The 72089-nt window shown below is 44.2% G+C and overlaps 1 protein-coding gene across 3 annotated transcripts; it reads right to left on the minus strand.

The window, feature by feature from the left end:
• Positions 1 to 18386: 18386 nt before the first annotated feature.
• angptl5 (angiopoietin-like 5) lies at positions 18387 to 57124 on the minus strand. Of its 3 annotated transcripts, XM_041199531.1 has the most exons (8): positions 56954 to 57124; positions 56027 to 56216; positions 51662 to 51765; positions 50865 to 50958; positions 48803 to 48903; positions 39254 to 39374; positions 31043 to 31228; positions 18387 to 19064 (listed from the first exon to the last, which is right to left on the minus strand). In XM_041199531.1, the coding sequence occupies exons 1-8, from the start codon at positions 57050 to 57052 to the stop codon at positions 18751 to 18753; spliced, it is 1209 nt and encodes a 402-aa protein (XP_041055465.1). In that variant the 5' UTR covers positions 57053 to 57124; the 3' UTR covers positions 18387 to 18750. The 3 variants fall into 3 exon arrangements, with proteins under 3 accessions (XP_041055465.1, XP_041055467.1, XP_041055466.1); XM_041199533.1 differs by lacking the exon at positions 56027 to 56216; XM_041199532.1 differs by lacking the exon at positions 31043 to 31228.
• Positions 57125 to 72089: the final 14965 nt, after the last annotated feature.

A 72089-nucleotide genomic window follows, 5' to 3' on the forward strand; every position in this document is an offset into this window, starting at 1 on the left:
AACTCCCAGTGACACACAGATGCAAAAGACATGACTTGTTCGAAGGCCATCAATTGTGGCAATTTGCCTGTGATAATGCCAGTTAGAATGAGTGGAGTGCTCAGGTTTGTGGCTTTGGCTGGCTTCCCACAGGCTCAGGGCATCATTGATTGAAAATCTGTCTTGTCAAGAGAATCCTGAAACTAAGTTGGCTGTTGCAATCGCCTGAACTATCCTTCAGGAGTGAAGACACCTTCTTCATCAGGTCTGTAATGTGTGTTTTCCAGAACAAGACAATTACATGAATTATTCTTTTTGCTTATAACCTGTAAAAAAGCAGTGTTCTCTTCAACTGAACTTCCTTGAATTGTGTTTGTGACTTTGTGAGTGCCATAGCGTTAAATTTCAGGGTGAGCATGTAAATAAAAATCCTCACAAAAGGCTTCCTGCTGATTATTCAAATTAGCCTCACACTCAAGCATTAAAAACACACACACCTTCCTCTCAAAAGCTGACTGATTACAGACAGGTGGGAAGGGAACAGAGATTTCAGCAGTTTTCTCTCACCCTGTTGGTAACACAATGTATGACATGCTAATGCATTAAAAATAGGCCCCCGACACTCATCATTAGAAACCGTGATCCGCCTTTAATCCACTGCCAACCTCCCAACTTTCATTCCACAGTTGGGAACCTGATATCCCACACCCTGCACAATTAAGTGCCCTGCCTTGTTTCCCACTCAATCATAGAATGGTCTGAATATTTATATAAGACCATAAGAGGTAGGAGCAGAAGTAGACCATTCGGCCCATTGAGTGTGCTCTGCCCTTCAATGAGATCATGGCTGATCTGATGATCCTCAACTCCACTTTCCTGCCTTTTCCCCATAATCCTTGAATCCCTTACTGATTAAAAATCTGTCTATCTCAGCCTTGAATATACTGAACGACCCAGCCTCTATAGTCCTCTGTGGTACAGAATTCCACAGATTGACTACCCTCTGAAAGAAGAAATTCCTCCTCATCTGTGTTTTAAATGGGCGCCCCCTTACTCTGAGGTTATTCCGTCTGGTCCTAGACTCTCCCACAAGGGGAAACAACCTCTCAACATCTACCCTGTTAAGCCCTCTAATATGTTTCAATAAAGTCGCCTCTCACTCTTCTAAACTCCAATGAGTAGAGGCTCAACTGACTCAACCTCTCATAAGAAAATCCCTCTGTACCCAGGATCAACCTAGTGAACCTTCTCTGGACTGCCTTCAATGCCAGTATATCTTTCCTTAGATAAGGGGACCAAAACTGTTCACAGTATTCTAGGTGTGGTCTAACTAGTGCCTTGTATGGTTTTAGCAAGGCTTCCCTATTTTTATACTCCATTCTCTTTGAAATAAAGGCCAACATTCCATTTGCCTTACCTATTACTTGCTGAACTTGTATGTTAGCTTTTTAGGATCCATGCATGAGGACCCCCAAATCCTTCTGTGCTGCAGCTTTCTTCAGTCTCTATTCTTCCTGCCAAAGTGCATAACCTCACATTTTCCCACATTATATTCCATCTGCCACATTTTTGCCCGCTCACTCAACCTGTCTATATCCCTCTGTGGACTCTTTGTGTCTTCCTCACCACTTGCCTTCCCACCTATTTTTGTGTCATCCTCAAACTTGGTGATAGTACATTCATTTCCCTCATCCAAGTCATTAATATATATTGTAAATAATTGTGGCCCCAGCACTGATCCCTATGGCACTCCACTAGTTACAGGTTGCCATCCTGAAAATGCCCCCCATATCCCAACTCTGTCATCTATTAGTTAGCCAGTCCTCTAGCCATGCTAATATACTACCTAACACCATGGGTTCTTATCTTATTAAATAGCCTAATGTGTGGTACCTTATTAAACACCTTTTGGAAATCCAAATATATTACATCTACTGGTTCCCCTTTATCTATCCAGCTTATTACCTCCTCAAAGAATTCTAATAAATTTGTCAGGCATGATTTCCCCTTCATGAAGCCATGCTGACTCTGCTTGATTAGATTATGTATTTCCAAATGCTTTGCTATTACAACCTTTATAATAGACTCCAACATTTTCCCTATGATAGATGTTAAGCTAACTGGCCTATAGTTACCTGTTTTTGTTTCCCTCCCTTTTTGAATAAGGTTGTTACATTGGCAGCTTTTCAATCCTCTGGGGCTTTTTCAGAATCTAAGGACTCTTGGAAGATTACTACCAGTGCATCCACTATCTCTGAAGTTACACCCTTTAATATCCTAGGATGCAACCCATCAGGTCCACGCGACTTATCGACCTTTCGTCCCATTAGTTTCCCTAGTACTTTTTCTTTGGTGATAGTTATTGTATTTATTTCCTCCCTGCCTTTTGTCTCATGATTATTTAGTATCTTTGGAATGCTATTAGTGTCTTCTACTGTGAAGACTGTTGCAAAGTATTTATCCAACTCCTCTACAATTTCCTGATTCCCCATTATTATCTCCCCAGCCTCATTCTCTAAGGGGCCTATATTGACTTTGGCCTTTCTTTTCCTTTTTATATATTTAAAAAAGTTCTTAATGTGCATTTTTGTATTACTTGCTAGTTTACCCTCAAAGTTTATTTTCTCCCTCTTTATTATTTTTTTGGTCATCTTTTGTTGGTTTTTAAAACTTTCCCGATCTACTGGCTTGCCACTAATCTTTGCCTTATTGTATGCTTTTTCCTTCACTTTGATACTATCCTTAACTTCCTTGGTTAACCATCGTTGGTTTATCCCCCTCATATGATCCTTCTTCCTCACTGGGATATATCTTTGTTGTGAATCATGAACTATTTTCATAAATGTCTGGCATTGTTCATCAACTGTCTTTTCTGCTAAACTCCTTTCCCAGTCCACTCCAGCCAACTCTGCCCTCATTTCTTTGTAATTACCCTTATTTAAGTTTAGCACAAATGTTTCCAAACTAGGTTTCTCATTCTCAAACTGAATGCTAAGTTCCACCATGTTATGGTCACTATTTCCTAGGAGATCTTTTACTTAGATCATTTATTAAACCTGCCTTGTTACACATTACCAGATCCAAAATAGCCTGATCCCTGGTTGGATCCACAACATATTGTTCTAGCAACTGTCCCAAATACACTCTATGAATTTTGCTTGTGGCTACCTCTGCAAATTTGATTTTCCCAATCTACATGGAGATTAAAGTTAACCATGATTATTAAATTGACTTTCTTATATGCCCTCATTATTTCCTGATTTATTCTCTGTCTGACAGTATAGCTACTGTTAGGGGGTCTATAGACTACTCCTTCTTCCCATTGTTATTTCTTACCTCCACCCATATGGATTCCACATCTTCTGACCCAAGATCATTTCTTGCTTTTGTACTTATTCCATCTCGTACTAACAAAGCTACCCCACCACCCTTTCCTTGCTGCCTGTCCTTTCGAAAAGTAACATACCCCTGAATATTTAGTTCCCAGCTTTGATCTCCTTGTAACCATGTCTCCTCAATGACTATAAGATCATACCCATTAATCTCTACTTGTGCCACTACTTAATTTATTTTGTTCCAAATACTATGCAGTATAAGTAAAGAGCCATTAATTTTGCCTTTTTACTATTTTTTCCCCCTTTGACTCCATTTGCTGCCTTTTTTCATTGTTTGTACACTCTACCCCTTCCTGTTACATTCTGGGTATCACTACCTAAGTTTCTGCCCTGCATTGCCGCCATTTCCTTTTGCTATGTAAGCCTACTTATTCTCTCTCCAGAACTCTCATCCCCTCTATTTGGTTTGAAGCCCTCTCTACAGCCCTAATTATTTGATTCGCCAGGACACTGGTCCCAGCATGGCTCAAATGAAGCCCATCCCAACCAAACAGCTCCCTTCTACCCAGTACTGATGCCAGTGCCCCATGAACTGAAACCCATTCCTCCCACACCAACCTTTGAGCCATACATTTAATTCCTTGACTTTATTTACCCTATGCCAGTTTGCCCATGGTTCAGGTAGTAATCCCAAGGTTATTACTTTGGAGGTTCTGCTTTTTGATTTAGCTCCTAACTGTTCAAATTCTTTCAGTAGAACCTCCTTTGTAGTCCTATCAATGTCGTTGGTACCAACATGAATGACGACAACTAGATCCCTCCCCTCCCACTCCAAGTTCCTCTCCAGCCCTGAGGAGATGTCCTTAACCCTGGCACCGGGCAGGTAACACAGCATTTGGGACTCACACTAATGGCTGCAGAGAACAGTATCTATCCCCCTGATTATACTGTCCCCTACCATTATTACCTTCCTACTTCCCCCACTTGAATGGCTCCCTGTATCAAGGTGCCGTGGTCAGTTCATTCATCCTTCCTGCAGAGCCCGCTCTCATCCACATAACTTGCAAGAACCTCGTAACTGTTGGATAATTTCAGGGGCTGAGGCTCCTTGAATGCTACTCCCTGGGTCCCCATACCTGTCTCACCTGCAGTCACACCCTCCTGTCCCTGAGCACAGATCAAATTCAAATTACCTAACCTGTGGGGTGTGATCTCCTCCTGGAGCACCCTGTGAGCTTCAATAGATTCCTCCCTATAAAACTACTGGATTTTCATAAACACTTAGCTGATTCATTAACATCCTTTAGGGGATGAAATCTACTACCCTTACCTAGTCTGGTCTATATGAAATTCCAAATCCACAATAATGTGGTTAACTCTTAACTGACGTCTGAAATGATCTAGCAATACACTCAGTTGTTGGAGACAAGGAATAGGGAATGCCAGTGACACCCATTAATGAATAAATAAAACTGTTCTGGAGGCCACTTTGTGGCAGGTTAGTGGGAAGCTGCCAGGCCAATTCTTGGCTATCAGTCATCCTATTTAAATTGATATGCAGAGTCTGGTAACCATTTCTTGAGGCCTGTGTGCACTTGTTTGATTGCTGTGTTTCACATTCCATGCAGTTTTCTATTCAATACATGGAAAAGGGCATCATCTCACAGGCCTACAACAGGAACCCACTTGAGATGGATTCTTCCAATCTCTCTGCAATGTGATCTTGGAACGCCTGTCAGTTCGTTGCAAATCCTTCATAGCTGCTCAATGCTTATTGTCTTAATCAGCAGTCCCCATGCTACAGGTTCTGTGTCCAACTGAGCAGCACTTGAAGAAGCTTGCACTCTGCAACTCCACCCCGACCTGGCCAGCTCTATTGAGTGGGGAGGCATATCCTAGCGCCCTGCAATTTTTGTGAAGTCATGCCAACTTTTCCAGGACTCATGATACACGGATCTCAGAAGAGTCATGAACCATAGTCTGGATTGAGGAACCTTTTGAAAGACATATTCAAAAGGTCTTACCCAATGCCCCCATGCCCCTCCATGTCAACTCATGCCAACTCATATCCCCACCTACCCTCATGGCCCCTTTTAGTCCCCATGCCAAACGTTATGACAGGAGGGGATTTAATTTAAAACAGCCCTGATTTCTACTCTAACCACCCATCCATAAGCAGGAAGGTGTTTTTGATTTTTGATTTCCCCCTTTATAAGTGGTGGCTTAATTTCCTCAAGTTTTTCTCAGTTTTGGAGTGATCCAATCCTCTATGAATAACCCCAGAGGTGCATTAGCGCCTCTTTAGAGATAATGAGATCCTTGCTGTTTTCTGAAGCTAATCATGCTTCAGTCAGTGTAAAGCCTTTGTCCATTTAAAAATATACATAATTATTTTATAAAGAAGCCAGGATAATATTGACATAAATATATATATTTCCTTCATGTCTTCTCATGACACTACCCATGGCCCTTCTATGCCCATTCACCCAATATGCACATGATATAGAACCAAGGAACCTCATAGTAACAAAGGCATGTGTGGAACTGCTAAAAAATCACCCATTCACAAATATTCTTATGAAAAAAAATGCTGTTCCCATAACCCTATGAAAGTGTCAATCAAACAGACTATTTAAAGTATCAATAACAAGGGCTCCAAATACCTCACTCCTCTTAATCTTGTGGAAATAAACATTGAGACATCAAGAAAAGAGATTCCATAGAAAATAACTTATTATAACCACATAAAGATATCAGTCAAGCAAAGTCAACAGTTTCTCCTGCTGTCAAAAGAGAACCCCACTGAAATAATCCTTTTATGAGCCTGGGCTCCAAATCACATTACAAAGACAGATTGTAAAAGCCTTTACGAGTATTATAAAAAGGAGAGTTGCTAAAGCAAATGTTGGTCTCTTAGAAGCAAAGGCAGAACAAATTATCATGGGGAATGAGGAAATGGCAGAGAGATTGAACAAATGTTTTATGTCTGCCTTCATAATTGAAGACACAAGTTGCTGACCAGAAATACTGGGTACCTAGGAACTAAAAAAGTAAGGAAATGAAGGTAATTAATATCAGCAGAGATAAAGTACTGGAGAAAGTTAAAGGATTAAAATCTGACAAATTCCCAGCACTTGACGGCCTACACCCTAAAAGAGATATCTGCAGAGATAGAGAATGGGCTGGCTGTGATTTACAGAACCTCTAGATTCTAGAATGGTCCCAGGAGATTGGAAGCCAGCAAATGTAACACCACTTTTCAAGAAAGGAGGAGAGAAAACAGTGAAATACAGGCCAGTTAACCTGACATCAGTTATTAGAAAAGTGCTGGGATCTATTATTAAGGAAACCTTAACAATACACTTAGAAAATCATTCTATGATTAGACAAAGTCAACATGATTTTATGAAGGGAAAATCAAGTGTTGCAAATTTACTGGAGTCTTTGACGATGTACCTAGTAGTAGGGTATACAAATGAGAATCAGTAGATGTAGTATACCTGGATTTCCAAAAGGCATTCAATAAAGTGCCACACAAAAGGTTAATACACAAGATAAGGGCTCATTGAGTTGGAGGTAATAAATTAGCATGGTTAGAGAATTGGTTAATGCACAGGAAACAACGATAAATGGGATATTTTCAAGCTGGCAGGCTGTGGCTACTGAAGTGTCACAAGGATCAGCACTGGGAACTCAGCTACTTACAATCAATATTAATGAGTCAGACGAAGAGACAGAGAGTAATGTATCTAGGTTTGCTGACAATTCAAAGCCAGGTAGAAATATAAGTTGCAAGGAGGACACAAAGGGGCTGCAAAGATATGTAGACAGGTTAAGAGAGTGAGCAACATCTGCAAGACACAAGTCAGGACTGTGATGGGATACTCTCCACTTGCATGGATGAGTGCAGCTCCAACAACACTCAAAAAGCTTGACACCAACCAGGACAAAGCAATCTGCTTGATTGGCACTCCATCCACAAACATTCACTCCCTCTATCACCAAAGCACAGTGGCAGCAATGTGTACCATCTACATGATGCACTGCAGCAACTCACCAAGACTCCTTAGACACCACATTCCAAACCCATGACCACTACCATCTAGAAGGCCAAGGAGAGCAGATACATAGGAACACCAACACCTTTAAGTTCCCCTCCAAGCCACTTGCCAACCTGACTTGTGTTATGACCACAGCCGATGTTAATTCCTGTGCAAACCAAATCCCAGAGAGAAACTTGGCTTATGGGCCATACCCTTCTTTTGTATTCTGAAAAGGAGAAGAAAACATACTGATCTCAGCAGGAAGAAATCCAGGTACACTTTTGGGATTTTAAAAATTAAAAGTTTAAGTTTTATTACCAAGAATAAAAGAGAACTTAAATGCACAAGATTACAGTTACACAGTTAAAAATTAGTCTTGCAAAACAGCCCCCCCCCAAAAAAAAATCTCTCCTTGGTCAAAACCACAAGTAAGTACCTTCCAGGCATCACTCTCTTATAGATGTTTAACTATAAAAATCCAGTAATATTACCCAAAGCAAACTGCTGTAGCTTTAATGAAGGCATACTACATGACCCTTTTAACTCTCTTCCACTCTGTCATGGAAATCCAAGAATTTAGAACGGACTACTTTTTGCAGTCCAAAGATTTTCTGGCTTAACTGGATACCTGATTCAAACCACCTCTTCTCCCAGACTAGGGGTCCAGCTCCCAGCTCATCTCCTGCTATAACTCTAGCTGCTACCTCTCACAGCTCCTTTAAGCTTCCACAGTAACTCTAAAACATCTTTTTCCCCCTTTCATCTCGGATATTCAGACAAACTCAATTTCACTAAAAATGCAAATCTTACATCCAATGTATTCACTTGTACCTCAAACCTAACACCTCAATCCTTTTCATGTTTTTAATGCTGCCAAACAACCTGGCTCTTGTAACCTTTATCCAGCTAAATCAAATCATTTACACAGACACACAAACTTCTCTACAGAATAACACAATGGTCCCCAAAAATATTAAAAAGAATAACCTCCATTTCTCACACTTGGAAATATACCACCGTTCCTTCACTGTCACTGGGTCAAAATCCTGGATCTCTCTCCCTAACAACACTGTGGGTGTGCCTACACCACATGGACTGCAGCAGTTCAAGAAGGTGGCTCACCACCACCTTCTTAAGGGCAATTAGGGATGAGCAATAAATTCTGGTCTAGCTAGCGACACCCACATCCCATAAAATAATTTTTAAAAAGGCAAGGCAACAGATAGAGTATAATATGGGGAAGTGTAGGGTTATTAACTTTGGTCACATGAATAGAAAAGCAGAATATTTTTAAAAAGGTGTGAAAATTATAAATATTGATGATCAAAGATTTGGGTGTACTTGTACAAGGAACACAAAAAAACTTAGCATGCAGGCCCAGCAGACAATTAGGAAGGCAAATGGCAGGTTGAACTTTATTCCAAGGGGATTTGAGCACAAGAATAAATTACTCTTTCTACAATTGTACAGGGCTTTAGTGAGCCCTTACCTGGAATACTGTGTACAATTTTGGTTTCCAAATTTAAGGAAGGATAAACTTGCATTGGAGGCAGCACAATAACGATTCACTACATTGGTCCCTGGGCTGAGGGGCTCCTATGATGAAAGCTGAATAAATTTGGCCTATACCCTCTGGAGTTCAAAAGAATGAAAGATGATTTCATTGAAACATATAAGATTCTGAAGGGGCTAGACAGGTTAGATACTGAATCTATAACATGGGGCACCATCTCAGGATGAGGGGCCAATGATTTACAACTGAGATTAGGAGATATTACTCTACTCAAAGGGCTGTGAATCTTTGGCCCCTCAGCCCAGGGACCAATGTAGTGAATCGTTATTGTGCTGCCTCCAATGCAAGTTTATCCTTCCTTAAATTTGGAAACCAAAACTGTACACAGTATTCCAGGTAAGGGCTCACCAAAGCCCTGTACAATTGTAGAAAGAGTTATTTATTCTTTACCACAAGGCATTGTGGGTATTCCATTGTTGAATATATTTAAAGCTGAGGAAAAACAAATTGAGCTGGGAGCCAAGGGATATTGGGAGCAGATGGAAAATTGGAGGTCGAAGATCAGCCATGATTGCAATGAATAGTGAAGCTGTTTTGACAGGCCATGTGGATTACTCCTGCTTCTATTTCTTATATGTTCTTAAAATGGTGTCAAGATCTTCGAATCAACAAGACCATCCACTGAGAAAGAAAGACAAGAAGAGAGGAAGAGAGGGCAGCTACTTGAATCAACAATCTGCCACCACCTCCTTTGACTGACAATTCATGTCTTCACAGTGGGAGAGCCTGCAAGGCTAAGATAGGGCTCAAAAGCCATCTGCAAACTCACAGCCAATGCTGACATCCCAGCCACACACAAGAAAGAATCATCCTTGGCATGAGGGATTGCTATAACTCTATAGAGAGAGAAACAAAGCTAGCATTTTAGGTCAATGGCCTGTCATCGGGTAAATAAAAGTGGTCATTGACCTGAAGCAGTATGGGACATAAGTTCTAAGCTCCAGTGTGTCGTATTTTGGGGGGTATCCCAAAGTTGTGCTGGGGGATCACCACCCCCCCCGCCCCCCCCCCCCACCCCCCCCCCCTCCAACCCCCACCCCCCACCACCACCAAGGAGGTTCCCAGGTAAGATTTGCAAGGCAATTGCCTGGGAAGTGCAAACTTCCCATGGGAAATTGCCCTGCACTGGGAACCATTCGAAAATGCAGTTTAAATCGCAAACTTAGGATGTTTCCAACTGTGTTATATCAATAGTTACCCAGAAAAAGTTAGAAGAATTAAAACTAATTCTAACTTCTGGGTTACCATTGTACAGTCCCACACCAACTCCCCACAGGGCTCCCCTTACGCCCCAAACCCCCAGGGGACTCTCCCCCCCCCCCTCACCCCTTACAATCCTCCCAACCCCTTACAACATCCCCACCCCATGCCACTGCCTGGCCTGACTGCCGACATCCCCCCCCACTCCTGCCACCAGTCCCAACTCTCTCCACACTCCCCGCCACCTTGAAGCCCAATAGCATCTGCCCCCTCCTGCCACCAGGCCAGACTCTCAGCCCTGCCTCCACCCCCAATACCCCCACAGCCTGACACAACCCGACATTGCATCCCCCAGTGCCCGTCAGGGCCGACCCGACACCCCCCAGCAAGGCTTGACACACCTCCCCAGCCCAAGCCTGACCCAAACCCCTCCCCAGGCCTGACCTGACCCCCCTCAAGGCCCCACCCGAACCACCTCTAAAGGCTCGACCCGACCCCTCCCCAATCCTACCCACTTACCTTATTTACATACCTTCTCCCTGCTTGCCAAAGACCTTAAAGTTTGGCTGGACCTTTAAACTTACCTGGTTTATGGCAGTTAGTGCCATAAAAAAGCAGGCATGGCTTATGTTCCTGTAACTCTACAGCCCTCGAGACTAGGCTGTGGGGACTTGCTGCACTGCCTTGATCTCACCAGGCCTGAGCCGGAAGGCCAGGCAAGATAGGATCGCCTGAATTTAAGGTAAGAACTTTCAAGCGGAGTGAAAATCCGACTCAGTTACCACTCCATTGGAAGTTACAGTTAACTCTGCTTCTCTCTCCACAAATGATGCTCTGTTGCCAGAGTATTTCCAGCAATTTGTTTTTATTTCAGACTTCCAGCAGAGACTATGGGCCAGAACTTCTGTGGAGTGACAATCACAGTCGGAGACAGTGACGTAGTGGTAATGTCACTGGACCAGTAATCCAGAGACCCAGGCTAATGCTCTGGGGATGTAGCAGCTGATGGAATTTGAATTCAGTTAATAAAACTGGAATATAAAGCTAGTCTCAATAATGGTGACCATGAAACTATCATCAATTGTTGTAACAACCCATCCAGTTCTCTAATGTCCTATAGGGAAGGAAATCTGCCATCCCTACCTGGTGTGGCCTATGTGTGACTCTAGACCCACAGCAATGTGGCTGACTCTTAAGTACCTTCTGAAATGACCTAGCAATGTCAGTTCAAGGGCAATTAGGGATGCTCAACAAATGCTGGCCTTGCCAGGGATGCCCACATCCCATGAAAGAATTTTTAAAAATCCACTGCTATTTCCTTACACTGAAACGTAGCTGTACCTTTCTCACCCGGCCTTCTAACTCGGGCCAGGTGAGAAAAGTACATTGTGTTGTGATGTTTGTCTTACCTGTGATGTAAGGGTTTGTTCAATATCTCACTACGAGGTCTGGAGGCTTGTATGAACAGCAAGTGTTTATTGGTAACACATAACTAGGTACATCTCCAAGCTACTGTCCTTACCAAGTACTGTCCTCGCGCTGGCTACTATGAGACTACTAGTGGGTGTTACTGTTCCCCAGTCCCATATTAGCCCTTACTATGCCAAAACTTAACATATTTACAATGCAATCTCCATTTCCATGCTACCCCTTCTTCCCCACTCACGTCACGTCTCTGACTTTATGGGCAGAATTTTACCCTTGGTGGGTGGGCGGGCCCCACTGGCTCGGAGGTGGCTGGGCAGCCAACTCCCTCCACCAAAATGGGGCCTGCCACCATTTTGAGTGGGCGGGCCATTTAAGGCCCACCCAGCGGCCTGCCCGACAGGAAGCACTACAGCTTCCTGTACAGGGTGGGGGGGGCGGGGGGAGATCGGGGGTGGGGGGGGTGCGGATGGGGGGTAGGGAATCCTCAGCTGTCAAAGTGCGTGAGATGGAACATGTTAATAAGAAGCACTGAAACTTTATTAAAGTTTTTAAACACAAACATGAAACCTCATCTCGTCAGTGGATGAGGTTTGATGTTTCTTCAGAAGCCCGCTGGGGCTCCTGGCCTGCCCACCAGCCTTAAGGTTGGACGGACAGGGTCTTTAATGATCTTAATTATCCTATCAATGGCCTCAATTGGCCATTGACAGGTTGACGGGCAGACAGCTGATTTCGCTGTCCGCCTGTCTTCCTAAAAATTTAAATGGACCAGGATGATGTCGGGGGTCCCTCGCGACGTTATCCGTCGGCAAGCAGGCCCCGCCCCCAAATCTCTGACAGGAAAATTCTGGCCTATAAATTCAGATGGTCTGGAGGCCTGACAATTCTTTCAGAACTTGTTCTGGTCACATTTGGAGGAGTGGCAGTCTCAGTTGCTATGGGTAGATTTTTTTGGTTTGGAGTTGAAATCATAGTATTCTGTGTTTCTGGCACTTGCATGTCTGCATCTGATTCACTTTTTGCGCTCCTTAGAGTTGTGTTTCTCTTTATCAACAACCCATCTTTGTTCAGATACCACGGGTTTGTCCCTTTCCTTCCAAAGGGAATGTTCACTCTGTTCATTCATAGAGTGGATTTGGGTTTTCTTTTTCCATGAGGTCCACCATGTTCTTCCTGGAAGTTGATGTTTCAAAAATGGAATTTTCATTTCTGTGTGACTCACAATTTAATCCAAATATTTATTTACTCTCTTATTTGACAATTCTTTTTTGAGGTTATTAATCTCTTTATTCAGCTCAGCAACTATTGTGGTGAGCTCTCCGCAGGATCTTTCTTTCATGATCACTGACTGCTCCTTAGACTCTCTCAATTCACTTGTTATACCCTCAATCTGTTTCTTAGAATTTTTCTTCTATCCTGCACATCACATCTTTTAATTTCTTCAGATTGGATTGAAGCTCAAGAATTTCCTCAGTTTTGGTTGCTAATTCTGCATTCAACCAACTATTCAGATTCATCAGTAATTCCTTTTCCTGTTTCAGACACGGTACTCAATAGAGACTTCTGATACGTAAAGTTCATCAAGGTCTAATTTTCCATTGCAAACACATCTTCTGTATGTGAAGGTTGGTTCTCTGCGCTGAACAGTTTTCCCTTAGCAGAGCCTAATTCCTGTATGCTATCCTTCAAGCTCACATTCTTTAGTTTTACTTCGGCTCATTGTTTCTTTGACTCTTCACATTCCTTTGTGAAAACTTTTACTTTCTCTTGCAACTATTCAACTTTTTCTTGACATTCTAGGTTCTTGATTTTCTTTTCAGCCATATCAATTTTCAACAACTTGTTGGTGTCAGTAAGTTTGAGGCATCCAGTGCTTTTCCTCCTAGTTCCTTAATCTTCAGCACCAGATATACATTTTCTGATCTTATTTGTCTTTTCTTTCTCCATCTGCAGCAGAGCATTGTACTTGTCCTTCATTTTGATTTCATTTTTGGTCAGGTCTGTCTCTGGTGAAGTCTTAACTTGTTTCAATTCTGTAATTGTGCTACTCATGGCTCTGGTATCCGCTCATAGCTTGGAAAGCTCTATGTCTTTATCTTTCAATGCCTCCCTCTTTCCATTCAGCTGATTCTTCAGCACTTCAATCTCTTTCTTGTACCCCTTGGCTTCTTCCTGGAATATAGAACATTGCTTAGTCTTCTCTGCCAACTGATTCTTCAGTTCATTCAGAGTGACAGTAAATTAATTTTGCTTCTCTTTGTAATTTTCCAGGAAAGCACACTTTGGCCTGAGGGATCCTTGTAGCTTGTGAAAGTCCTTCAACAGGCTTCCCTGTCCTTTGTGAAGCTCAATTGCTTCACCTTGAGTTTTGTTATAATTCAACAGAGTCTCCTTGAGTTTGTTCTGCTGTTCTTCCATTCTGCTATTCAAGGCAGTCTTCATTTCTTCATGCTGCTGAAGGGTTATGTACTCCTCCTGTATTTGATCTTGGAGGACAATCAACTGTTCTTTCAGCTGCTTATTTTCTTGTTGACCTCTTGCCAATACATACCACAATTTGGTGAACTGCTTTGTTGCTACTGATGGTTCCAGTACAGCTTTTTCTGAAGTAATTCAACATCTTATTTAACTCCTCATGTTCTCCAGGGCCATGTATTTTTATTTCAGATTTCAGAATTGTTCAAGCCGTGCTTCAGCTCTCAGAATAATAATCATTTGACCAAATAAAATGCCTCTCTTGCCACTTTCTTTTAAAAATTAGAGCATGGGCAAGGAGACGAGCTGCCATGTCCCCTCCATGTCGGGAAGCTTCTTCCTGCCTGGATCAACATACTAACACTCAGCACCGGCCAAAAGACCTGGGGAAAGAGGAGAGAGGGAGAAAAAACATGGATGAGCGAACATTGCTCACACGATAGGAAAGGCAGTGTACAAAGTGCAATGCGCAGGTAAGTGAAAAAGAGAACAAGGAAGTCGCGAAAGGTGGGAGTTAGCTGTACATTACTTTAAGGTCTGTGCTCTCCACAACTTAAAGTTTAAAATATTTGTCAAAGGCTTCTAATACCTCACTAAATGTAGTTGAGAATTCATCTATACCTTGTTGTATGATTACATTGTTGGCCATTTCATCACATAAGCACGAGAATGTATTAACTTGCACTTCCCCTGATTTCCTATTTAATCCTGTTGTAGTCTGGTAACTTAAAAATTCTCTTCTCCATGACACCCGATTTTGCATCTGGTTTGGCCCTCTTGTCAGCCCAAATTGATCTGGTAGGACAGATTTCCATGGTTGTTTTTTAGAACAGGGGGAACCACTGAAATTTTTTTCCTCCAAGATGGTGCCGCAGCGCCAAGTTTTTCTCTTTTTCCTGCATTTTTTCAGGTTTTGGCAGGATTCTGTTGTGATCACAGACTCGACTTCTTTGGGATTTATTTTCTGCAACAATTTATTAAATCATCAATTTGGAGCATGCTCCATGATATCAGGGGATTTGGGGGTGTATAATCGATTCCCAGCTTTGGCTGAGGTTTTTAAACCTTCCGCTTCTTTCTTTTCTTGAAAACGAGCTTGGCCGCCACATGGCATGGTGCCATTCTGAACACGTACTGGTTGCAGTGATTTCAGAAAACTAGTTCTGGCTTAGAACTGAATTTTTCTTTTGCTCACCCCACTAAGTCCGTTGGCTGCACAAGCAATGGGTTCACACAATGGACCTCCATGAGATCTGCAGCCCTTAGCAGCACAGTGAAGTTTTTTTTTCTTCCACCTTTCTGCCTCTTTTTTCTTTTTTGAATTTTACTCAGTCTTTTGTGATCTGGCTAGATCCTATGACACTGTGTTTGACCAGATCTTCAGTTCAGACTGCAGTTTCTTTACTTTTTCATTCTCTGGGATCCTTCTTCAGCTTCCTTGAGGCTATGGGTTTATTCTTTCACTGTCACCATGTTCAGTGTCTCACTAATAGGTCTGGAGACTTATGTGGTTGAACATTAAGGGCTGGATTTTCAGCTTGGCGTGCAGGCATGTGCCCGACAAGCATGAGCTTGAAATAGCGCTCGATGACTTAGGGCAAGTGACCCGATGCCATCACGCACTCGCATGATATTTCAGTCGGTGGGTGCGCAGGAGTCAGCACAATTAAGCGGGCTGTTAAGCCCATTAATTGATTCATTAAATAGAATTTCTCCCTTATCATCCAACCTTACAGTTGGCGGGTGGGCGAATAGGCCAAATGATCTTTGGATTTTGAGGAAACCTCATCCATAGGCGGGATGAGGTTTCTGGTGTTAACTAAAAATAAAATAAATGTTTTCAGAGCTCATTTTCAACACCTTCCTGCTCATGGGACAGAGTCACATGAGGAGACATTGTATCCTTTTATTTTAAAGCTTTATTTTTAATGTGGAAAATCTTCAGCTCCCTGTTGCAACTCTGTGCCTTCCGGGAGCTTTCTGAGAGTGCACCCACACACATGTGCTGACTTCTGTGCTTGCTCTCCTCTCCCCCTGCCCAGGTAGCGCTGAGTATTTCAGCGCGTGATTCACGCGGGCCTGCCCACCCAATGAGGGGAAAATCCCCGCTAAGTGTTTATTCAAAACACATAACTATATACATCTCCAAGGTACAGCCCTTACTAGGTACTATCCTCATGCTGGCTTCTACCAGACTACTATTGTACTCAGTCTATTATCTTGTGACTCTCTACATCATAATGTGAGCAGTGCTGTTACCCCAGTTACACATTAACTCTTGCTATGCTGAACACCCTTGTAACACAAGTCGAGTGCAGAAGACTCAGGTTAGCAGTTTATCAGAAGGCTAATCAGGGATGGAGGTGGTTGGGAGGGTAGTCAGGGGGGTGGGGGTAGTCAGGGTGGGGGCGTAGTCAGGATTCGTGGTGGTCAGGGGGTTGGGACGGTAGTCAAGAACGTTGTCAGGGTGTGGGATGTAGTTGGGGGTGTTGGGAGGGTAGTTGGGTGGGGTGGAGGCTAGTCGGGGAGTGGAGGGTAGTTGGGAAGGCAGAGGAGCAGTTGGGAGGTCCTGTAGTGGGGTCGGGGTGTGGGCGGGAATAGTCGGGAGGTCAGGAGGTTAGCCGGGGGGTTGGGGGAGTAGTCAGGCTGCAGTGTGTGGTCAGTGGGAGTCAGTACTATAATTACCCGGGAGTTAGAAGTGATTTTAATTCTTCTAATTCTTCTTTCCTGCGTAACTATTCCCGTAAGACAGTCAGAACCACCCAAAGTCTCCAATTTACATTGGGGTATCGGATGGTTCCCAATGCAGGGTAATTGCCCAACAGAAGTTTGAACTTCCTAGGCAATTGCTATGCAATCCTTACAGAGGGACCCCCAGTGCATCTTTGGGGTAATGCCCAGGTACGACGCCCTGGAGATTAGAGGTTATGGCCCAATATTTTGTTTTTATAATACTGTACAGATTAGATTGTAGATAGCAAAGTATGCAGACCACAAAATCTTCCCTCCAAATCAGACTATCATATTCTTTAGTTGATTTCAGGCACAATTAGGTTAAAATTCTCCCGCCATTAACTCTACCTCTATCTTCACAATTGCTGCCTGACCAGCTGAGTGTTTCCAGCATTTTTTCAATTCATTTTTCTAGCATCTGCAATATTTTGCTATTGTATTGGCATTGTAGGAGATAGTTAAAGATCTCCTTTCTTGAAGGAGCTTCCTGCTCAACTGAATCATAGAAAGGATTATTTTACAATCACTTTCTCTGATATCGGAAATAATGACTGTGCAGATTATCGGCTGACAAACATTTGCTTCATTAACACATTCAGGTTAAACAACTCAGGATAAACTGACACAATCCCTCCATCCACCAGAAAACTAGCAACTTACACAACAAGCGAAACCTCAAAGAAGACTTGCATATTTGCCCAGGAGCAGACCATTGTTTTACTGTTGTAAAATAAGTTAAACTATGTCTCATTACATGGTATTCCAATATTTTCACTACTGTTTCAAAATACATCCACAATTTGGACATTTTTTTGTGAAAAATGGAACCTAACAGACGTTCGTGAAAACAGGTGGTTTTGCTGAGAGTGCAGTGGGATGTGAGCTTGTTGTAAATTCAGATGCAAGGACCATCTGTATATCCCATAGTTACATTGCAGTGAAAAACTGAAGTAAGAAAATGCATTTATCACTGTGGCGTAATTCTATTAGTTAAAATAATTCAATGTCAATTATCCTGGGCATGTTGTTAAATGCTCACTTTGATACCAAGTTTGCTAAAGTTATTCTCAAAGGCACTGGGATCAATTGCAGTTATCCAAGATACAGGAGCCTACAAATTTAGATGAAGAAGAGTAGAAGATACTCAAGATGTAGCAGCCTCTTCTGAAGCATACGGGAAATAACTCCAAGAACTATATAGGAAAAATATATCCAAATAATTTCCCTAAAAAACTTGTGCCCTTTAAGTTTGACGTGGAAATGCAGCTTACATTTAACGGTGCTTCCACGCAAACATCGGGAAATTCAGCAGAACTACAGAAGGCCCTGATCATTCATTTAGCATGAATGTGAAATGAGATGCAATAACATAGGTGTACATCATAAAAAAAAATTTTAATGGGGTAGTTTGCAAATAGAACTGGGTGGAAGCGATGACTACCCAAATTCCCAGCCTCCAATGAGCAAATCCCACTGGTACCACCAATGTCAGCAGACAGCAAACCTACCCTAATATGTACCAAGATGAATGAAATATACACATCCAAAAACAACACATCATTTCGAAGGTGACATTTTCTGGGGGCCGGACTACATCAATGAATGTTTCAACAACATAAACAGAGCTCAATATATTTAATCCTTTCCAGTTCTATAAATATCACAGAATTTATAGATTTGCAATCTTAATCAGTTTCATGTATTTATTGATTAGCGCATTGTTATTAATAAATTGCTTGTAAAATGGTCATATATAAAAGAATTAAAAAACGAGTGCATGGTGAATAATTGTGATTACTATTAGTATTAGCAGTATATTGGTTTACAATGTGAAATATATAGGACATATAGGATAATAGCCACTCCTAAAAATGAAATCAAAACAATAAAAATTAGAGCTGTTAAAGATTGTGTTAATATGAATACAACATTCAATAATCATTTTTGAAGTTCAGAATCTTAGACAATGGCAGGTTGACCACACCTACAAATGTGGACGACATCGCAGGAGGTTCATTGAAACTGACTTAATCTTGATTGGCACCCCATTTTGTCTCCACGTCTCCCAACGAATATGGGAAGTAAGTGAATTTTCAGTCACTGGGTAAACCCCATTCAGGTTGGCCAGGCCACATTGATTGTACCACCAGCCAGTTTTATTCTGATAAACACTGCAGTTGTCAACAGACTTTGCTTCTATATTACACTGTGATTTACAACCATCATTGTCACGATCAAAAGTACTGAACAGCATTCCATTCTGATCATCCTGCATTCCAAACCCTCGAAAAGCATCCCCTGGAATAAATGAAAAATATGCCATTAGACTCCTATGAAGCCAAAAACTTTGTATGAAAATATGGCTTTTTCACATTGTAATTTTATATACACAATATGGAGAGAATTAAATCTAATTAAATAATACTGTATTTAAAAAAATACACTCACCTATATGGCATTCTACTTACAACTGTTCATTTTAGCTTAGTAAATTAATCAATTGCAACATAATTGCTAAAAAATAAAAAGTTGTTTGAAGGTGCACTCAAAAAGTATACATGATCCCTTCTTGATTTGGAACTATTTTGTTGTGGTATAATTCTAGATGTATTTGTGACTGTGTGCTGAGTATTTATAATTTCAGTTTGATGATTTCTGTGATATTATTTCTCTGAAGCAGGTACACTACATACCTAAACCACAACTCCAAACAAATTTAAGAACCGAAAAATATGCTGCCCTTATAAAATACATCCATCTTGTATTCCAGGGGTAATATGCCGCAATGAAAGACTTGACTAATAAACTAATACCGGCCCCAAAGAACAGTTTAAATTTCACTTCAGGAAAATACATGATCCTTGCTCGGTAACTACACTTAATAAAAGTGACTGGATTCTGAAGTCCTCGTGTTCCATTGGGAGTTTTATTAAATTATCGCTTTCCTATATAAGAAAAGTGATTCCACTGCAAAACTAATCAATTTGTTGTAAATGTTCAGGGATGCTCTGAGAGTGTGAAAGACTCTATATAAATGCAATTCTTTCTTTCTCACTGAGATCCAATATTGAGAACACGAAAGTCAAAATACAAAATCAGAACCACATTTGATTCCCTAAATCCTCTGCTAACATATCAATTAAAAATGCTCAAAAATCATTGTCATTTTCTAAAAGTGCATTTGTTTTAAACTGTAAAAATACATTAAAATGGATTCCTGATCAGGATTTGTTTTACATGAAGCAAGTACATTTTTTAGCTTTCCAGCTCATGAAATCCAGAAGAATAAATGGAGATTAAAAACACTGAGCTGAATTTTCTCATTGGGAATGAAGTCCCCCTCAGTGGGATTGAAGGTGAGACCTGAACCCATGCAGGTGAGCTGCATGACCCTGGGCAGCATTTTACTGGTGGTAGCATCCAGAGCCACCATCCAATTGCGAATGGGGGCCCAGCTCCCAGAGCTGTTGGCATAGCCAGAGGGCCAACAGCTTGGCAGCTTCACCATTAGAGGTGGCCAACGCTGAGTCTGCAGGAAGTAGGAAAGACAAGGTATGTTTTTTCTTACCTTGCCAGGACCAGGCAAGCCCCATAACTGGGGAGGGGTCCACCTTACAGCAATGGCCCCATAACTGGAGGGTCTGCCATTGCCATGGACAAAGGAGCGGCCATAAAAGAGAACACCCCCCTTCCCCTGGGGAAGCCGTTGGGAGGACACCAACATTTACCAGTGGTTTTCCAACACCAGTAAAATGCCAGTGGGAGCAGGAAATATTCTTTATTTGGGCACTTAAGAGTATAATTGGCTTCCAGTGGTTCTCACTGCTGGTAATATCGTGGCAACTGGAAGATGTCAGCCTTCCCTCCCAAAGTCTTCCACTGCCATTTCACTTGCCCTCCCACTTCCCAGCCCATCTCCAGGTGGTTGATAAAATGCAGTCCCTTGTCTATGCACCTGTTAGATGACTAACATAAAAAAAGTTTTACTTTTGGGCAGTGTACTACATTGCAGGTACACTGAAGTAATAAGTAGGTGAAACTCTTGGTACAAGGTAAACAGAAAAGATTCACCCTTTACCTTAAGTATTAGCAAATAAATTAATAAAACCTAAGCTATAAATGAAAATTGATAACCATGTGACATACTTACTACTTTTACTTTGAGAATGTTCTCACAAATGCACAATTTTAATTCATAATAGTTAATTTTTAATGCTTAATCCACAATTTTAAAAAAATCACAATGTCTTTTTATAAAACTAGGGTATCATTCATAACTTACAAAGATTACTCCAATGCAGTTAAGTAATTCATTTATTTGGAACAACACCTAACCACCTCCACTTTTGCTTGAAATGAAATCGCATTGTACAATAATCTGTATTACTTAAAGAATATTTTCTCTGCTTTCTCATTTGTATATTGACTGTGTCATAAATTACTTAGAGATTTTGCTAGAAAAATTCAGGATATTAATTGGAAGGCCTTTGAAATTCAGAAAGACAAATAAGACTGATCGAAAAAGTAAAACTTCAGTATTGGCAAGCAAGTTGTAACTGATACTAAAACATAAATTGCAGTCTGAAAGCTGTGTGCTCTATATTTTGAGAGCAGGTATGCCACCCAGCATGAAGTCAATGTTGAGACTGTGGACCAGATTTCAGCACGTTGGGAAAATTCTGCAGACATTTAAAATTGGCGATTGGAACCCAGATGTGGAAGATCTCCGCCCATGCCTGGCTGATACCAATTTTGCCGGAAGGTGAAAGAGGGCCGGGCGTGAATCACACAGATGGGATACACAAATCTGCTGGGCCATTTGAAATAGTTGTGAGTTTAAACAGACGCAATTTTTGCTGCTCCAAGTGCCTTAACCCACAGTGTGGGAGTCACGAATTTATGGTGGAGACAAAAATACTACTGAAGGTCTCATAAAAAGATGTGTATCCTTTGTGCAGAGCTTTGCAAAGTAATATGTTAAATACAGAAGCCTTACTTCAGAGATAAAGGTTGGTGGCAGACCACGAGGGAGGGGGTAAGGTTGTGGAGGAAGGAGGGCAGACCTGTGTGGCCCCTTAGGATTATTCCTTGCTTTGGGCAGCCAAGTGCAAGATAGGATAGACTGCCAGGCTCACTGGGTGAAGAGTGTGCAGCGAAAGAAGGAAGTTGAAAAAAATGGGTGCAGCTGCAGCATCTTCTTACATTTGGGCAAAGGAAAGGCAGCAGCAGCACTGTGTGGCCAGAGCCAGAGTACCCATACAGGAAACAAAAATAAAAATAAAAATGGCTGGAAAAACTCAGCAGGTCTGACAGCATCTGCGGAGAGGAACACAGTTAACGTTTCGAGTCTGTATGAATCTTCATCAGAACTGAGGAAATATAGAAATGAGGTGAAATATAAGCTGGTATAGGGGGATGGGACAGGTAGAGCTGGATAGAGGGCCAGTGATAGGCAGAAGAAAAGAAGAGATTGCCAAAGATATCGTAGACAAAAGGACAAAGGGGTGTTGACGGTGATGATATTAGCTAAGGAATGTGCTAATGGTGACATTAAAGATAGAAAGCAGGATGAGCAAATGACAGGTAGCCCTAGTGGGGGTGGAGTGGGGGGAAGGGATCAAAATGGGCTAAAAGGTGGAGATGAAACAATGGATGGAAATACATTTTTAAAGATGGAAATAGGTGGGAAAAGAAAAATGTATTAAAAAATTATAATTTATTGGAAAAAGGGGGTGGAGATGGAGGATAGGGTTCATGATCTGAAGTTGTTGAGCTCAATGTTAAGTCCGGAGGGATGTAAAGTGCCTAACTGGAAGATGAGGTGCTGTTCCCCTAGTTTGCGTTGAGCTTCACTGGAACATTGCAGCAGGCCAAGGACGGACATGTGGGCATGAGAGCAGGGTGGTGTGTTGAAATGGCAAGCAACAGGGACGCCACTTTCCAAAACAGTTCCTCTGACATGTATTCCTTCTTCCTTAACCGAGGTCTTCCACCCACGGTCGTTGACAGGGCCCTCAACCGTGTCCAGCCCATCTCCCGCGCATCCGCCCTCACACTTTCCTCTTCCTCCCAGAACCATGATAGGGTCCCCCTTGTCCTCATTTATCACCCCACCAGCCTCCGCAATCAAAGGACTACCCTCCGCCATTTCCACCAACTCCAGCATGATGCCACCACCAAACACATATTCCCTTTACCCCCCCTTGGTGGCATTCCACAGGGATCGTTCCCTCCGGGACACCCTGGTCCACTCCTCCATCACCCCCTACACCTCAACCCCGTCCCATGGCACCTTCCCATGCAACCGCAGAGGGTGCAACACCTGCCCCTTTACTTCACTCCTCCTTACTGTCCAAGGGCCCAAACACTCCTTTCAAGTGAAGCAGCACTTCACTTGCACTTCCCTCAATTTAGTCTACTACATTTGCTGCTCCCGTGTGGTCTTCTGTACACTGGAGAGACCAAACGCAGACTGGGTGACCGCTTTGCAGAACACCTTCGGTCTGTCTGCAAGCATGACCCAGACCTCCCTGTCGCTTGCCATTTCAACACACCACCCTGCTCTCATGCCCACATGTCCGTCCTTGGCTTGCTGCAATGTTCCAGTGAAGCTCAACGCAAACTGGAGGAAAAGCACCTCATCTTCCGACTAGGCACTTTACAGCCTTACAGACTTAATATTGTGTTCAACAATTTTAGATCATGAACTCTCTCCTCCATCCCCACCCCCTTTCCGATCACCCTTTTTCCGATAATTTATAATTTTTTAATACATTTTTCTTTTCCCACCTATTTCCATTATTTTTAAATGTATTTCCATCCATTATTTCATCTCCACCTTTCAGCCCATTTCGATCCCTTTCCCCCCACTCCACCCCCACCAGGGCTAACTGTCACTTGCTCATCCTGCTTTCTATCCTTAATGTCACCATTAGCACATTCCTTAGCTAATATCACCACCGTTAACACCCCTTTGTCCTTTTGTCTATGACATCTTTGGCAATCTCTTCTTTTCCTCCACCTATCACTGGCCCTCTATCTAGCTCTACCTGTCCCACCCCCCTCAATCAGCTTATATTTCACCTCATTTCTATATTTCCTTAGTTCTGATGAAGATTCATACGGACTCAAAATGTTAACTGTATTCCTCTCCGCAGATGCTGTCAGGCCTGCTGAGTTTTTCCAGCTATTTTTATTTTTATTTTTGTTTCAGATTTCCAGCATCCACAGTAGTTTGCTTTTGTACCCATACAGGAGTTTGCAGAGCTACCACAGAGCTCAGCAGGAAGGAGGAGAAGGCCGAGGAGGAGGAGATATTCCCCTAAGTAAAGGGTGCACCATCACTGAAGAAGTTTTCTGGGTGACCAAGAGGTAGTGCAGGTGACAGCTCTGAATTTCAAAAGAAATGGAAAAAGTATTTGTGCCATGGTGGAGGAAGACCTCGTGCCACAATCAGTCGATCCCCATGACCTGCCTGTTGCACTCAAGGTTACCACGGCTCGCAATTTCTATGTGACCTGTTTCTTCCAGGGATCTGCTGCAGACCTCTGATCTCTCAATCAGTCACCCACTGGTCCTCGCCAGTGTCACAAATGCCCTCTTTGTTCGGGTCAGGAGACACGTCAACTTCCCCACCGATGTGGTGTTGCAAATGCAGATCATGAAATCTCTCCTCCATCCTCACTCACTTTCCGATCCCCCCTTTTCCAATAATCCACAGTTGGTTTCCCATAGTTCAAGATGTGGTAGATTGTACCACATTGCTGTAATGCAGTAGTCGGAGACATTCATAAACAGAGTATCATTCCACTCCATGAACGTGCAGGTAGTGTTCCACCACAATTAGGCATTCTTGCATGAATGTGCAGGTTTCCCTTGCCTCTGCCGTGACTCATTTATTCTGAGGCATTCATACCTGCCAGAACTTTTCCAGCCCAGACTCCAGGTCTAAGGTTGGCTTCAAGGGGATAAAGGAGTACCCACTAAGGACTTGGCTGCTTACTCCATTGGGGCGATGGAGACTGGGTCTTGTCACTACAATAACAGCCACTTGCAGACAAGGACAGCCATCGAACAGGCTATTGGCCTGTTAAAGATGCAGTTCAGATGCCTTGACCACTTGGGTAGAGCACTCCAGTACTCGTCTACAAGTATGTTTGGGATAGTGATCGTTTGCTGTATGCTGTACAGTATTTTGCGCAGAGGGCCATTGACATTGAGAGGCCAGAAGCCAGCATAAGTCCAATATCATTGGAGGAGGAGGAGGGCAAGGAGGACCCCGTCAACTCCGATGAAGATGCCGCTGAGGAGGAGGGCAACAATGGTAGGTATCCTGAGAGGCAGGCCCAGGCACTGATGGTTGGAACTGTACAGGACACCATTGTTGCCAGAGACCATTTAATAGAGAAGCAGTTCACATAAGTAGCCTTGAGGACCTCACTGCACATCCAGCAGCAAAACCTTGGTGAGCCATTGCCGCATAAGTGCCTATTAACATTTTGCTGCACATCTTCCAGGAGATGCCCATCCTCAACAAGAGAGAATGCCAACTGCAACCCTTAGCATTCAATATCATCAGGGCTGAACCATGCATGCTCATCACTTCTGGATTCGTCATTATCCACAGGTTGTCCTCTTGATGCCTTTTAAAAATTGAGCCTGCAATTGTATGTTAGAGGCTGGCAATTAACCGGAGACCACTTCACCTTGTGTCTAGCCAAAGCCTGTCTACCAAGTCACGTCCATGTGTGCAGTGCGAGTTGAGACTCAGGACTGGCAGATATGAGTGCTGGGCCAACAGAAATGCTGAAATTTGACACTGTGAAGGAAAAAAACCACATGTGTCCTCACCACACCATCCCCCTCCTTCCACAGTGACCACCCACCACCAGCGCATAGTGGCATCATTGTGTGGCATCTACAGTATTCAGATCGGCAACTCTCTGAAGCTTCTAGACCTCTATCACCAAGAAAGACAAAGGTTTCACTCGAATGGGAGCTCACACACAGGCAAGCTTCACTCATACGCTCAGCCAGACTCTTCACTCATACCATCACTAAGAGATCGACTACTGGCTGCAGTCTCCATTCCCACTGGAGCTGCTGTTTTTTGTTTGCTTGGTAATTGTAGTTATTACTCTAAAATGACACACCACCAATTCCATTTCAGCAAGTACAGTCTATGTACAAGGTGTATGAAAGTAGCTATTAACATTGTATTCGTAAATGACACCACTGTGAACCATTTGGTGATTGAGGTGAAGAAGCACCCTGGTTCAGGAACACATATGTAGTGCTTCCCATGTTGCAATAGGGAGGTGGCGACAGGCTGCTCACCTCCCCAGCTATACAGCAGGAATATGGCGGCAAGCTTTATCATACAGTGACCCATTGGGGACCTACCTGAGACTGCTGATTCTGCATTTCTGCAAAGGTATCCATTGTCACTGGCAGATGTGCCATAGCACAGATCCCTTAGCATGCAAACCATCCTGCGTACTCCCCCTAAACCAACTTCCCAATCTGTTTCATGCACTAATAGCAACGCCTCCATCATTGGTACCACACTCAAATGTGCCTCTAACACAATCTTTGGCACTATTATAGATGATTCACCACTTCAGATACTGAGCTTGGACAGCACCCTAATAATCTCCATTACAGTTTCCTCAACTGAACGAACCGCCCTCAACCACACTGACCTACCCCTAGTCCTTGCCATCTCTCTTGTATTGCGAGCCCTGCAAGTACAAAATACAGGCCGGAATTTTCCAGCTCCTTTGGTGTTGTGTGTCATGGTGTTGGGGGGTGGAGACACAATATGATGAGAAGGCCAAAAATCTTTTTCACGCCAGCGTGAAATCACAGCGGGATCATCAGATGGTGTCCGTAATGGCGGAATGCTAATCCCACTGGAGGCCGGTGTGAACCCAATTTTCATCCTGGTAATGGGATGCAAAGTAAGGCCTGACCAGAATCTTCCCCCCATTCCAGATTTACCATTACACTGGTGGGAAAACACGCTGGCCCAGAACAGACTAGACAAGTGTGATGTGCCTCGGGTCTGCTTTGGAACACCATACTCAGATGGTGGGCAGGTGGAAGGTGAGGTCAGGGGGGGTTGACAGTGATGGGGGAAATGATATGGGTGACTGGGAGAGGGGAAAGGAAAGGACAGGGAAACTTAAAGACTGCCATGGCTGTTGAAACTGAAAGTGAGCGGAGCCTCATGTTGAATGGGCACAGGCGTAAACAGTGGGTGGGTGGAGATGCAGGTCGATTCAGATGGACAACTGAAAGAGGACCCCAGCAGGAAGCATTGAAAATGCTCAGGACAGTAAGGTGAATGTGATGGAGGAAGCCTCCGCCTGCATGGGAGAATGCTTGCACAAGGCTCCGAAAGGCCCTGCCACAAACACACACTTCTCCCTCCACAATCACTGCATGCAGCTGAACTTCTAGTGGAGGGGTTCTGGGGCGGGGGTGGATGGGGGGCTGCAATGGGAGGACTCACGAAGCCTGTAAATGATGCTGAGAGACAACACCACACATTATTCAGTGAAAGTGATTATATTTTTTGATTATAAAGTGACAAAAGGTGTTCACCCTGCAACCACTTGTGATCAGAATTTCTTAACTTTTCGAGCCCTAACACTTCTTCTAGGTGCTGCCCTGACATCAGCAGCGGGGTTGGAGACAGCCTGTGCAATGGTTGGCCTTGTTGCCTCTGATGGCTTTGGCAAGCTTCTTCTGGAAAGCCAAGGCCTTGAAGGTCCTGGCTTGCCTTGGCTTTCTTCCGTGGGCCAGCTCTGCAGTGGCAGACGACAAGGTTGAGGGGGATCACAGGCAAAGAGAACTCAGAGGGAGCAGACAGCCTCTGAGATTCCTGAGTGGATGACTCAGGGGTGTCCAGCTGCTGCTCCTCATACCTTTGGGTGCCCAATAGCCCCAGCCTGACTCCTTAAGGGGAAGGAGCACCTGAAGAGACATTGAGGTGCCCTGTTTTCCTCTCGTGTTGTCACTGCAGGAACTCATCCATGGCTACCATGATGGGATGCAGGTCTGCATAACGTCTGTCATCCTTTGCGTGGAGACCTCCATGCATGCACAAGTGGGCCACTTCATCAGAGAGCAGGCGAGCACTCTCCTCCAACTCACGTGCCACTCTGCTGAGGGCTTCCAACAGCTGTGCGTAATGTTCCCTACCTTCTGTTGACTCTCCACGATGTGTTGGAAGGACAAATCCAGAGGCTCATCATTTGACTCGGACCTCACAGATGCCTCTTCCCCAGCAATCCTCCAAGTGCTGGGGAGCTCAGCTGAGCCTGCCTCCTCCTGCTGCGGACACAAGTCCGTACAATGACCACCAGATTGTGAACCCAAGCCTGCTCTAGATCTATGTCCCACCAAAGTGTGTGTTTCTGCCCTAGTGGAGGTATGGGTAATTGCTGTGGTGGGTCTTCCAGGCTGCTTATTTCCAGCTCTTCAATGGAGGAAGTGTCCTCTTCTCTGAAGGTGAGGACCTGATTGGAGCTGAGGCACTGAATAGCTGAGGATGTCAGTCACTTGGCAGAACTCCCTGTAAACCAAAGTGGAGATAATTAGTGCACGACAGCAGAGTCAAAAGCAGGAGGGAGAGCATTTACAGTTGCATTGAGAGAGGGATGATGTGATGCAGGATCCTCACGGGGGTGTTTGCTGACGATCTCAACCTCATCACAGGCAGGGTCCACGTCCTCACCTGACAGCGCGATGGCACGCTTCTCAAAGTGAGTGAGATGCCTAATGTGGGCAACTCCACCCCCGGTCCGGGACCTCTCCCTGCTGCTGTGAGCCTGCATGAAAACAGATGGAGAGAGTGTGAGCAGGACACATAGCACTGCGTGGAATGTTTATGTGGTGAGCAGAGCCATGGATGGAATGAGGGCATGAGCTCTAGAGGATATGAGCCTGATGGAGATGTGAGGGTGTCTGTGAGAGTTCATGGTGTTGTCCCTTGAGGTGTGAGATCCTTTTGGATGTGTGATGAGTTTGTGAGTGTGTGAGTTGAGAGTGATGAGGTGGTTGACTTACCCTGATGGAATGGATGAGAGCATTCATCCTCTTCCTGCACTGGATGCCTAACCTCTTCTGTGCTCCGGTGGAGCTGACCGCCACTGCCACCGCCACCCAGGCCAGATTGGTGACTCTGGTGGACCTCCTGTGGTTGGAGCGGGGTTAGAGGACATCATGGCAGCCTTCCACTGTGCCCAACAGGTGCCCCAGAGAGGTGTCACTAAATTTTGGGCTGCCATATTCTTTGCTTTTGAGGCCATCTGTCTCCTGGAGCAGTCCTGGTCTAAAGACCTGAAGTAGGCATGCGCTCTGGTGGACTTTAAATATGGCGCTTGGACCAAGGAAGCATTGAGGTCACGGCGTGCCAGGCAAATCCAAGCTCGCCCGCCAGCGATCTGCAGTGTTTCCATGAATGCACTATTAATGAGGCGGGACATGCTGGGAATGGGATGATATGATGCAAAAACTCGCTTTTGCAGCCGGCATGCAAAATGGCTTTTTTCACGGCCACTACCGTACTTAGAGCAAAACTGGGGTGATTCCACCCGCACAATAATGTAAGCCCATTTTGTCTGGCATCCAGGGATGAAACTCATCAAACTGGCAGTGGATATAACTGGGCATTCATGTGACCCCCAGTGACTACTTGGACCTGTATGAGAGCCTTGGCCATACATTCATCCATGTGCCAATGTATGTGCTAAGTGTGCCCTAGCTTGGGCATCATTCAGCTATCAACTATCACAGGGACATATATGTGCTTCTGCTAAACAACTCACTTTGCCAGAGCACAGCAGGGCATGCAACCAATTTTGGCACTGGACCCCTGCTGGATTCGCTGTGGTTGCTATCTCCTGTCATACTCACTTGGTGATGCTGGAAGCATTCCTGCTACCTCTTGGGTAGAGAATGTTCCTCCTGTGTTGCACCTCCTGGACCAGAATCTTGAGGTCCTGGTCACAGAACCTGGATGCCATCTCTCTCTTCTGGAGCTGTTCTCCCTTGTGACATTTTGGCATGACAATAAAGAAATCACATGGGCACGTAAGGCTTCTCTCTTCACTCGGTTCAACACATAACCTGTATCCGTTAGCATTAGGAAAATGATTATGTAGTTGAATGCTGACTAATGTTTGAATGCTGGGTGGCCTGACATTTGTTGTTTTCACGCCAACATGGCATGGTGGCTTCCCGAGCGAACATGCCTCTGCCGGCGTGCTCCCTCTGTGTCACACTTGGCTGCAATGACAGTGTGCTGCTGTGAGGATAATGGATATTTGGGTGCGCACACTCTGACAGATGGGTGATGAAAGGTTAAGTGAATGGGCAAAGGTTCTCTAAGCAGTGTCTAAAATTCAGCCCCTATGACAATCTCAGTTAATGCAGAGTATCAGGATCTGCTGAAGTACCAAGATGCAGTCATCTGCATGGCTGGGCCTTGTGAAGGTTTGCTGGTATTCAGTTGCTGCTGTGTGGTCTTTCATTAAACATGATCAAGAGGCAGCATTAAAATCTATGGTTCCAATGGAAGGCCCACAATGTGTAATTAATTAGTTGGCCAACAATTACAGTCCTTACTCACCTGACTGCTGACAGACATCTCCTCCCACGAGTCTGCAACATGCCATTAGCTTCCTTCCTCACAACAGGAACAGAGTCCAGGGTGGCCCTTTGTTTCGGTCCTCAATTGTGATCTGCCCCCACCCTCTGCCTCTGATCTGCTTCCAGGGGTTGGCAGACCTGTGTCGACCAAGTCCCGCACCCCTCCAGAGTGAAAGTTGAGCATAATGGGGCCCTTTTTATCGAGGCAGGTCTGCCAAGTCCGGAAATTTCCTAACTCAAACTACCCACATCAGTTGTTGTGATCTGATGACCTGCACCTGTAAGGGGCCATATCTTAAACTACTGTCAATCATTACCTATCTCAACAGGATATAATGTAGTCATCCTTTGACTTGTAGTCCGTCTGCAAACAGCAATATTAGACGTCAAATGTACTGTACTTAAACCTCCAAGTGAACATTATCTGTATATAGCCTTATCTTCAAATAAAGAACCAACCATATTGTTTCACTAACCCTTGTGTATGATTGGTACGTTTAAGTCAAAGAGAAAAAGAATGTAACGCCTGACTTAATGACTTGTGGTATCAATTGAGGGATATATCGGTTACTTTAGATGAAATTACAAACAAATCTACAAAGAGCCTAAACTAATCATACCAGCAGTTCCAGTAAAATGTCCAAAGTGGATTTTGAACTGTTCATTTTCATCATCAATATAAAAATCTTCATAAGATGCATAAGCTGTGCTTTCATCATCTGATTCGAAGGCCACAAGAAGACTGAACTTGGTGTTTTTCTGATTCACTATATGGAAGATATTTCTTAACCCGAGCCAGAACTCACCTGTTTGAAAATCAGAAAGTAAATTAGTGATGAAAATATTAAACTTCTTCTCCTGACCCTATAACTGTAAAAAAAAACCCCCAGAAAATGTAGGTCTGCCAACATCTGTAACGAGGAAAGATAGTTTAGCATTTTAGTTGTACAACATGTCGTAGCAGCAATCAGCTAAAAGTTGAACATATGAAACAGAACTAAACAAAATAAAGAGTTGGGAGGAATGAGAAACATAAAATTCAGAATTTTAAAAATTGGGCTCACTAGTATCCATTTTCTGAGCGCTATTAGTGCCCTTTGAGCTCCAGGAGCTCCAAAGTGGCTGTACCTATTGCGTTTCAAGAAGGCAACTCACCAGCACCTCATCAAGGGCAATTAGAGAGGGGCAATAAATGTTGCCTAGCTAGCCACGTCCACATTCTGTGAAAGAATAAAAAGAAATGGTGTCCGTGATGCATGCAAGGCATGCCTTTCTGGACTAGGAAAAAGGCAGTGAACATCTGCCGAAAATGTGCAGAGTAGGCAGATCATGACATCAATCAGTGGGTAATGCTAATTTGACACCAGTGGTGCCATTTTGGAGCTCAACAATCCAACCAATGCTCTCTGTCAACCTCGCACAGATACACACATGTTCAGCAACAGGAAGAACTCCCACAAGTTATTTGAAGGGATCATCAACTACCTACAGGTTAGTTATTCATTGATTCTCTCTGACTATGGCTATGATTCTACAGTGTTTGGTGCTTTTTACAGTTGTTTCAAGGTGCCAAAGTCTACAAGGAGTTCTATGGCAGCTGTTGAAGAACTTCTTGTGGAATTCAAGATTTCTGCACAAAACAGTTGCTCCCAGAAAAGGGTGCATTATTAGGCATTCCCTTTGGAATACGGCATAACTAGAAGAATGAGCAGAGGTCTCAGAGACCATGGCAAACTGCTGGAGAGGGAGGAGAGAGATGAGGAGAGGGCTCTCAGCAGGAGAGCTTATCCACTCAGGGTGTTCAGAGACCAATTCTCCTACCTGAGCCTCTGTGCTGAACAATGAGGTATGAAGTGTCTGTGCTTCAGTAAGGAGGTCCTCACCGAAATCTGACACCTACTGCATCCAACATTAGAGCAGGCCAAGGACCGCATTGTCAATGGCTGTTAAGGTGACTGCGATAATTAACATTTATGTCTGGCTCTTTCAGGCTGAAAGATTTTTGCAACATTTCCCAGTTTGCCATCCATTGTTGTCTCAGGGAGGTCACTGGGACTCTCTATTCAAAGAGAGATAATTACATTTTATTTCCTCTTGCCAGAGGCCAGCAGATTGAGAGAGCCTGCGGTTTTACTAAGATTGCAGGATTCCTCACAGTGCAGGGTTTAATCACTTTGCAGTCTTGCATGTCAACTTTGCCATATACTGGAACTAAAATGGATTCCATCCCATCAACTGACATGTGACCATAGGCAGTAAATCATTCCTATGATCCAGACAGCAGTCATGATGCCTTCATTCTGTGGCAGTCTGCTGTACCAGCTGCATTTGAGTTATCATAGCCAAACAAAGAGTGGCAACAAGGTGACAAGGGCTGGCTGCTTACAACATGGCTCATGACTCTGATGTATGAGAAGCCGAGACTGCAGCCGGGCAAGGTCAGCTTGCTATCAGTGGGTTTCTTATAGGAAAACTGACAGGCACCACTCAGGGCAGCAAAGTCAACACACTACACACAGCTTCACATGCCCTGGTCCTCCCTGCAGCAGAGTACTGCTGCTCACCCTGGCTTAGGAGCCACCACACAAACATGGTAGATTTTTACCTCCAGGAAGTCACAAGGATTATTGCTGGGACAATGAGACTAACACAGCTTGAGTAGCTTCCTGTGCTAGTACATTTTCAACCTCCTGATGTCCACAGGGAAAACATCTTTCTCAAAGAACGCCATCAGCTGATAGCTAACAAAGGACTCCCATTGACACAGGACCTTATAAAAGTCCCATGCACTCGCCTGAAATCCAAAGCCCCCACTGGAACACACACCAGACCCTACAAATTAAGGAAAGCCACATATCTCGATGATAGACCTCCTAGTTGACTGAAAACTTCGCCAACTGCAGCCTGGTAACTGACCTGAGTGGTGAAGTCACAAATTTCAACCTTCCATGGACAAGCTGGACAAGCCTCGACCACTTGAGGTCAGCCCAGGAAAGATGTGGCCACTTGCTCCACAAGTGGAACATGAGGAACAGCTCAAATTGTGACTGTAGCCATCCAAGTCAGACCATCACCCACATGCTGAACCTCTGCCCTGAGAGATCCATTCCTGGTAACATCACAACCATTCACACTGCACCTGACGCCGATGAATGGATTGCTAGTCTCAACATCAAAATATAACTGCTTCCCTAGCCATTCGAATACTCAAAAAGCTGTTGCCATCATGGCTTTGGATTACAGTATGTAAGGGGTTTGCAAGGTGTCACAGCATCCAGCAATCTGTCTTCCAACAGGCTAGGAGTGGCAGAGGCTCAATGAGGCATGGACCTGCTGTTTTCGCTCTGGAAGACTGCATTTGTCCTCCCATCCCTGCCACTTCAATGTCCTTGCCAGTTGCTAGTCAGTCAGCCATCCCAGATTGCTGCCACCCATACCGAGATGGTTTAGTCTGCAGCCAGGCTGTCTAGGCCAGGAGCTCCTTGACGTTGTCTTCTGAGGCCATTCCCAGTTTCCTCCAAGACAGCAGCCTTCCACCAGTCATGCTGCAGCACTGGGGCAGCAATGCCTACGAGCACTTGAACAGGCAAATGAACAAGGGTCATTAATTGATTTTTGTATGCAATATGGCATGATTTCACTTAAATAATGGGTTTAAGATATTTATTTTGTGATTACTTTTACGTTTGTTGGGGGCAACGTGATGGTCAGTGACAAATGAGGAATTGGGGTTGTTGCTTCTTGTTTCATACCTGGACAATTTCTTCATTAATAAACCGCCACAAGCCTTGAAACCCGCTATTACAAGTATTGCAGGGCCCCTCCAGGTCTAGGCAGAAGTATTGTTATAGTATATCAATGGTCTACTCTATCACATTTCATGACTTTCACAGCCGAACCGGCTGAGGTGAGGCCATGATACCAAAACTGGACAATACAGATCCTGGAAATGGCTGTGTTTTCTATTCTTAAGCAAGGTGAGCTCTGCTGTAGTGTTCTTTAAAAGGCCACGCACCTGACTGCATGTAATTAAAATTTATAGGACTTTTTCTATTGGCAAGTGTCTGAAAGTAGTCAGGAGTGCTTTAGATGATGTTTTGGTCCATTTGCCAGAGAATGTTGCCACATGCACACAGGGCTAACAGAGGAGTCCACTAATCTGCACAAAGTCTGCAATAGGTATAGAGCAGCAGTGACAGTGCTTCTGGATCTTCAGTACTGTCACGAAACTATAATATTTTTCATGATATTATTGTAGGCTTATGGGTGTGAGTGTGGTTGGTTCTGTCTGTGCGACTAATTTAATTGAATCAGAGTCAGGTAGACCGCAAGGTTGCAATTATCAAAAGAGTTATGTGTAAATCAGACTTTTGAAATGGAGATGGGTAAGCTAGGATGAGGGTCTCACAGATAAGGTGTGAAGGGAATTTGCATTTTAAAGGAAGCGGAAAGGTGTTTAGTTTTAAAGGAATAGGAGGATGTTTACAACTAACAAGATAAATAGGGAAAGGTGATCATGTTTATTTTTCCCAAAAGGAAAGAGGCCATATTGACAACATGAAAGATTTTTATATTATGGCAAAAGTAAATTTCCAAAGATCTGTAGAACAATGGAATTTACAGATTAAAGGGAGAGAAAATATATATAAAGAGGATGGAAGGCTATGTAGGGAGTGTGGCCATGTGAGATCGAAAGTTACACCACGTGAAGTAGCCCTTGAGGAAAAGCCTCCAGCCACTTTAGCAGAAGTCTGCTGTGTCTAGTAACTAAAGTTGTATTAAAGGCCTTTGGAATTCCACAGTCGAGTGAGTGCTGTGGTAACCTTGCCTGGTTGATTTTATAATTTCAAATCTATTTTGGACTGTTGCCTTAAAGGGGGTGGGGGGGTGTGTAGTTGGGAGCTTGTTTAATTAAGAATTTTGGGAACTGTTGAGACGAAATAACTGTGTAACAGTAGCTTTGTATGTGCTTATTGTTTTATCCTTTCCATTTGTTAATAAATGTTTTAACTTCGTTTTAAAATCTCTAAAGGTGTTAGTGGACTCAATTCTTCTGAATTCAATGCATAAGCCTTCTCGTAATAAATGCAAATCACAAAACCGTTGTGATAGGGTGGCCAAGTTTCCCTTGTGGATTTGGTCCACCTGACACACATCACCTGCCATACCATAACAGTAGAAGAAGCAGAGAGGGCAAGCTCTGCCCCACATCATCTGTCAAGTTGGAGCCAGACTGTTCCATGGTCTTTGTTAATGACAGGAGGCTATCTGGCAGGCATGTCCCCAGTGTGCATGACCATTCATCACAGTCTCATGTCACCCCATCAAGGTCCTCATCTGAATCCTCTGCAGCAGTACTTGTTTGCCACCTCGTCAGCTGATGAGCTGGCAAACAAACTATTGTTCACCCTAGCATCTTACAGCCCACTCCTGCCCAGTGACTCACCATGTAGTGATTCCAACGTTGTGCTATCCTCCAAGTAAAGTGCAATGCCAATGTCTAAACTGATGGTTGCGAGTGTCAGATAGGGTGATGGAACCTCTTCATCAGTGCTGTACTATTGCTGTTTCCCTTATGCCTTGGGCTCATGTGGCTAGGCAGGTGGTAGTTTTTGGGTAACTGAAAGCAGGAACTCAGAAGAGGAAGAGTGGTATAAGGGTAAGATCAGAAGCTAGGGATCCAAGGTCAAACCGTCAGCAGCTTTCTCATCACGCCAGATAACAGGATGAGAGTGTGCTGGGCATTAAGAAGAGGTATAAAGCAGAAAGATCCCCCCATCTTCAATGTTCTCAGTGACTTTGGATGTTGGGGACCTGGTGTAGCTGGTCATATAATGCAGAGAGCCATCTCCACTGTAGTGTTCAGGAGTTGCAGGCATCACAGTCACCTGCAGGCCAACCCCTTTCTGTTGTGTGCAATATTTTGCGAGAGAAGGCAGAATGGCAGTGGTTATGTAGCACTTTGTTTGGGCAATGTGTTGCCATTGTTGAATCGCTGGAGACATGGGGAGGCAGTGAGAGGTGGGTGTGAGGCTGGCAGCATTGGTAGTAGTGTGAGGGCAACTGGAGTAGCTGGATGTTAGGCGTCAGCCCTGAGAGCCAGGGAGATCTGCTGAGTGAGTGTTGGGGCTGTGGTCATTGAGCAGCATTACAGGCTTGTGTTGTGGTGGACATAAGTCATGTGATGTTGCATTCACCAGCATTGACCACACCCTGCTGTGTGCAGAGCTTGCCAGTAATGTTGGGAAGACCACTGTTAGAGACAAAGGTAATGGGACTGAAATCATGCAGATGAGGTGGCTTCACCAATTTTGTGTTTTACCCACCTCAAACTGTGCGTGAGTGAACGCAGCATGAATTGTAGCCCCCTCACCCAGAAGTCGAAGCACATGCATTTCTTACACATAGCTATTCAGCTATTCATATTATGCAACACAAGGTCCCTCTAGTATATCTGAAAAGTCATCAGCTAAATTTTCTAACAGGACAAATTCAAGCTTAACGTAAATGGTGCTGAAAATCCACAGGAAGCATATCCCAGCATAAGTGCTGAAATGTACCCACCAGGAAACTTCACAACAGACTCTGTTAAATTCTGTGGTCTCTTTTTACATTTCAATGCCAAATGCCTCTGTCACAAGGGATGCTTTTGGAGAAACTGCTTTTGGAAACAGGATATAAAGTTCAGTGGAGGTTGATTGCCCAGGGAAAAGGATGTCTTATTTTATGGGAGGCATATTTAAATATATATATTTTTAATGTTCATCTTCAGTAATCCAGACCATGATCTCAGCCTGGAACCATGGTAGGGTCCACTCACATCCTTTGTGTTACAATCAGGTGAGGGGGAGTAGGATGGCTCCTCTCTTTTCCCACTACTTGTTTGATCACAACAGGTTTTTTACAAAAGTTATGTTTGCCAATTCAGTGATTGTTTAATGATTGTTTAATTGTTTACTTGTTGTGACTATAAAAGACACAGATAGACCGGTTTTCTTGAGTTTTTTTAAGTAGAGAATAGTACTTATTGTACTTAACCCGGTCTAAGTAAAACTAATTTTCAAAAAAGAAGCTCCAACTCACTCACACACGCACAAGTGCACATGCGCATACACACACTTGAAGCTTTGGAAGGTAGGCTGGCTTCAAGCTTAACTTGGTGCCCCTTCGAGTTTTGCGACAAGACGGTGGACATATTGATGGTTGATTTATCTCTTCTTCCAGAATTAGTAGAAACTGGGTTGAGCTTTTTTTAAATTCTCTGTCTGCGACACATGGATAGTCAAACAACAGATAGGGTTCAAACTTATAGAACATTCACACCGCACAAGTGCCAGGCAATGACCATCTCCAACAAGAAAGTTTCCAAACATCTCCCCTTGACTTTCAATGTCATTACCGTCCCCCACAATCAACATCATGGGGTTAACACTGTCCAAAAACTGAACTGGACTAGCCATGTAAATACTGTGTCTTCAAGAGTGGGTCAGAGACTAGGAGTTCTGCGGCAAATAACTCACCTCTTGACTCCCCAACGCCTGTCCACCATCTACAAGGCACAAGTCAGGAGTGTGATGGAATACTCCCCACTTGCCAAGATGAGTGCAGCTCCAACAACACTCAAGAAGCTTAACACCATCCAGGACAAAGCAGCCTGCTTGATTGAAAACCCTTCCACCACCTTCAACAATCACTCCCTCCACCACTGAAACACAGTGGCAGCAGTGTGTACCATTTGCAGAAGCTCTGCAGCAGCTCACCAAGTCTTCTTCGATAGCATCTTCCAAACACATGACCTCCACCACCTAGAAGGACAAAGGCAGCAAATGCATGGAAACACCACCACCTGGAAGCTCCCCTCAAAGCTACTCACCATTCTGACTTGGAAATATATCACCGTCCTTTCACTGTCACTGGGTGAAAATCCTGGAACTCCCTTCCTAGTAGCACTGTGGGTGTGCCTACACCACACGGACTGCAGTGGTTCAAAAAATTGGCTCACCACCACCTTATGAAGGGCAATTAGAAATGGGCAATAAATACTGGCCTAGCGAATGATGCCCAATTCCTGCAAAAGAATACAAAAAAAGGTGGAGAGAGAGAGAGAAAGACCTACACTGGGATCTTGCTTCTTCAATGTCTCATTTGCTTGTCCTGGTCTGCAGCGAAAACAGATGCTTAAACACACAAAGGCTTAGCTGGCTTGTCGCATGACTCTCTCTTCCCAAATGCCCAATGACCCAAATATGGTCATGGCTAATGGATTCTAGTTGCTGGCTTACATTATTAGATGATGCCTGGGCAGATTCCTTTCAAAGTCAGAATCTCATTGTCCAAATAATCACGTTTGATGGTTCATCTCCACCCAGTTGAGTATCCAGGTGATTTTCTGGATGCTTTGCTAATGGGGTAGGAGATGGCCCCCACTCATTCTCTTTCAAGGCAATTGTTCCTGTTCAGGATTTACAGGCGGTTGTCTCCATTCCAATGGCTTTCAATTGTAGAAAGTACAGTGATGCAAATATTGTGATTTCCAGTCATTGGAATATGGCTTTAATCTTTTAAAAATGCAATTAGTTGTTTTCAGCCAGTAAACTCATAAAGTCATGCTTTATAAAGCATGGCTTCATGATATTTGGCTGATTAATACACCAGGTCTCACCAGAAATAATGGTGCCAAAGAAATATCAAGGATCTCTGAGGGCTAGGAAAACATTAAGTTGGTTAGTCTATGGGTTATTAAACTAACGTTCTTGCACATTACAAGTTAGAAGCATACGAATTAAAATGGATAAAAACAATTTTTATTCCTCATGCTGTTAATAGCGTACCAGTAAGGTCACCAAAGCCATCCATGTACTCTGCCCAAGGCCGTTCAAAGTCAATAGTTCCATCAATCCGTTTCTGAAACACAGTCCAGCCTCCACCCATGTAGTCCATCTCACAGAACACCTACAATATAAGATAATTGTAGCTAGGTTTTAGAAATAGGTATATCTGTTGCGAAGGAAAAAGTCAAAACAAGTTCTTACAAACACATTTTTGATTGAGAATCCAGTTGAACTGCCAAAGACCATTGTGCATGAGGGACCAAAGGTTGGAAAGAGCAAAAGAGAAATCATGGTCAATTAGAAAGTAGCAATTTGTTGAATATGAATTGGGTTTTAAATTCCTGGAGGACCAGAATAAAGACTAAGCAAGGTTAGTATCTCCAGCAATGTGAAGCTTTGGGGAAAGAATAAATTCCAGTGTACAATGAATCCTGATTTCATGAAAATAAAAAAAGTCGTAATAGCTTGTAGGACAATATATTTTCAACTTGGGGGAAGAGGAGAGGAAAGTTTAGAGCAGCGTTAACCATAGTGGAATTCATGCAATGTGGAACGATAATAAAGAATGCAATGGAGAAACAAATGGCCTAGAATCAGGAAGAGGGAAAACTATAACAATTTTCATCTCCCAAAACTCCACTGAGATATAATAACAATTTTAAGTAATTCCTTTTGTCCCTCATACCACCCCCCCACCCCCCGCCGTTCTTGCCATCAACACCCATTTACCTTATTGATCCTTTAAAGTGTTGTCAACTCTTAAATCCATGTCCATCACTCCTCTAAGTCCTTGTTTGAATTTTTCCTGTCAGTTTTCTGTCCTCCCCACCCCTCCCATGTAACTGAAATATCCCTGACTAACCACAAATTATATCCTCTATACTGCTGGAGCCTGTTGCTCCCACCTCCATTAGCTACATTCCCCAGCCCTCAGGCTGCAGTTAAATTTAGATCAGTTTCCTGGCTGCGTTGCAGGAGTCTCACATCATGCAACCACCACCGTAAAAATAGCAATCGTTGGGAAGGCGCTTGGATCCATTATTAAGGAGGTGTTAAGATGGTATGAAGAAAAGCATAATACAATTGGACAGAGTCAAAATGGTTTTATGTTTGACAAATCTGTTTTTTTGGGGATTTAACTACCAGGGTAGATAAAGGAGAACCAATAGATATGGTATATTTGGACTTTCAAAAGGCATTTGATAAAGTGTCACACAGAAGGTTGTCGGACAAAATAAGGACCTATACAGTTGAGTGTAATATATTAGCATGGATAGGGGATTTGTTAAAGGAAACAGAGAGGAGGAATAAACGACTGTGCTAGCATCCTTCCTGGCATGGGCTGCACAGGAAATCACCAGCATCATAGCCCATACAATTTTATGCCTTTGGGGCTTCCATAGCACTGAAACCAGTGGTACCATGGAGTCCAATTTCTTGAGCAATGAGTCTTCAAAGGGACACAGATAGATTAAGCAAATGGTAATGAAGGTGGCAGCTGGAGTATAATGTGGGGAAATGGGAGGTTATTCACTTTAGTAGGAAGAAAAGAAAAATTGAACAGTTTTTAAATGGTGAGAAACTATTGAATATTGATGTAAATGAAACATAGAAAGTTAACTTGCAGTTACAGTAAGCAAATAGGAAGGCAAATGGTATGTTGGGCTTTATTGCAAGGGGGTTGGTTTCCAAAAATAAGGAATTCTTGCTACAAATGTACAGGGCTTTGGTTACACCTTATGTACTTTATACAGTTTGGTCCCTGTATCTAAGGAAAGCTATACTTGACTTAGAGCTGGTGCAATGAAGGTTCACTAGATTGATTCTTGGAAAGAGAGGGTTGTCTTTTGAGGTGAAATTGAATAGAATGGTCTATACTCCATGGATTTAGATAATGAGAGCTGATCGCATTGACACATATAATATTCTGAGAGGGCTTGACAGGGTAAATGCTCAGAGGCCATTTCCCCTCAGAATCTAGAGGTAGAGGCAAAGTCTCAAGCTAAGGGGTTCAGTCATTTAGGACTGAGCTAAGGACAAATTTCTTCACTAAGAGGGTTGTAAATCATTGGAATTCTCTACCCCAGCGGGCTATGGATGCTCAGTTGTTGAGTATATCAAAGGTTAAGATCAATAAATAGGGATATGGTAATTGGGTGGGAAAGTAGAGTTGAGTTCAAAGGTCAATATGATCTTATTGAATGGCACAGCAGGCTTGAGGGGCTGTATAACCTAATGCTTTGTCTATTTCTTGGGTTCTTATGTTCCATTGCTTTACTTCTGACAAAATATTTATCTGACATCCAATCTTTAATGAGCCACAATTTTCACCAGCCAACGAGGCTGAACCAGACTTTCCACAAACTTGGTGGCCTAACAAACTCTCAGCTGAGCTTACAAACCTGAATCCTCCCCACCACAATGGCTGCCTACTTCCACCTCTGTCCCGCTGCCCCACTCTGCCCCATACCTCAGCCCCTCTGCCTCAGCCATGTCTTTGCTACCTCCAGACCTGACTATTCCAATGCTGTCCAAGTCTTCCTCCCATCCTTCATCTTCCATAAACCTTAATTCACCGAAAGATCTGTTGCCACATTCCATCCTGCACCAAATCTCTCATTCATTAGCCCTGTCCTTGCTGAACATTGGTCCCAGTTCTCCAAAGCCTCAAATTTAAAATTGTCATTTTTGTTAAATCCTGCATAAGAAAAATAAAAATTTAGGCAATCAACCAGTTGCAGAAACTACCCAAATTGGATTTTTCTACGTAAAAGTGTTTACAGCTGTTAGTTATGTTAGTTATAGAATATCACTACTTATAATTTTATCTCAGAAGTATTAGTACGTAATATTATCTGTCATTGGAACATTAGAAATATCAACTTTTGCCTGTGTTCTGTTGGCTCTTCATTCCTCCTGATAGTAGTCTTACTATTGTTTGAATTATACACAAAATATTAATTTAAAGAATTAAGCTTACAATTCACTTGATAATTCAATTGATAATTGCTTAACCAAAACTTTGCTGCATATATCCTATCATGTACCTAGTCCCATTCACTCATCACTCTATCTTCGTAGGTTTTTCCATCCCTCAAATGTAAAAAAATTCATCCTCATTTTTAAATCCCTCTCAAGGAGGGATTTCTTATCTGTCTTATCATTGCAACCTCCTCCAGCCCTACCCTGCCAGTGTATATTTTTCTACATTAAGAGTACTATACAAATGAAATATTTTTGTTGTGCAGTGAGCATCTGTCCAATTGCAAATGCAAACAGTTAAAACTGCAGCATGTATGAAATCACAAAATGGAGAGTCCCCACTCCTTTTAATCTAACAACACTGAAGATGTAGCTTCATAAAGTGCACTATACCTACCTAAAGTTCCTATCCCTTAAAGGGGATTGAGTTTTTTTTCAAGCTACAGTGTAGAGGGGTAAAATATAACTTTAAAGAGGACACAAAAAGGTGACAGTGGATCAGCCACCCATTATGGGCTGAATAATAGAGTCAAGCTTGGTGAGCAGGACCTACATCTGGGATTGGGTGGCCTTCCAACTCCTACTCCCGCCAACCAAGAATGCTGCGTAAAATGGCTATTATGAAAATTTGGGCTGAAGGGTGTGTTTCCTGGCCTTGAGTCCTAAAAGAAGTGAGAATTCCACCCAATCATTGCTGGAGGTGGGATGTCCAGTGTGCGAGGTTGTTGACCATGACCCGGAAGGAGTTCACGGCCACCCATTTAAAGGGCCACCTGGCACATCCGGGGCAGGGCAGGTGCCGCAACAAATGTGTGCCTTATACACAGATCTGAACCATTATTTAACAGGATATATAATTTGTTTAAGATAAGTCTGAAAGTTTTTAATATTGCTCAGAAATGTCCATAGTCTAAGTTCTCTCTTGCCACTGATCACAGGTGGCATTCAATTTGAACATGAACATGTTTTCAAGATCTTAACATGGAGGGGCTGCCTAGATATAGGATGTTTTCCTCCATAGGTGGCTGACACAAGAGAGCGAGGGAAAAGGCAGGGAAAAAGGACCAAAGCAGCCCCAAGATTCAATGATGATTCTCTCTACACCCTCCTCTGGGCTGTGTTCACCAAACGTGAGTAGCTAATGCCAGCTGACGGGAAGTGGAGAGCTCCTTCAGTCATACATGCAGCCTGGGAGGAGGTGGCAGCAGAGGTCAGCAGCATAGGGCTAGTAGAGGTAGACTTAGACGAAATGCGAGAAGAGGCTCAATGGCCTCCTGAGGTTGGCCAGGGTTAATAAGTCCTCAGTATGTGTATTCTTGTGCCTGGAAGTTACAGGATATCCTCAACAATGCTGGAGGCTTCTGACATGTTTAGAGGTCCAAGGCAACATGATGCAGCAAAGATATTGGTCATAGCGTTGATGTGTGTGTGCACTTTTCATTTTGGGCCAGTGGGAGCTGGTGGGGGGTATGGGGGAGCCTGTACAGATGTGCAAGGTGGACAGTTTCGGCTGCCAAGCACTATGCTGTCCAGGCATAGGCAGATGACACCAATTAACCTAATAGTGTTAGTCATTGCAATTTTACAACTACTTTCAGGAGAAGCATGCCCACAATTCCAGGGAGAGAGGCCGAACTGGATGTGGTGTCCCTGAGCTTGCAATCCTAACGCCTCACAAGGAGGAAGATCCCCTGCTCTCTTCACCTGAACCCATTCACCTGGCAGAGGCGAGATTGGAGGAAGGTGTGGGTCTGGTGAAAGGGCAAATGATTAAAACCGACAAGTAGTATAGGGCAAGTCGGAGGTGGATTGATGCTTGGCATGATTGAATGAATATTAAAATTTCCACCACACCACTAAAAGCCATGGAAACTTCCTTGTGGAAAGCTTCTATGTTGCTGCAAGTGTACATATTGTTTGCATTGTGTCATATCTCATACTGCACATGACTGCAATGGTGCTGTACATTGTGACCTTGCAGACCTGTTGAGAGGTTTGGAAAGCCAATCAATACCCTTTTTTATGTCTCTCTTGCGTAGGTGAAGCCTCTTCCACGGACCAATATGTTGATGCCAGCCCACCAATTCCCTCCGATGATGAGGAAGAACACTCAGAGGATGCGCCATCACACTCTCTCTCTCTACCTCAAGCACCAAGGCAGAGGTTAGTGTGTCACAACAGGGGCAGGCACTATCTGGTGATGGCACTTCATAATCGCATGTATAGCTGCCAGAGTGTTGTGAAGCAGGCCTCGGGCAGTCGAAGAAATGTCAGAGGTGATCCAGAGACTGATTCTGAGTTGGATGATGAGCCTCTGGAGTCGTCCGCAAGGCAGCAGATGCTGGATATCCAATTCAAGGCGCAATGAAATTTGGTGGATATACCAAAGGGGTTGGGTGCTCTGAGCTGGACTTTGGAGGTGTCCATTCAGGCCATGTGCACTGAGATCACCCACACTTCAGGGTGCCAAGTTTCTTCCTTGGGCAGACTGGCGGTTGTCCTGGAGGGGCAAGCTGAACGTATTGCAGACACAATCATGGGAATGCACTTCGGCCTGCACACCACCGCCCTGGCTGTGATCTCATGGGCCCAGAGCCAAGGAGACTGGGAGCCTGGACACTGAGCCAGCTGCTGGGCCTTCACAGGAAGGCTTGGAGGACCAAGTGGACCTGGTGATAGAGGATGAGCAGCTGCTGCAGCCATCTGGAAGCACCTCTCAGGGCACTTCTGATGGGGCAGCATCTTCTCATTCCATCATTGACACTCGCCTCAACTAGCGCCATGGTGACAGAAGCTCCTCCTACCACTCAGCAAGAGTCTTCTAACATGGCGGGGCCCTCAAAGCCTCAGCCACACAGAGGATGCCTGCCAAAGTCATCCAGGGTAACGGGAGTAGCAGATCAGGAACCTCTCTCCAGTACAACAGCAAGTGAGGCAGGGTTCCTGTGTCAGAGCACTAAGAAACGCTTTGAGAAAGCTCCACAATAGCCACCAAACTGATCACATGGGTGCAGTTAGTCTGCTTGTTAATGACATGACTCAAAATGCTTAAGTGAATAAACGCTGACTTCACTGTCCTTCATGCAGAGGTTATTTCAATATGTCATAGCTGTTGAACTCCTTCTCGGGGGAATCAACATGTGCTTTAATAATTGGAGGCAGGGTAGAATGCATCGAATACCAAGGACTGTGCACGGTAAGTGCGTTGACAGGATAGTGACATGAATCTCACATTCCGCATGGAATGATGTTTGGAGACATCCAGTTCACACATCTCTGAGGCTGGGACTTTTCAACCTATTGGAACCTCTGCCTTATCAAGGCATCCCTTGAGTCATGACCATCAATGTGATCATGTCCAGGGCCTTGTACCTGTATGCCAGTTCCTTCATGTCATCCTCACCCTCATCCCCTGATGAATGGCTGCTATCTGGCACCCCCACTTCTTCAAGGGCATCCCCTCTCTGAATGGCAAGGTTATGGAGGGCACAGAATACCACAACCATGAGTGACATTCATGATGGAACATACTGCAATGCACCCCCTGATCTGTCACAGCTTCTAAACTTCATCTCTAGCAACTCAGTAGTCTGCTCTACGGTGGCCCTGGTGTTTCCGTGGCTGTCATTGTAGCTCCTCTCCACATCTGTTCCCGGGTCCCTCACTGGAGTCATGAGCCATTTCTTCAAAGGACAACATATGTCACCCGGAAGTGAACCATCCAGGGCATCAGGCCAATGAATCTGGAACCTGAGAGTTACGCAAGATGTATGAATCGTGGCTGCTGCCCACGTACCTCACACATATCTGCATTATCCGTCGCAGACCAGCTGGACTTTCAAAGAGTGAAATCCCTTCCTGTTAATAAAGATACAGGGCTGGCCAGCTGGAGCCTTTATGATGACATGCATGCAGTCAATGGCTCCCTGGACCCCGGGGAAACCTGCACTTGCCACAAACCCTTTGGACAGGATTTTCCCTTCGTCGGGCAAGTGCGGCGGGTGGGCCTGGGAATGGCCGTAAAACGGACCGTCCCCGTGATCGGCTCCAGCCACGGTTTCACACTGGCTGGCCAATTAACAGTCAGCCAACGTGAAATGCACACTAAGAGCATCAGCGCTGCCAGGGTGGGGACAGGAGAAGCACGAACTCTGAAGTCTGCGCTTATGCAGGGGAGTGTGCACTGAAAGCTCCCTGAAGGCACAGAGCAGCCTCAAGGAGCTGAAGAATTTTAAATACAGAAATAAACATTTTACAAATGATATAACATGTCCCCACATGTGACTCAGTCACACGAAGAGGGACATATTTAAAATAATGTTAAAAATGTTTTATTGCTTTTTTATTTACCATTGGAAACCTCATCCCGCCCATGGATGAGGTTTTGTAAAAAATGTAAAGGTTGAGCAGGCAGCAAAAAGTACAAATTAATTACTTGTTTAAGGGCCGTAATAGGCCACTTAATTGTCGGTGGGCGCACTCCCAACTCTCGTGTATGCCTGCCGAGTGAAATATCACGCACTATTTTACTCCTGACTGGGTCAGGCACTGCCCACTTACGGGACAAAAATTTCTGACCTCTGGCTCTTTCCAGTTGACTCTGGTGGTCCATTGTAAAAGAAATGTAATTGACTGCCATTCTGACAATAACATCAGTGTAGACCTTGATGTGCAACAGGCTGCGCCATGCCACTGAGGTCTTCACATGCTGCCTGAAAGTCTCCTGTTGCAAAGAAGTTAAGTGTAACAGTGACCTTTAAAGCTACAGGCATTAGGTGACCCCAGCGCAGTTGGCAAGATCTTCTTTGCCAGCATGTCACAAAGAGATGTGACTATGGCTCTTAAGAGCCTGAGCCTCCTCTGACATTGTGTCTCGGACATCTGAAGATAGCTCATTCTCTGCTGATTTACTTGATGGGCTGCATAAGCCCTTCTGCTCCTCTGTTGAGGGTTCATGATGGCTTCATCACGTTTTTGGTTTGGCACAGCTCTGTCACCCTCAAGTACCATCAGAGAATGTTGGACCTCTAGATGTGCCCTTCTTCCTCTCAGTTTCCTCCTCCACATCCCCCTCTCCTCCTCACTGGACGATCTATCTCCCATAGAAACAACTATTCCCATGTTTGGCCTAGTTAGAAGGCTGAACTGATGGTGAGTGTCAAAATGAACCTCTCTGCCGGAGGATTAAGGCCTCTAAATAAAAGAAGTTTGAAATGGAAACTCTGCTTCTCCTTCTTGTACAAAGCGCTGCCAGCAATCACAGCAGCCTGAACTGCTAAGCTGAAACTCAGAGCTCAGCTGGAGAATATAAACCTGCCCTAACAAGCTAACTAGTAAAAAAACAAGAAACCCATCTGGTGTGAAGCACTCTCTGCAATCGTTTTATTGCTCACGGCACATATTATTGTGATTGGGAGATTAATTAGCTTAACTACACCATTTAATGCAGTTTGAATAATGCAGGTTGGCTCCCAATTTCTATCCCGCCGCCTAACTGGATCAGGTGGGATGACATCAGGAACATGACCCAACATTATTGAGCCCGGTATTACGTCAGCACGGACGTATAATGCTCCCGTTTTCACAGCATTTTATTCAGCCTTATATTCCTGAGTCAATTTTCCTTTAAAGGAAAATTGGTTGGGGTATAGAATACGCAGCTATCAGATACTGTCAATTTAGCACCCCACCAATATTGAATTTCACACCTGTATGTAATTTATTGTCTAGAGGATGTAGAAAGTTTTTAAGATGGTTGGTAGTTCCCAGAAAGGATAGATCATTAAGAGAAATCTTAAAGAACTTTTGAAGCGATTTTTCACAAAGCAGTGAGACTGTTAGGTGTTCAAGTGGGTTAATAATGTGTAACTGAACAGCAAAAACCACTAAAACGAATCCCAGTGGTTTGTTAATTTTTTATGGCCGGCAGCTTCTGGCCCTGCCATGGCGGGACCTTCCGTGGGAGATTCAGCAGCCCAACCAAAAGTCCATAGACAATCTGGGCAGCAGGCGCGGCCAGAAAATCCCATCCATGTCTCTGAACTCATAGAGTGAAGTATCAGTAAACCATAAACAGAAGTAAATTATGTGCAAAGTTGGGAAGCTAGGACAAGAAGATGATGACTAAAGAAAGAAGGTAATAGACATTGGATTTCAAAAATGTATGCCTGGATCAAATAAAGTAAAATTCTCCAAAAAGATAGCACATCATGACAAGTGCAGTCTTTTATATTCATTCAAGTAACTTCCCTTGATAGGGAATTCAAGATGTCTTCCTCATTTTAGTTCTAAGCTGCTTCAGGAAGAAGTCTTATTCCTGGTATACAGTGTCCTAGCCTAACTTATGCGTAAATTTTTGAAGTCAAATTCTTAGTAAGCAGATTCTTATTCTTGTGACATGTACCTGGGCTATTTAATTTTGCTAAATTTTTGTATTATTTGAACATTGAAAACACAATAAAATGCTGAAGGGGTTTGTTAGCTTCTATAGTGATTTTAAATGCATTATAGGCAGAGAACAAAGAATAAAAAAGCCAAGAAGTAATAGTATCAGAGTCTTATAAGTACCTCAAATGGGTAATCAGCTCCTTCTGGTTGTATTATGTAGATTCCACTTGGTGTTCTAGATATAGAGCCTACAGTGTCCTTAATATCAGTGCAGTCAAATCCTGCAGCAATTATAAATAAACAATATTTTCTGGTGTTAATATCGAGAAGTTGGCAAAAACTGTGTTTTACTCTGAAATAATGTAACTGCTTTCTTTTAGTTTTGATTTATTTTTGTTATTAAATACGCTAGATTTTGCAAAAAGTGGCACACTAATCAAAATTAATCATTAGATTAGCAGTAGCAGTCGAAAAAATGTCTTGAGCTGTGTTATCTCTATAGTTTTTAATGTGGTTTTGAACCTCCTCTTAATTAATAAAAAGGTGCATCCAGTAGAATGATTTTTAGGTTTCATGACCTGCCCCTACAAACTGTGTTAAAGAGTACACTCAAGCAGATAAAACAAGAAAAAAATAATCAGCGCAATTAAAATGCATATTTATTGCCTTTTAGAGATATATCAATACATCAAAATTAAAACATAACATACATAATCTATTTTTGTGAATGTAAAATAAAATTCAAAATTCATGCAGCTATTCTGTCAGTGTTTATTTGTGTACATGGATATAGGGGCTATTTCATTTTGGATGTACAGCAGGAGGAGCAACAAGTCCTTGCCATGAGGCCTGTCATTTTGTTGGCTGGATCTCATGCTTACACATCAGGAAGCCTGCCTTGGGAAGCAGAAAATTGCTGCTGCACACTTCAGACTCCTCCAGCAATGTAAAGACAAAATCTTTTTTCCAGTTTTAAAAATTTGCAGCAGAGCAAGTGTAATAAACTTAAATTTTAAATTCTCCTAAACCTACCGTAGCAACTTTGGCTACCAGGAATTCACGGCTACTCCTCTATTGCTGAAAAAAGAGACAGATTGCTGAAGTTTTTCCTCTTGAACTCATCGGGATAAATGCAAGAATGCCAAATTTCAAACAATCACAACAATTCAGCAATAGCTATTTCATACTACTACTATGCAGTGGCTATGTGAGTGGTATTTTACACTGACAGGATGCTGCTGTTGGTCCAGAAAGATGTTCTGCCTATTGCACAATTGAGTAATGTCGGGTGTGAATTTCATTACCAGAGTGATGCCAGGTACATGGGCCGCACATCCCAGCAATCGACTGATCAAATCAAATAGCATATTTCTTCGGTTGTTCATAATAGGCAGAGTGCACTCCACACTCAACCAGCCTGCGCTTTCAAAACCCTAAACAAAATATCTACTGTGAGATGTGACTCCGCAATTGGGCTGTACTTGCTGAACAATCCTAGGTGTGCTGATAGCTACACTAACAACCAATTTAAGATACTCATTCGAGCTCGTAATGTGGCTCATTTACACTTTCTAGAAGTGACATACATTCATATGCAGGGACCCATTCTCTGCAAACAAATGGAATGTTTTCAAGCCTTGTGCCTTTTTTGAATTACCTGGGACCTTGGGGAGCCTACAGTTCACCCTTGATTTCTTCTTAACAATGCCTCAGCCAATCAGAGCCTACTTGCCAACCAATCCGCACCCTTTTCTCCTGTAATAGAAACTGTGACTGTTTGAAGGATTAAGGGGATTTGGCGTTCTTGCATTTGTCCTGATGAGTGCAAGATGAAAAGCATCAGCATCATGTCTCTCTTTTCAGCAATATTCAACTTCTATACTACCAAATCACTGTTTGGGTACTTCTTTCATCTAACATTGATGTGGCATCAATGTTGGCTATTATGCCATATGATATTTTCAATTATTAATGTATCACATGAACACATGCACATATTTCACCTGATGCAGTCATGTTCAATGGAACATCGTAGGAGTGGGCAGGCTGTGGGGACTTAGTGAAATGGCTCCCTGTCCAAATTGCTGCTCCCTCCCACCACAGATCCATCCAAAATCAGGAAGGCACTGAGCAAAAGGTTGGCCCTAATACAAGAAATGTCATACATACCAATAAATTTAGTAGTCTAGCATCAGTACAGTAACTATGATTTCAATGCATTTCTAGAACAGTGGTCACTCACCATGTGACTGCACTGGTCTGGTAGGAAATTGCTCAGTATTGGTTGCCAGAAAGTGTGAATCCAAAAGAAGGACTCTGTTCATCAGTTCCCTCACCTGTTAAAAGATTCATACATTTGTTGCAAACAGTTGAAGGTACTATATTACCTATATTTCATCCTAGAAAACTTAAAAGTACTTTTACAAAAAATACCATTGCAGCTTCCAATTTTATAATCCTGCACACTGATTAAAAGTCCCTTATAATATCTAGGCTAGAACTACCCTAATGGTTCAGCTGGCAATTGCACTACCCTGAATGGCACTGAGCAACGCAAAGCAAAAGGATTTCCAGTCTGATCTCTATCCTACAGATGGCCTCATTCCTTTTGTTTCTGGGAATTGGGCATCAGGCAGCATTCCAACTCTTGATTATTAGGAAGTATGAATGCTGGGCATGAGCAAAAGTTGTCACCAGGTTTACGTATTAAGATGCATCATCTGGCAAGGTGTCTTGCTTGACCAACATATTTCAAAATTTGTCACAGTTTAGTCAACATGTTCAGTGTTAGGGGTGGTGTGAGGGGAGGGGAATTAACAATTTATTTTTAAAACTATCACAACTCACCTATATTCTGGGGGGGTGGGGGGGTAGGTGTAAAGATTTTTTTTTGGATTCTACTATTAAACACATTTACAATTTTACTATACCTAGAAGTTCTTCCACTTGGCTGTGTTATTATCTACTTCACCTTTATATAACCAAAAAAATATTGAGCTAACAATGTCAAACTAAATAGCATATATATAGTGATCTTGCCTGGTTTGCAAGGTTGTCCAGGGATTGTTGCTGATCTTCCATCATATTTCGAATAAGTTTCTTGGTGTTTCTTGTGTATGAAACAATAGTCGCATGCAAATTTCCTTTAAAAAAATAAATTAATTCCTTACTGTATTGATCTTTTGACATGTTCCAAAACTACAATTTAAAGTAAAACATCTTTTATGCAAGTGTGAGGCTGTGGAATATACTACCAGACTGTGCACATTGAAAAATAGGTTAGATAGGTAGTCGAACAAAAGGGGAAATATAGGGAAGCATTTTCGGGTCGGCAAGCGGGGACAGGGCCCGACGTCATCATATGTCATTTAGATTGTCAGTTTGGTGGGCACGCAGCCTGTCAAAGGCCTATTTATACCATTAAGAAAGTAATTAAACTTGTTAAGAAAGCTGCCCGTCCAAACTTAAGGTTGGAGGGCAGGTGAAGAGCCCAGGCAGCCTTCACATTTTTTTGAAACCTCATCCAAGGGCAGGATGAGGTTTCATGAAGGGTTTATTAATTAAAATAAAAATTTTTGAAAAAATTAATGGACATGTCCCAGCTCATGTGACAGTTTCACATGAGGGGCCATGTCCTTCAATTTTTGTTTTACCTTTCTTCAATGTTTCATAAGTGAAAGCAATCTGCCTCAGGGAGATTTCTGTGCTCCTTTGCCGCATGCGTGAAAAAGCACAGGCCCCGTCTCAGGAAATTCCGCCCCACCCCCCCACCCACCTACACAGGGAGAGCTCAACACTTCTGGGCCCGCCCATGTGAAATGGTGGCGTAGCCCCGATTGGGGGCGCCAATCAAGTTTGTGCCCACCCCTGCCTGCCCCCAAACAGCCCCCCACCACCACCGACGGGGGAAGTTTCTGCCCATAGGGTAGTGGGATCAAAGCAAGCATGTGAGATTGCTCATGGGGTTTAAACACCAACACAGACTAGAAGGATTAAACAGCCTGTTGTTACGTTGTAATTTATTTGTAATACCACCTAAATGGACTTAAGCAAGGCCTACACCATGTTAGGGTCCAAAGTTAATTTAATATGTATGAATATCATTGGCTTTGTGTAGCAAGGGTGCAATTTTTAAAGATACAATTTCTATTTTTTCTTTTCTGCTTGGATTTTAAAAAAGACTGAAACCCTCAAAAAGATAATTAAAACTGCCAGACGGCTACAATATACAGCTTGTTAGATGGGAAGAAAAGACACTCAACCCCCTGGGGAGCATGAAAGAGCGCATCTCCTGTTGAACTTACTCTATTCTGAAACATTGAAAATGTGTCAGAGATGAGACATCAAAATGCAATTACCTGTTCTAAAACGACTGCAGCAGATATGGACTAATGGAATTTCTTTGGAATATAGTCAGCAGAGTACTTTAAGAGACTGTTATCAAGCAGGAGAGATATTAGAAATCAGAATACAGTACTGAAATAGACTGCAAAAGCTTACTCTCTCTCTCTCCGCAGTATTGTGCCCAGATTTGCAAAGTAACCATCCTGAGAAGAAAAAATTACTGAAAACCGAGATCTTTTGGGAATAAACCATGGAAATCTGCTCCTTACAAATACACCCAGGAAGAAAACGGAATAAATGGCCACAACGTGGAATCATCACATTGAGACCAGTCAAAGAACAGCTAACCGTATACTCCTTTGCTTTATCTTCTTCGCGAACTGTTAAAAATCTTTAAACCGAACCTTTTATTCTGCCATCTGTACTAGTGTGTGTGTGTGATCCTGAGTGAAAGTATATGATGTATAAATGGTGGTTGCGATTTCCCTCGTATTTTAAAATCTGGATTTCTTGATTTCTGTTTAACCTAAGAAAACTTGTTTAATTCTTTACAATCTAAAAGTCTAAATAGTGGGACTACTGCAGCATTGACAAAGCACATCCTCTCTAAATTCACAAAAAACCCTGTTACAGTCTGACCTGGAATGGGGGAATAGGGGAGTCATTTCACCCCTCCTCACATGGTCATAACAATGTCTCCACATGACAATTCTATTATCTTTGCAATTCTTTTCCAGACATTATTGTTGGCCGGGACTCTGCTGTCAGCAGAAATTCAAACATCACTTGCTGATATGGGATTTCTGGAAGGCATGTTAAATTATGCAAAATCTGTGTGCTGCAATCTGATACTCCAGTACAATTTCTCTAAGCTTTTGTGTGCCAAGCAACCACCAGAATGCATTCTGTGAGATATCTGCCCTTCCTAATAACTGTCTCCAGTTGCAACATTGTTTGCCCCATTACAACAATGTTTTCCCGACAGAGCAGTTAGTATAACAAAGCAAAGTTAGAAAATTGTAAGGAAATATGACTGCTTGTCAATATAACTTCATTGCCAGAAAATATGTGCATGATAGCATTTAGCTTAGCAAGAATATAAGCTTCATTATAAGTTAAGACTAGACCAATTTACTACAACACATGCAAATTCTTGAATGCACAAACCATTTTTATTTGCAATGTAGCAGAATTAGTGACTATATATTTGCAACTCCAAAATTGGCTCACATTTTGGGGTCTTGAGCATTTAAACTTAAAACATAAATTTTAATCAAATTTCCTGCAACAGAACTCATGTCAGTAAGTGCTTTTGAATATCAAGTTGAGGGGCTGGATTTACACCTTCGAGGTGAGAATTGAGAGTAAGGCCATTTCCTGACTTTGTGATCCTCTCGCCTGCCTGGCAGTGCCCCATTCATGTTAGGGTAGAGGGGATGGGTGGGAGTCAGGGCCACTGCCTTTGGAAGCAGGACCAAAGTGGAAATGGAGGCAGGCAGGTGCCGATGTGGTCAGGTTAGAAGGCCCACTTCCATTCACTGGAACATTGGCCCAGTTCGATACATGAGTGTGAGGCCCTCTAAGCATCACTCCTCTCACCCTCCCACTCCTATGCCTCCCATCCCTCATCTCTTCACCTCCCATGCCCCCTTCAACCTCCATATCTCCCCTCAACCCCCATGCCCACTCACCTACTTCTATCCACTATCAAACCCATACCACCTCCATAGTCCCCATGCCTCTAATATCCCCCCTCACACCCCATATTCCCCCATTCCTGTGCCCACACATCCAACCTCTTACCCCTTTACTCCACCAGGCCCACTCACCCAGTATCCACCATGTACAGTGACGGAGATTGAGGGGCGACTTGATAGAAGTTTACAAAATTATGAGTGGCATGGACAGAGTAGATAGTCAGAAGCTTTTTCCCAGGGTGGAAGAGTCAATTACTAGGGGACATAGAATTAAGGTGAGAAGAGAAAACTATAGAGGAGATGTGCGGGGCAAGTTTTTTACTCAGAGGGTAGTGAGTGTCTGGAATTTGCTGCCAGAGGAGGTGGTGGAAGCAGGTACGATAGTGGTGTTTAAGAGGCAGCTTGACAAATACATGAATAGGATGGGATTAGAGGGATATGGACCCCGGATGTGCAAAATGTTTTAGTTGACAGGCAATATGATCGGTGCAGGCTTGGAGGGCCGAAGGGCCTGTTCCTGTACTGTACTTTTCTTTGTTTCAAAAACCACTTCAAAAAATCATTATCCTATTAAGTGGTCATAAAACTGTCAAAATAAACAAACTCACAGGCCCCTTGACAGCTATATCAACAACCCCTGCTGAGATGAATCCATTAGTTGGTTGAAATTCAATCAAGCATTCATAATAAGATTCCATTGCACAACTACATAAGCAAACCTCCAAAGCTGAATACATTAAAACCTTTGAAGCTAATGAAAGAGCTCAACCATCTGTTCAAGCTTTAAAGCAGGGAAACAGATGTCTGAGCTGTCAATCAATAAAAAGATTAACTCACAGGGCACAACTGGCACAATCAAATCTGAATATTTCCATTGTTCAATGTAGAAGAACACTTTATCCAGTGTACATAATGTGCTCTAACGGACACAAAAGCTTTTCTGCTTTCACAATCCTGGACAATTTAATAATCATTTATCTTTTAAGAACCCGCACAACTAAAAATTGCTGGTGATGGGAATGGGGATGGGAATCCTGGAATCAGGGCCTTCCCACCATGTTTTTGTTGGCTCACCTCCGTTCCAACACGGACAGAGGGATTATGAAAACCCGATCCGAGGTCTCTTAATTGTTGTTGAACTAGGAAGAACTGAAGAGGCCTATAAATACATTTAGTGAGGTCTTATGGACAGAACTTCTGTTAGTTCAATCTGTTATCAATGTTCACATCACATTGCTTTAATTTTCTTGTGAACTACATTTGCTCATTATAGTTTAATGAATATAAACAGTTTGCAGTCATCAAAGAGAAAGTATTTAGCTATTACTCTGCATGTATACATTGTATATGGAATGTTACATACTGCACATATAATTCTTTTCTTTTTTGGACATTCTTCTTCGTATCCCACATGGCACGCTGCAGTCCGTGTTTTTTTTTGCAATACTTGAAGGAATGTGGTGGCTGCTGGCTTTAGACCCAGCTTCATTTCTACTTGGTTGATTGAAGTTTGCTACAGAATTATTTTGACATGAGATTTCTTCTCCAGCACCCTGTTTAGTAAATAGATATTTAAATTGTTGCTGGTATCTGCACAATGGCTGATTTGCTACCTTAACAATAAGACCTATCTAGAAATTTTTAAATTATAAAGGCATAAATAGCTAACTTAAACTATTTTGTTACATTAGATGGCAAGTATTAAATTTTAATACAGACGTTACAGAACAGCACGTTGTTGTACCAGTCACCTCAATGGCACCCCAGATGCATCGAAAGATCGTGAATGTTTGGAGCCAGTTTCTCAAACAATACAGCATTTTGTCATTATCGCAGTGTAGATTTGTAGACTAATTCTCGGAGTGCTGCTTAAACCCCCTATCTTCCAATTCAGGAGCAAGAGTACTACCAGTTTTGCCAAGGCACTTAACTAAAAAGAGATCAACCCCAAATCAAGTAAAAAAGCAGTAATATCGAATAAAAGAATCGAAAAGACTGAGATTAGTCATGATTGTGACTTATCTAAAGTGCAGGAAATCAGCATAAGCAGAACAATATGTCAAACTAGTCTGTTTTTGATAAGATTTTTTTTAAGATTAGTTCAATATATTTTTCTTACTGAGTGTAAGGATGCACTCCAAAACCAATGTCAAAAACCATCTACATATATCTCTACTTAATATGAAACGTGCATTACGGATGTTAAGTTTCATAACATCTGGTTAAAAGCCAAAGACTAAAGAGCGTAAAACTCAAGAAGTGGCAAATAACAGATTAAAGTATTTGTTACCATGGAATTAAACAATGGTGTGCTGTTTCCCATTGACGATACTTCCGAGATGAAACAGATGAGGATTTGTGTGCTCGCTGTAATCCCCCATGTCCTCATTTTGATTTTAAGACAATTATTAACTTTCTACAGCAGTACAGATTTTTGTTGAAGCACATTTTCTCTGATAAAATGTTCTTTTGGCATATGAGAAGGAGGGAATGTGGCCAATGGCAGATTTACATCTGGTTGCAATAAAGAAAGCATTTGAATTGCATTATTTTCAAACTAGGTCCAAAATTAGATAAACAACAATGTTGTGGGAAATTTACACCTGGACCTCTTTTAGTTCTAATCACACCCATTCTGATCTTTTCTTTTCAAATTGTAAATAAGCAATACAAAACAGAGATTAATTCAGAACGTTGAGAAACAAAAAAGGATTCTATGTTTTTGGTGTAAACAAATCGCATACAGTTGCTGAATGGACCTTATTAGAGGGAGAATGAAACTAACACAGAATGCTTCTTTAAACATATTTCTTTGCCTTCTTCCTATTTTATTTATTTTTGTTCATTCATGGAATGTGGGCTTCACTGGCTGGGCCAGCATTTATTGCCCATCCCTAGATGCCCCTGAGAAGGTGGTGGTGAGCTGCCTTCTTGAACCACTGCTGTCCATGTGGTGTAGGTACACCCACAGTGCTGTTAGGAAGGGAGTTCCAGTATTTTTACCCAGCAACAGTGAAGGAACGGCGATATATTTCCAAGTCAGGATGGTGAGTGGTGTTCCCATGTGTCTGCTGCCTTTGGCCTTCTAGATGGTAGTGGTCGCGGGTTTGGAAGATGCTGTCAAAGGATCCTTGGTGAAATCCTGCAGTGCATCTTGCAGATGGTACACACTGCTGCAACTGTGCGTTGGTGGTGGAGGGAGTGAATGTTTGTGGATGTGGTGCCAATCAAGTGGGCTGCTTTGTCCTGAACAGTGTCAAGCTTCTTGAGTGTTGTGGAAGCTGCACTCATCCAGGCAAGTGGGGAGTACCCCATCACACTCCTGATTCGTGGCTTATCGATGGTGGACAGGCTTTGGGGAGCCAAGAGGTGATTCCTAGCCTCTAACCTGCTCTTGCAGGGACAGTATTTATATGGCTAGTCCACTTCAGTGGTAACCCCCAGGATGTTGAGAGTGGGAGATTCAGTGATGATAATGCCATTGACTGTCAAGGGGAAATGGTTGGATTCTCCCTTGTTGGAAATGGTCATTGCCTGGCACTTGTGTGGTGTGAATATTACTTACCACTTGCCAGCCCAAGCCTGGATATATTGTCCAGGTCTTGCTGCATTTGGACGTGGACTGCTTCAGTAGCTGAGGAGACTCAAATAGTGCTGAACATTGTGCAATCATCAATGACCGTCCCCACATCTGACCTTTTGGTGGAAGGAAGATCATGGCTGCAGAAAGAGTGTTATGGAAGCTACAGTATGAGTACACTATGTGCATCCAGCAAGATAGTTACAATTCAGGCTTGTGTCTAAATTGTTTTTATTAGTTCTCATAGCAAAAAAGCTGCGCTCAGCTTTAAACTATTCCTTAACCATTTGTTATTTGGGATATAGCATGCCATGTGACAAATAATCCTGCCTTTTATTGTCATTACCTCACAAGAATGGACAAGGTCAATGAATGATTCTTTAAATACCACATTCAGTTGCAAGTTGCACCATTAGCCTCAGTTACTGACAAAGGTGTCAGCTGTGATTCAGTTAGAGTACTCTTGCCTCTGAGTCGCAAGGTTGGGATACAAGTCTCACTCCAGATACTTAAGCACAAAATCCAGGCTGCCCTCCAGTCCAATTTTGATGGATTCTGGAGGGGTCCCAGCAGATTGGAAAGCTGTATGTGTAACGCACGATTCAAGAAAAAAGGGAGAAAGAAAGCAGGAAATTATGGCCACTTGGCCTCACATCTGTCACTGGGAAAATGCTGGAATCCTTAGTTAAGTATCAGGAAATTTAGAAAATCATAATGCAATCAGGCAGAGAGAACCTGGTTTTATGAAAGGAAAACCCTGTTTGATAAATTTATTAGAGTTGTTTGAGGATGTAACAAGCAGGGTGGATAATGGGGAACCAGTAAATGTAATGTATTTGGTTTTCCAAAGAGCATTCAATAAGGTGCTACATAAAAGGTTACTTGCATGAGATGACAGCTCATGGTATTGGGGGTAATATATTAACATGAATAGAGGATCGGCTAACTAACAGGAAACAGAGGGTGGAATTTAATGAAAGCTCTAGGGGTGGGAAACCTGGTGGATGAGCTGAATTAATCAGGCAGGAGCTGAAATGCTGAAATCATGACAGAGAGTTCAGAATGAAAAATTAAGTCAACGGTGTGGTTAGTGGTGAGTCAGGTCTCATGCTATCCCGTGTCAGGTTCCTACTTTGCATGCCATGAATACTTAAGTCCTACCTTCAAGATTAAGGGTGGGATTTTCCACCCACCGCCAGGATTGTCCAGTCCTACCAAAAGTCAATGGACCTTTGGCAGGGCCACTGATTCTCCCATGGCAGGTCCTGCCACGATGAGGCTGGAAAATCCCAGCCTAAGTTAGTGGCTCATGGAAATCTCGTGACTCCCATTCAGTCAGTTAAAGGTGCAGTGCACCAGTCGGCTTTGTGCAGTTGTGTCTGAGATTAGTGATTGTCTTTGTTGAACTCTGTGGCACATGGGAGGGGAGCAGGAGAATGACAGCTTGCATGGAAGATCAGGACTGTGAAGGCCAAGTCAGGGGATGAAGAAGGGTGTGGCAGTTTGGGCAGTGGCATGGAGGTGTGAACGAGGGCTCCAGGAGAGGACAGATGGTGGTGTCGGAGCATGGAGCAGTAGAACAGGGCTCCAAGGGAGGACAGAGGGTGGGGTTAAGGCATGAAAGTGTGCAGTGGAAAGGGCCTGGAGTCTGGGGAATACACCAAGCAGCCTATAATGATTGAAACCTCAGAATCTGCTGCATCATTAATGGCCACTGACTTCACATAAGGCATTCAATTGTGCCTGTGCAACATAATTTCAGGAAATCTCCTCAACACTGTATATAATGGTGTGTCTGCAGAGCCCGCATCTTCCTCTATGTCCCACAGGCTGGCGAACAGCTAATGGACACACACATGGGCCATAAGTTTTTGCTGAGCAGACAGGCACACACCAGACCTGCTTGAGCATAAAATGACGCGTGATGATGTCGGCCAAATGTCCTCATGTCATTGCGCACTTGTGCGATATTTCAGTCAGTGGGTACCCACGGGAATTGGCAGCAGGCCAGCCGACAATTAACAGGCCTATTAAGGCCATTAAAGTAATAATTAAATGCACATTTTCATTGCCCGTCCAACCTTATGGTTGGCGGGCTGGCAAATTGGCCAGGTGGCCTTTGGATTTTTTATGAAACCTCATCTATGCATGGAATGAGGTTTCCAACAGGAATTAAAAATAAAAATGTTTAAATCTTATATATAATAAGTCCCTGCTCATGTGACAAAATCACATGAGGGGACATCTTTTTAATATTTTTAAATTCTTTACTTATATTTTTAAGTCTTCAGCTCCCTGAGTCAGCTCTGTCCCTTCAGGGAGCTTTCAGTGCATCCAGCCATGCGCATGCGCAAGCCTCTGCGCTCACCTTCCTCCCACCCCCACTCCAGCGGCACTCAGGTTGCAGTGCGTGAATCATGCTGGCTGGCCATTAATTGAGCAGCCAGCATGAAATCGCGGTTGGGGCTCGATCACGGGCGACAGTTGGTTTCGCGACCAGTCCCAGGCCTGCTCCCTGCGCCCATCCGACGAGGTAAAAGTCCTGTCCACGAACATTAAATAAAGACCAATTGGAAACACACAACACTCCTATATAATAAAGGAAATGGCTTGCATTCCCCTTCAGTCATCAATGAGTGCCAGCCATGAGGCATGCCAGTATAGTTCGGTCTCTGACTAATCAATGGAATCTCAAAGAATGAGAGGTGACCCTATTGAAACGTAAGGCTCTGAGGGGGCTTAAAGGATAGAAGTTGAGAGAATGGGCAGAATTTTCTGGTCCCGCCAGCAATGGGAATCATGGTGGGCGAGAGCAGAAAATTCAGAATGTGGCCAAAAGCTGGATTTCTGCCAGTGGGAAAACAAGTCAGAATTTTCCCTTCAGCACTTTCAAAGCGGCCTAATGGCAGGTGTACTCTCCCAGTGATCCAAATCAGGAACCCCAAATGCATGCATTAACATATGATGAATGCTCATTAAAAATGCAATTCGCCGGAATCACATTCTCCCTCCTAATTACATGCCACACCAGTGGGAAATTAGACTGCTCTGATTCATGACTGGGTATAAGTGGTGTGCATCTGCCCAACTTCACTTCACTCGTGAATTTGAGGTGTGTACAACATTGAAAGCCTACCTGCAACAGCGCTGCTCCGACTCGTCACCGCAGCTGAAGCTCCTCTCTCAAGCGAGACATGATGTTCCTGGGCATGGATGTTCACACTGAATGCTGCAGGACGTGGGCAGGACTGTTCACACTGGGTGCTGCAGGAGGCAGGTAGGACTGTTCACACGGGATGCTGCAGGAGGCGGGCAGGACTGTTCACTCTGGATGTTGCAGGAGGCGGGTAGGACTGTTCACACGGGATGCTGCAGGAGGCGGGCAGGACTGTTCGCACTGGGTGCTGCAGGGCACAGGCAGGACTGTTCACTCTGGATGCTGCAGGAGGTAGGCAGGGCTGTTCACACTAGGTGCTGCAGGGCACAGGCAGGACTGTTCACTCTGGATGCTGCAGGAGGTAGGGAGGGCTGTTCACACTAGGTGCTGCAGGGCACAGGCAGGACTGTTCACTCTGGATGCTGCAGGACGCAGGCAGGGCTGTTCACACTGGATGCTGCAGGGCATGGGCAGGGCTGTTCACACTGGGTGCTGCAGGGCATGGGCAGGGCTGTTCACACTGGGTGCTGCAGGATGCGGGCAGGGCTGTTCACACTGGGTGCTGCTGGGCACAAGCAGGGCTGTTCACACTGGGTGCTGCAGGGCACAGGCAGGGCTGTTCACACTGGGTGCTGCAGGGCATGGGCAGGGCTGTTCACACTGGGTGCTGCAGGACACAGGCAGGACTATTCACACTGGGTGCTGCTGGGCACAGGCGGGGCTGTTCACACTGGGTGCTGCAGGGCATGGGCAGGGCTGTTCACACTGGGTGCTGCTGGGCACAGGCAGGGCTGTTCACACTGGGTGCTGCAGGATGCGGGCAGGGCTGTTCACACTGGGTGCTGCTGGGCACAGGCAGGGCTGTTCACACTGGGTGCTGCAGGGCATGGGCAGGGCTGTTCACACTGGATGCTGCAGGAGGCGGGAAGGACTGTTCACACTGGGTGCTGCAGGGCATGGGCAGGGCTGTTCACACTGGGTGCTGCAGGATGCGGGCAGGGCTGTTCACACTGGGTGCTGCTGGGCACAGGCAGGGCTGTTCACATTGGGTGCTGCTGGGCACAGGCAGGGCTGTTCACACTGGGTGCTGCAGGGTGCGGGCAGGACTGTTCACACTGGTCTCTGTGGGGCGCTGGCAGGGCTGTTCATATTGGGTGCTGCGGGGTGCAGGCAGGGACCAGCATAGGACGGTGGAGCAGGGTGGGGGGGGAGCAGTGACATGAGAGTGAAGGGAAGAGGGGAGGGAGAGGGATGGCAGGCAGAGGGAAGACTGGGGTGTGTGTGGGGGTATTAGGAACAAGGGAAGGATGGGGGATGGCAGGCAGACTGGGGTAAGGGAGCTGAAGTCTGATATGGAAGGTATGCACACAGACACGCGAGAGTGTGGGTGGGGTTAGTATGGCATGAGAGTGAGCGGGTTGCATGCAGACTCTAGAATGGGGGAAAGGGGGATTAGTTGCAGAAGAGGTAAGGGCTTCATGGAGACGCATGACGGGAGGGTGGTGAGGGTTGCACAAGAGGGAAGGGGTACACAGAAACTCATAACTGGTGTTTGAGGGGTGGGGAGCGTTCAGTCCTGAAGGAAGTGGAGTGACAAGTGTCAGACAGTCACCATCCTGGGACGGTGGCCAAATTTTCGGGTTGACAGATAAGGTGGTCCTGGGCCTTTGCCGCCCATGTTACGGGGCAATACATGGCATGCACATCATGGTCCCAGTCCAGGAAGGGTAGGGCTTTCTGCTCAGTGGGAGTTGTGCACACTGTGGTGCACGGGGCATGGTCAGTGCCTCACGCATGATGTTCTTGGGGTGGCTGGTTCAGTACTGGGCTGCAGATGGAATAGTTATGGTTGGGAGACATCTGCAGCCTATAAATGGGGAAAACATAATAAAGGGGGGAGTTACTCAAAACTTTCTTGTGTGGTGGTGGTGAGTTGGCGAGTGGCCTCTGCATGTGACCATGCACACAGCTTCACGATGGGGAGGGGTGAGATCCACATGGGTCCTGGGGACATCCACAGTGATGGGCTCAGTGGGGAGGGCAGAAATATCCACAACAATCATAGTGAGCTCCAGGGTTACCGGCAGAGGCTGGAGAGTGACTGGAGAGAGGCCGACCTGCTCATCCTGGGGTTCCAGGATGATCGGAGAGATGTGAACGGTGACAGGGGGAGGGTCGAAGCTGGTCTGAAAGTAGAATTGCAGCACCATCATGTTGAGACCCTGAAACAATGACGCAGTTTAAAAATGAAACTAGAAAAAAAAATCGCCACAGGAGGGGTCTGAGGCAGTGTGGGAGGATTCCACAGCTGGACTCTGGGGCCCTTTCAGGGGGAAATCTCATACTTATTAGAATTTCAACATGGAGCTGAAGGTTCAGCTGAGAGAACTCATGAAGACTTTATTGAAAAGTTAGAGTTGGAACCAGTAACTCATGGTGCGCTTTTACATGAGACTACACTGGGCATTTGGGTCACATTAAAGGTTGTCACATTGATTAACTGTCAGGGGAATGTGAGAAGGGAAGAGACAGCCAAACATTAAGGGAGCACGGCTGCTGGATATATTCAACAAACTCAAAAGTGCAAGGCAGAGGTAACCTCCAATCCAAATTAGGCAGCGTGTGAGTGCCTTTTGTGAACCTCAACATTACATGGATGTGTTCAATCCTTTTACATCCTATATGGGATTGAGATGTCAACTTGTTGTGGTGGCTTCTTAGGCTCTTAGATCTGTGAGGGAGTGGCTCAGCTACAAGGGTAGAACAAGGGGAAGCAGGTAGTGCAAGCGCAGCTCAACGGCATGACAGTGACTTTCTGGCTTGAAGTGAGAGTTTGTACTTATTGGGGGAGATACATTCATCTCTTGGGTCTGTCTGTCCACAGGGAGAAGGAGAATTGCAGAATGGAGGCTGCGGTCGATGTTGGCTTTGTGTTGGCAGTGCCCAGATTAAGGAGGAGAAGAAGGGCTCAGCAGCGTCTAGCACAACTTAGGGAAGAGCCATGGCCTGAGGAGCATGGTCCAGGGGTGCCTCAGGAAGACCCAGAGACTGAGGAGGTTAGAACCATCCCACAGATGTGACTGGCACGGCCAAGGGGATACCGAAGACACCTCTCCTATTTGGAGATGAGCGAGAGACAGTGCCGCCCACGCCTACATTTGCCAAGAGATGTGGGGCTTAAATCTGCCATATTCTGTGGGAGGATCTGATGCTGCATGGAGGCTATCCCTGCCAGTGCTCCTGAAGGTCACCACCGCACTTAATTTATTTGCAAGCAGCTCGTTCCAGGGATCCACAGGGATCTATGCAGCATCTCAGTCTTCAACACATAAATGTATAAAGGAGGTGACGATGCCCTCTACAGGAAAGAGACTCTTTCAGCAGCCGCAGAGATTTGAACATGATTATAGGGACCATGGCTCCAGGTCATGTACTTTCACACTCACAATGAACACAGCTCAGTGTTGATTAAACAACATTACATTTAACTCTCCAAGACACATGTACATGTATAATTCTATGGTGCGTTGCAAAGCTTAAAGGATCAAATCTCAATATACAGTCACTTTCAGGATATGGCTTGACACATCTCCCATATATGACACAAGGGGTGAGATGCTAACATGAGTCCGTTAAACATCACATGAATCTGAGTCACACAAAGGGAGGCAATTAGAGAGTGAGAGCTTGGGTCACCCTCGCAATAAGCGGGCACATAGATTCATATACAAGAGGCATTCTCATGATGAGATCATGATCATGAAATCAAAATGTATTTACGAAGGTGCATGATATATACAGTTAGTAAACACCCGTGCCACCATTGTGCTCTCAGTATTTTTGAATTTTTCTTACCCTACTGGTACGTCTAAGTGCATCACTGACATCTGCAGCAGAGGTGGAGGCAGCCTGCCCACTGCTATGCTCTGTTGTCTATGATGACCTTGGCAGACATCCTCCGGAGGCCCAAGGCCTGGAGGGCCCTTGCCTGCTTTGGGTCTCCTGCTGTGGGGCAGGTGCACCCTCCTCAGCTTTGGAGCTGCAGCTGATGGGGTCACAGGCAGAGGGGATTTGGAGCAGATAGACACTCTTGGGTTCTCCTGGATAGATGACCTGGGGTATCTAGCTGATGCTCCTCATCCCTTTGGGTGTCCAAGGGCCCCTGCCTGACTCTTGAGAAGGGGCACCTGGAGTGAAGTCGAGGTGTCCCATCAGTCCTCTCGCCTAGCCACTGAAGGATCCCACCTATCGCTATAGTGACGGAGTGCAGGTCCAATCCGGCAGAAACTGCTGGACCAAGGTCTCCAAGGTAGCTGCCACCCTTCCCATGGTGACCTAGAGGCGGTCGCATGTCAGAGCCACGGCATCAGACAGAATGTGGACAGGCTCCTCCATCCTTCAGTCTGTTGACTGCTTCTTGTAACTGTGTCCAATGTTCCTCCACCTGTCTTAGCATCTCCAGAATGTTAGCGATGGCCACTTCCGGAGACTCATTATCTGAATCAGACTCAGCAGATGCCTGTTCTCCAGAAGTCCTCTGTTTGCCAGAGACCTGGGCTGTCACAGCCTCTGATTGCTGTGGAGATGTGTCAATGAGATGTTCTCCGGAAAGTCACCATGAGCCTAATCTCGGCCTAACGCCCACCGAGGTGTGTGTCTCTGCACTGGTGGAGGGTGCAGGTGAACGCTGTGATGGGTCTTAATCAATTGGTTCCTCATCTGAGGTGGGCTGGGGGCTGGGGCTGAAGGGCTGGCTGGACCTCTGTCTGGGCCTGCTGGAGCCTGTAGGAGAGAGAAGATAGACTTAGTTCATGAGCAGGCAGAATGCAACATTGCATATCAATCACTGTGAATGTCAGAACATGATCAACTAATGGAGAGTTCATCCTTATTGCGTGATGGTGGAGGCCTATCTCGCCTTCACCACAGGAGCGATCCCTCTCCTCCCCTGCCAACTTGGCTGCCTCCTCCTCAAGAGAAGTGAGCTCCTGTATGTCTGCTGTCCCTCCTCCAGTCTGGGATCTCTCTCTCTCTCTCCTGTTGTGGGCCAGCTTGGCCCGCATGAAGACAAATAGATGGAATGTGATGAGAGGGATGGAGGAGAGGTTGGGGAGCATGCATGCCTCCTGTATGTGCTGAACCCTCTCCAGTAAGGGCTGATGGTGCTGTCTGTGCAGGATGATCGATGAGATGGTGGTGATGTTGTGTGCGTGAGACATTCAGTCCTGATGTCTTCTCCACTAATAGTGTGTGAAATCCCAGAGGAGTGTAATTCTTTGAGTGCCTGATGCCATTATGAGAATGTGAGTTTGGGGTGAGCAGAATGTTGATTTACCTTGGCGGAGTGGGTTAAATCATTCATCCTCTTCCTGCGCAGCAGGGCATTTCTCTTTCATGTCCCAGCAGCACAGACCTCCACTGTGGCATCTTCTCAGGATGATGAAGTGAGGTTGATGGACCTCCTGGTTCCATCCCTCAGGAAGAGGATATCATAGCATTTGCAGATGGCATTAAGGACAGCTACTAGGAAGTCGTGGCTGAACCTTGGGAGACATGGCTTCTTTTTATTGGGGGCCATTTCAGGAAAGCCAGACCACAGCTGAGCTGCAGAGACTGAATGTGTGTGTTTGGCTGGCGTTTAAATTTGGTGCCAGGACCTTCGACCCCATAAGGTGGCAGTGGGGTGGACGAATCAGTGCCTGCCCCGTCATGCCATTGTGTAAGTGGTTTGCCGATACATAATTAATAAGGTTCCAAGCATTCTATTGGGCATGAGAACCCGCCCCACCACCCAGTGGGAAATGCACCGCTTATCCCGCCCACCACTGGACTTAGTCTCAAGAACAGAAAATTTCGCCCAATGTTTCCCCTAGTGAGGGAATCTAGAACTAGGGGGTCACAGTTTCAGAATAAGGGTCTTCCCATTTTAAGACATAAATGAGTGAGGAGAAATTTCTTCTTTCAGGGGTTCATTAATCTTCGGAATTCTCTACCCCAGAGAGCAGCAGAGGCTGGATCATTGAATATCAAGGCTGAGTTAGACAGATTCTTGATCTATAAAAATCATGAGGGGCAGACAGGAAACCGGAATTAAGGCCATAATCAGACCATCCACGGTCCTATTGACTATTCTTGCTAATATTTCTTATGATCTTATGTTCTTTTTACTGCACTGTCAGAGTTGCCGTCTTTCAAATGAGACTTTAAACAAAGGCCCTGTCTGCTTTCTAAAGTGGACGTAAAGGTGGGTAGGGGGAGCTGGGAAAATTCCAGGCTCAGCCCGCCAACTTTGAGGGAATAATCTTCATTGTTGTGGACTGGTTGTGGATTGGAGTCGGGCCAGCCGATTTGGGAGGAAGTGTGGGCGCAGACACAGGGGCTGGCAGGTTCTGAGGCAGGCTGTTTAAAAGGCTCACCTTGGTGCCTTAGGACTCTGTCCCAGTGAAAAGAATAGTGCAAAGGCCCTGCAATCCACACCCCTCAAAACTCCTTCACCCTCCAAACACTCCCTATGCCTCATCCATGTCATCTCATGCCCCCACCCATTCTCTCAGGCCCCTCAGGTCCCACAAGTCCTCTGTGCCAGGCTCTGCCCTTCCATCCGCCTTCATGTCCTCTCGTACCCCATGCCAGGCTCAGCCTTTCCACGCACACCCATGACCCTTCATGCTCCCATGCCAAGCTCTGGCACTTACACGCCCATTCACCAAGTGTCAGGAGCTTGGCATAGGGAGCACGAGGGGCCTGAGGGTGGATGAGGGGCATAGCTTGGTGTAGGGGGTATGAGGGGGATGTTTTGAACTTACCTTTTAAATGGTTCCTTCACGCACACTAGGGTTCACGTCTCCTCTAAGGGGCCATGAACAACAAGTCTTTAAAAACCTGGCCCCAGCTCCATGAAAATTACGTGTCTCCATTATGGAGCCAGCCATGTCGGGAGTGACAGATGAAGGCTTCTGACAGGAAGCAGCCCACATCCTTTAAAGGCACTCCCAGAAATCATATTGCCTGGGAATGGTTGTCTGCCCGCCTTTTCATCGCTGTCTTGTGAAGTTTTAGGTGCTTCTGGTTCACATTACAGGCTCCATGAGCCTGATAAGCAATCTAAAATAGAAGATTCATCCTTTTGCTTTAAGAACCTTTCCTTAATTAGCTTCAGTGGACCCCTTACCTCATGTCCATAAACGAATCCAGAGGGACTAAAGCTGGTGGACTCATTAAGTGAATCCCGAGTGGCAAGTAGGAGAAATCCCAGCTCTTTGTCCCAGTAAGGGGGGGGTGGTACTCATGGTAATATGTCCTTATCATCATCTTGAGGCTCTGATGGTACCATTCTAAAGCCGCATGTGACTGTGGGTGGCAGGCTGAGGACTTTAGTTGGATTATATCGATTACTCATGATTTTCCGGAAAAATTTGGACATAGAATTGGTGCTCTAATCTGACCGGATCTCAGTTGGTAACCTGTATTGGGCAAAGAACTGGGTTAACCTCTCCATCCACTATCTTGTCAAAAATGGTTCTCTGGGTGATGACTTTTGGAAACCAGGCGGCCATAATAATGAGAATATACTGGTAGCCCCGTTAAATGTTTAAAAAGGGTCCCACACATTCTACCAAATGTAGAATGGTTCCCCAAAGGCCGGTATGGGAATCAGCGGTGCCAATTTTATCATAGGTTGGGGCTTCCCCACAATCTAGCACGTGTGGCACATTTTACAGAATTGCACCATGTTCTTGAGGAGATGCTGGCTTATGTGGGCTTGAGTCTTTTGAATATCCACATACCTAGCCATCAGGATTCTGTGGGCTATCTTCAATATCTCCCAACTGAACCTGGGTAGCACCACTGTCTGGTGGACAACTTCAGCCACCAGTCTGTGAGGGGGTCCCCACTTTCTCATCAGCACCCTATTTTTTAAGTAGTAGCACTCCAGCTTCAGCTTCAGTTTAGGCCATTTGTGCATATTCTTTGTCAGCTTGCTGGGTCTCGACCAGGGAAGACCTGCTTATTACTTCCTTCGGGTCATCCAAATCTCCGAACAAAGTTTCAGATAACCAGACGGCAGTCATCCATCCAAGGTGCTAAGTTAGACTCCGATGTTGAGGCTTATTTGACCATCGACTGGGTCACTATACAGGCAGAGAAAATGCCAGGAACTTTTTCTTTTAACTGCTCTGTATCCTTGACGTCACTTGGTCTCTTTGAGGCTACTGGAGAAGTCACTAACTACCCTGCCAAGTCATTTCCAAGGAGCAAGTCAACCCCAAATATGGACAATCTCCCGGTTACCAGCCCAGACATTAGGTCTCTCTCCAGGTACACCCAATATAAAGGTATGGGCATAAACTCTCCCCCAACACCATGCACTAAAACCTTTGCACTCAATGCACTCTCTGGTGGAAAGGTCATGCCTTTCCCTAGCAAAAGGCTTTGGGTGGCCCCTGAGTCCCTAAGTATGAGTATGGGTTTACCTGCCTCAATTCTTTAGACAAGAAACCCTGGTAACGCTCAGGGATCTCGTTCACCTCACATGTACCCATAGCAGTGTTTTTACCAGGACCTACTACTGTGGTCAGAGCCATAGCTTTGTCTGCTATTCTCTCAGTCAGGGTCCCTTTTCCTGCACTGACCTGGTTTACCCTGACAAATCCTTTGTGCTTTCCCCGTAACTTCCAGCAATTAGTGTAAAGGTTTCCTATCTTGTTGCAATGGGAGCACATAGGCTTCTGGGCATCACTCCTGCTCTCAGCATCTTCCATTTGTCTGAGGAGTAGACCACCTCACGTTCACAGCTTTCCCTCCTCACCCCTGGCTGTTCACTTACCTTTCATCCTCCCACCTTCTATCCTTCTTGGGCTCGTGGAGTTGACAGAAAAAGAGTTTCCCTCAGGGTAATGGCTTGGGCCAAGCTCATTATCATCAGCCACCTTGGCTGCTTGTCTAGCTTTTGAAACTTTTTCATTCTTCATGTGTGCCCTTACAGAGATAAGGAGTGAATTTTTAGATTCTTCAAGGAGAATTACCTCTCTGAGGCTTTCACAGGTGGCTTCTAATTAAAATAGCCACATCCTGCGGTCGAAGGCAAATTGCTTGACCGTCTCAAACTCTACCTAAGTTTGCTGGGGCTGTTTTCGGCGGTTTCAATATTTCTGTCTGTAAGCTTCAGGCACGAACTGAAAACCACTGAGGATAGCCTTTTTCTGCCATCTCACAATCTGAGGTCTCCTCAGAAAGCATGGCATAAACATTAAATGCTTTGTCTGTTAACCTGCTTTGCATTAGTAGCGCCAGCTTTCTCCGGGCCATTTCATTTGCTTTGCTATTTTCTCAAATGAAATTAAAAACGCCTCTATGTCACTCTCCTCAAGCTTGGGATTGCTTGGGCAAATTTATACAGCTCTGCACTTAGTCCTGAGTTTGGGCAGATCCCTCCCTATTGGTACCTTCCTGGGTCCAGGGAGAGTCTTCCCTCTTCGTTCAAGCTGTTTTAATTGAAATTCTCTTTCTTCCTACTGTTCCTGCCTCTCTTTTTCCTTTTTTCTCTCTCCATCTCTTCTTTTCCCCCTGCCTCTCTCTTCCTGCTTTTCTTTCTTTTCTTTGCTTGGAATTTTAGCTCTAGCCTCTTCTGTTCCAGCCATACTTTTGCTAAAGATGGTTTGTCTGTTTCCAGTTCAACCCTTACCTCTGGCTCTTAATTTTCAATTTCAAGATTGTTGGCCACTAATTTTGGAATTCCTCCCCAGTTTCCAGTTTAAATTCCATCTCCAACTACTTCGCAGCACTTTTCAATTTGTCAGTGGGCAATACCTTTAAACTTTTCCACATTATTTCACACTATTCTAAAAACATACTAGCCTTGAAAGTAGACATTTTAGTTGGTATGACTTAACTCCAGTGCACAAGAAACTGTACTGGCATTTTTAAATTCGGCCTGGGGATTAATTTAGATTCCACTTCTAAGTACACTCGTTTATCCATGGGTTCAAATCCCAGATGAGCCCTCAAATATCTGTTATGACCAGATTAGGAGGGGTAAACTGACTCCTGTCTTTGTCCCACTCCTGGCTTGGTTATAACAGTTTGAATTTATAAAGGAGGTGATCTTGCTAATTCAATATATATACTTAACAGTGTAAGAAATAAGCCAGCCAGGTTCCTTGAGTAAACAAGAGTTAGTTTTATTGCTGAAACTCTCTTAGGCAAAGATGCAGAAATTATTAACGAAAGGTTTAAGATGACAAATATGTCCAACTACCCACTAATGCATAAACAATGCAGAAACAATGCCTACCCTACCCGTACCACCCCCCCACCACCACCCCTTTCCAACCCCCCATGCACAAAAAGAGATAAAACTATACTCTGATCTCATCTTAAAACTTGGCCAAGTAAAAAATGGAAAGTCAGAAAAAAATTTCTTGGATTGTCCGGATGCTTGTTTACAGTACCTGCTGGTACTTGGGTTTCTCACTTGAGCAGTCACTCTGCAGTCGTGCTGATTGATTCTCTTTTCTCTTGCAGACAATAGTGTTGATTTGAAATCCTCCTGTAAGAACTCTCTGTTTTCAGCAATGAGGTCTTCTTGTCAGTTTTCAAACCACAAACAACTCAACTTTGATGAAAGAGGTTTCAGAAGAAAGGGAGATGGGGTATGGCTGTTATCCCTTCTGTCCCTGTGGCAGACAC

Source organism: Carcharodon carcharias, chromosome 11 (assembly GCF_017639515.1).
Source record: "Carcharodon carcharias isolate sCarCar2 chromosome 11, sCarCar2.pri, whole genome shotgun sequence".
Taxonomy (NCBI): domain Eukaryota; kingdom Metazoa; phylum Chordata; class Chondrichthyes; order Lamniformes; family Lamnidae; genus Carcharodon; species Carcharodon carcharias.

Bases quoted from the DNA above. Each gene is read 5' to 3' on its own strand.
- angptl5 (XM_041199531.1), bottom strand. From the start codon at position 57,052: ATGAGGACATGGGGGATTACAGCGAGCACACAAATCCTCATCTGTTTC. The intron at 51,766-56,026 runs GTATGTAACATT...ATTTTTTTAAAG, and splicing joins AGAAAAGAATTATATGTGCA to GAAATTTGCATGCGACTATT. The intron at 48,904-50,864 runs GTGAGTGACCAC...TAATTGCTGCAG, and splicing joins CAGACCAGTGCAGTCACATG to GATTTGACTGCACTGATATT.